The sequence below is a fragment of the Augochlora pura genome, chromosome 7, assembly GCF_028453695.1.
Source record: "Augochlora pura isolate Apur16 chromosome 7, APUR_v2.2.1, whole genome shotgun sequence".
Lineage (NCBI taxonomy): Eukaryota > Metazoa > Arthropoda > Insecta > Hymenoptera > Halictidae > Augochlora > Augochlora pura.
In genome coordinates, this window is record NC_135778.1 from 16,216,817 (window position 1) to 16,287,932 (window position 71,116).

The 71,116-nt window shown below is 39.3% G+C and overlaps 7 protein-coding genes across 8 annotated transcripts in view; 1 reads left to right on the forward strand and 6 right to left on the reverse strand.

The window, feature by feature from the left end:
- Window positions 1-1,447: 1,447 nt before the first annotated feature.
- Window positions 1,448-14,107, reverse strand: Y-h (yellow-h). Its single transcript, XM_078185127.1, has 5 exons — window positions 13,885-14,107; window positions 5,539-5,678; window positions 4,206-4,553; window positions 3,601-3,850; window positions 1,448-2,425 (listed from the first exon to the last, which is right to left on the reverse strand). Exons 1-5 carry the CDS (start codon window positions 14,105-14,107, stop codon window positions 1,485-1,487), a joined length of 1,902 nt encoding a protein of 633 aa, XP_078041253.1. The 3' UTR covers window positions 1,448-1,484.
- A 7,717-nt stretch (window positions 14,108-21,824) lies between these two features.
- LOC144472526 (major royal jelly protein 9-like) lies at window positions 21,825-25,529 on the reverse strand. 2 transcript variants are annotated; one of them, XM_078185709.1, is made up of 7 exons: window positions 25,404-25,529; window positions 24,888-25,117; window positions 24,339-24,511; window positions 23,692-23,892; window positions 22,841-23,115; window positions 22,233-22,365; window positions 21,825-22,130 (listed from the first exon to the last, which is right to left on the reverse strand). In XM_078185709.1, the coding sequence occupies exons 2-7, from the start codon at window positions 25,111-25,113 to the stop codon at window positions 21,909-21,911; spliced, it is 1,230 nt and encodes a 409-aa protein (XP_078041835.1). In that variant the 5' UTR covers window positions 25,114-25,117; window positions 25,404-25,529; the 3' UTR covers window positions 21,825-21,908. The 2 variants fall into 2 exon arrangements, with proteins under 2 accessions (XP_078041835.1, XP_078041834.1); XM_078185708.1 differs by having other exon boundaries at window positions 24,888-25,125.
- Window positions 25,530-27,195: 1,666 nt separating this feature from the next.
- Y-e3 (yellow-e3) lies at window positions 27,196-35,422 on the reverse strand. Its single transcript, XM_078185707.1, has 6 exons — window positions 34,525-35,422; window positions 32,953-33,163; window positions 32,249-32,427; window positions 29,791-30,254; window positions 29,057-29,300; window positions 27,196-28,455 (listed from the first exon to the last, which is right to left on the reverse strand). The coding sequence occupies exons 2-6, from the start codon at window positions 33,161-33,163 to the stop codon at window positions 28,267-28,269; spliced, it is 1,287 nt and encodes a 428-aa protein (XP_078041833.1). The 5' UTR covers window positions 34,525-35,422; the 3' UTR covers window positions 27,196-28,266.
- A 1,802-nt stretch (window positions 35,423-37,224) lies between these two features.
- LOC144472527 (dopaminechrome tautomerase) lies at window positions 37,225-45,177 on the reverse strand. The gene is made up of 6 exons (XM_078185711.1): window positions 45,034-45,177; window positions 40,896-41,391; window positions 40,421-40,523; window positions 40,243-40,331; window positions 39,426-39,718; window positions 37,225-38,943 (listed from the first exon to the last, which is right to left on the reverse strand). Exons 1-6 carry the CDS (start codon window positions 45,036-45,038, stop codon window positions 38,769-38,771), a joined length of 1,161 nt encoding a protein of 386 aa, XP_078041837.1. The 5' UTR covers window positions 45,039-45,177; the 3' UTR covers window positions 37,225-38,768.
- Window positions 45,178-61,616: 16,439 nt separating this feature from the next.
- On the reverse strand, window positions 61,617-65,468 carry Yellow-g2 (L-dopachrome tautomerase yellow-g2). Its single transcript, XM_078186650.1, has 3 exons — window positions 65,175-65,468; window positions 64,494-64,749; window positions 61,617-62,240 (listed from the first exon to the last, which is right to left on the reverse strand). Exons 1-3 carry the CDS (start codon window positions 65,435-65,437, stop codon window positions 61,617-61,619), a joined length of 1,143 nt encoding a protein of 380 aa, XP_078042776.1. The 5' UTR covers window positions 65,438-65,468.
- Window positions 65,469-65,545: 77 nt separating this feature from the next.
- On the forward strand, window positions 65,546-69,073 carry Yellow-g (L-dopachrome tautomerase yellow-g). Its single transcript, XM_078186651.1, has 5 exons — window positions 65,546-65,680; window positions 66,052-66,444; window positions 66,748-67,239; window positions 68,000-68,414; window positions 68,489-69,073. Exons 3-5 carry the CDS (start codon window positions 66,757-66,759, stop codon window positions 68,719-68,721), a joined length of 1,131 nt encoding a protein of 376 aa, XP_078042777.1. The 5' UTR covers window positions 65,546-65,680; window positions 66,052-66,444; window positions 66,748-66,756; the 3' UTR covers window positions 68,722-69,073.
- A 1,583-nt stretch (window positions 69,074-70,656) lies between these two features.
- The window catches only part of LOC144472126 (uncharacterized), a 2,426-nt gene continuing 1,966 nt past the window's right edge, over window positions 70,657-71,116 (reverse strand). The window contains exons 5-6 of the mRNA XM_078184887.1: window positions 70,991-71,116; window positions 70,657-70,917 (exon numbers count right to left, since the gene is read on the reverse strand). The exon at window positions 70,991-71,116 is cut by the window's right edge and continues 18 nt beyond it. Of these exons, the coding sequence (XP_078041013.1) occupies window positions 70,735-70,917; window positions 70,991-71,116 (309 nt within the window). The 3' untranslated portion in view covers window positions 70,657-70,734. The remainder of the gene's footprint in view (window positions 70,918-70,990) is intronic.

Here is a 71,116-nt window from a genome sequence, read left to right on the forward strand (position 1 = left end):
TACTTTGTAACAGAATAGTTCATCAGATGGTACGCCTTTGATGTTGCATTTGGTTGACAATAAGCTTGCGCCTGTTACATAATTTTCTCGACACCGCAGAATTCTCGATCGCTTTATACAGCAGAGTTGTTGTTCAAAATGCCTGACTGTTAATGAAATTCTAGTTCTGTTTCTCTGTTAATTGTTTAATTTTTAATGCTTCTATTTTTGCCGATTATTTCATAAGGTACAGTACAAAATCTGGCACGAATCTGCTTCTGAAAATGTTAAGATTATTAGTAGCGGCAAAATACTCAAACTGTTCCTAAATCATTTACAAATGGTAATTTTGAAATTTCAGTATTTTTACACAGATAGTATTAATTTAATGGATTAGGAGATCCAGAACAACTTCTTATATCTTTATTAATAAAAATTAAAAAGAAATCTTCAATGGATTAACACAGAGGCGCCATCCGTGTTGAAATCTTAAATCTTCGGAATCGTCATCTGTCGATCAGTATGGCAAACAGGTTGAGTGTTTTGCCACCGCGTGTTATGGCGCTATTTTAACATTTTCAATGGCAGATGATTCGTGCCGGATCTTATACAGCACCTTATGAAAATAGCGGCAAGAATCATTCGTTTTTTGTGATTAAAATAATGAATGAATTTGCTTTAAATAATACAGATCTGCATCTGTATTATTTGTATGTATCTGTATTATTATATATATATCTATATTATATAGTATATATCTGTATTATTTATAAAGTCTCCTGAACATTTCCAACCTGTAAGAAAATAAAATCTGTCCGTTCTTTGATCATTTTAACTCTTTGCACTCGAATGACGACTCTGAAGCACCAACAAATTAATAATACTGTTATTTCGAACAACTTTTTCATTACTAAATGAGCCATTTATTGTGAAAGTGGTCTAAGTCCATTTTTCTCTTTCTAAAGCGCAATTAACCCTTAGAGACACAAAAGCATTATACCATCACGTTATCATTTACCAATATTTCTAAAGTTATTAAAATATATAAAATTTTTAAATATCTGTATTTTAAAACAATTATACTTATACTACAAATATATTTTTACTTAATAAATTGCTAAAAATTCAAGTAGATTCAAGAAAAGAAATCTTTCAGATCGGAAGAAATGTCTAGAGTTCCAAGGTAAAAATGCTTCGAGTGCAAAGGGTTAATAGACTGAAAAGAATACATAGACATTCTTAAATTCTCTCAATCCCCTAACCAATTCAAAATTCCGTCCAATTTGTTATAAATCAATGAAATCCGCGAACTACAAACGCCGAATATTTCAATCGCGAATCGTGAGAAACTCTGGCGCGATCGAGCCTCTTATCTCGATAAATCTCTTAACTAAAGGAACATGTCTTTCATGGAAAACGCCTCGTCGATCCGACGCTGTAAATGTCTTTTGGGAAACACTTGCCCAGAGGAAGTGGAAAAAGAAGAAGAAATTCTTTCGACAGCTCTAGCAAGTCTCGTCGTAGCCGTGATCGTTGCCCGGCACGATGTAATTCGGATCGCAAACAGTGTCCTTGACCGCCTCTTTGACGTTCGCCTTGAACACTCTGTAGTTGATCTTGCTGTTGTCGACGCTGCCGTAGAGGTACATGGCCAGCTGGTTCGACAGCAGCCACACGCTCTGGTCGTACTCGTGGTCGACTTTGATGTCGTTCGGGAAGACGAGGGACAGGTTGCTGGTGCCGATCACGCCGAGGTTCTGCGGTATGTACTCTTTCCTGGTGTCCCAGCACCAGACGGAGTCCCTGGTGACCATGTTGAAGAACATCACGCCGTTCCTGTCGACCACGGAACCCGACGAATGGCCGTAGTCCTTGGCCCTGGGTCGGCCGATGGGCATGAAGAAGTCGCTGCTCGACTCGGCGGTCCTTTTGTCCCTGAACACCGACGTGGACACGGCGAACTCCCGGAAGCTAGACATCGGATGGAAGAACAGAGTTCTATCGTCGTGGATGTCGACCGGGCTCAAAGCGATCCCGAAGATCCCGTCGGTCCACTGGAACTTCACGCCGTGGATGTCGTATTTCGAGGCCAGGGGGTCCGGGAAGAACAGGTGGTGCTGGACCCGGAACGACGAGTCCTTCAGGAAGTCGTAGACCACCAGACCGTATCTGAAGACGTCCGCCGCGTAAGCTACGGCCGTGTCGCACTCCTCGTTCCTGATGTCCACGACGATGTTCGCGTAGAGGGAGTCCTGCTTCACCTGATCCTCCGGGAAGGTGTACTTCCTGATCAGCGTGTCCGTCAGCAGGTCGAAGACGAAGATCGCCGGCGGACACGTCTGCTTGCCGCCGGTCGAGATCTCCGTCTTGCCGGAGTCCAACACCCATAGACGATCGCACTCGTCCACTTGGATCCTGAAGACCGAGGTTAGACCCTCGCAGTTGCCTGGAACAATCATTTATTTATTTATTATTATTTCAAGAAGTATTAGTTCTCGAGAATGTTACTCTCATTGCTGAGTTCAAGAACAATAAACTCCTCAACGATGAAACAGCAGGAAAGAGACAATCCACACGCAACAATCCAACAAATAGTTATTGTTAGGGTATTTATTTATTTATTATTATTTCAAGAAGTATTAGTTCTCGAGAATGTTACTCTCATTGCTGAGTTCAAGAACAATAAACTCCTCAACGATGAAACAGCAGGAAAGAGACAATCCACACGCAACAATCCAACAAATTAGTTATTGTTAGGGTATAGCAATGCGTTTTCTTCGAAACGCGTGTATAGTGACAACTCGCGGCAAATTAGGTTTTGCGGTGAATGGTCCGCATGACGGAGCGTGTTTCAGAGGAAAATCGACGGCACAGAAGGAAAAGTGTAGAAATCTGCGTAGATGAATGTGCGGCAAAAAGGAATTGTTCTATTTAGAATAGAAAGTATGAGTAGAGTGACCCCTCGCGTTTTCTCTGCGATTCAGTTTACGTTAAATCCTTTTACGTTGACCCTTGAAACCGTACTTTCACCTCGGAATGACCGTATTATTTTTAACATCTCGTTTTCAAAGTATAGAACGTTACGGGATCAACCTCTGGACTTTCGAACGCGATGAATGCGACAGGATTCTATTGTAGTCGAGTGGAGGATTCTTCGAAGCGGAAAAGAATTGGCCAAAGTACAAAGAATAGAAGTACAGAGAGATCGGCTAGAGAAAGAGAGAGAGAGAAAGAGAGAGAGAGAGAGAAGTCGGAAATTTAAAAATGAGTCGAATAAGATTTTAATCAAATATTAGATCTACCGGAAAATTCTGTCCGGCCTTATATAGAAAGAAAATTATTATTATAATAATTTAATATAGTCGTAACTTATTCCCTGTTGCCAGCGTGATGGCGATTTATGAATATCATTGTCGAGAAGAATATGTCGCAAATGAAATAACATTAGCGGACAGAACTTTCCGGTAGACCTAATAAAAATTCAAGCGAATAACTGAATAAAATTTGTTTGTACAGGAATCCGTACGTAAAGTAATCGGTTCAAATAAATATTCTATGCAAAACATTTTGGTTTTCGAAAGAGTATACTATGGAACTAAGTAGAGGAAATTGTGTAATAACCTGATCGGTTCCAACTCCAGTCGGGATAAGGCTTCAACTTCGGGCTCTTCGTCTTCGAGTGTCTAGGCACGGTGGCCAAGGTAACCGGGATACCTTCCTTCCACTTTGGAAGCGTAATGAACACCTTTTCTCTCCAGACGTCAAGACCGAGAGGCAAATTGTTCTCCGCTACGAAGTCTCCGTCGTAAATGGCTGAATCTCTGGCCTCGACACTGTCGTACGTATAATCGACAGTGGACCAGGCGTAGACCTGTGACAATTCATTTTACGCGATCTATATCCTAATTAAGCACAACTTTAATTATATATTACTGTATTACTACTGTACTAATACTAGTGATTTATTTTAACAATAAATGTTCCCCCGGGCTTACAAAGAATATCCGGGAATAAAGAATACTAATACTATACTACTAAATATTAATCAATTAGTAAAGATTTCAACGGATCTAGCTGTGGCTGCCCTAAATGCTCAAAAATGTCCGCCGTTCAAGGGTTAAAATTCTATCATCTTAAAATCGTCTCGAAATCTCATTTTTAAACATTCGACTGCCTGCATAGAAGTCAATAAACCGATAAACCTCGAAAGCCGAGAAGCTTCTTACTAGTTCCATGGCAGGGCCGACATAATCATCCTCCACGTGATCTCGACCGGGATCGTAATTAAATCCGTGCGTCTCGAGTTGGTTGACCGTGTAAGGATCCGCCTTAAACAAATTCAGGTTCCTTCCGGTCGGCCTCGAATGAACCCTGCTCCTGTCGAAATTCCGGGAGAAATAGTTGCTGGAGTCCGGCGTCGAGCCGTACAGGTGATTATTGTACTCCGGCGTGGTGGGCAACAATCTGTCCACCGAGTTCTCCAGTGTCGACACGCTGTCCCCATGGCCGGGGCAATTTATGTGACCAGGAAGCTCGTCGTGGCCGGAGATGAGTGTCTTGTAGTTCCTCAAGGACTGGTCGACGGCGAGAAACAGTATTACATCGAAATTATTAATGTTACAACTACAGAGGTATAACACGTTCAGTGCCGACAATCGACCACTAAAATCACCACACAGTTAAAGCAATTTAATTAATTATAGCGAAACTAGAAAGTTAATATTTATCATAGAGGGTGGCAATAGAATTTTCAAGATTAGTCAGAAATTAGTGTCACCCATAATTGGGTGACGCGGCGCTTAATGTGTTAAATACATGCACTGTCCGTTGCTGAAAAGATGACTCAATTTCTATCAAAAGGAAAGGGTGTTAAATATCGACGCGAGAAGCAAGGGGTATCCTACACATTTCTCTAAGCCAACTTTTGAGCAATGGACAGTATATTGTTTCGTATCAATGACAGGATTTACATGAACTCCCTACGATTTTTCTTGTAATATATGCTTGATCGAAGCCGTCCATATGAAAATTCCTGACATAAACGTTTTTATAAAATCAGTAATTTTAATCAAAAAGCAGTTGAAATTTCTAGGACTATCCTATGCTATTAAACAATCTAAAATACATAGTTACATATTAATATTTATCTTGACATAACCTTATGGTCCTCGAAGCTATTTTAACAGTAAATCTGAAATGATTTTCTTGGTCCATAATATTTCTATTCTTTGCTTTCTTTTCATTCTCAATTATTAAATCTAAACATTATTAGTATAAAAATTATCTTCGGACGTGATAGAACAATTTTAGTGATATCTCAAAGTCACCACTCGAGTGCAAAGGGTTAAATAATGTACGAAATGTTAGTGACGAGTGATCATGGCGCAAGGGGTTAAAAAGAGAACGAAGCGAGGGCATTGAAGTGGGAAGAGGACGGGCGAGCAACGCGCGATTCGCGTTCCGTGGAAAACAGTAGCGCGTTCCGCGTTATCGCCGCGGTTGTTACGGCAGGAAGCCGATCTTCATCAGCCGGTTGCGCAAGGAAAAAGCGATCCATACCGAGCGGAACCCCGGAGACACACTCCTCTGGCTGGGCGTTTCAAGATCGCGTGAAAGCGCGTTGCTTCCAGTCGGCGAGGAGAGCTCCCGCACGCCGAGGAGGCACATCGACATCAGCCACGGCAGCACGTTCGCCATGCCTGAAAAGAAAGGAGATTCCGTTGCGTGCGTGCTGTAAGATGTACGAGCGATCCCAACCGATCGACGGCCTTCGTTGACCGATTTCTCAACCGAAGTTCAACGTGGCCGTCCCGCTTCCCCCGGCCGACCGCGACCATCCGACGATCCAACGATCGAACGGTCCCCCGGGCGACGTTCAATTTGATAAGCCTGTTGCGCGATCGCTATTGAATCCGATTTTTAAAACGACGACGTTTGAGCGATCGAAATGACTGGTTTCTCGTTTCACAATTTTAATGGGAGACTCGTTCGTGGACAGTGTTTAAATAAATTGAATTATATGGACAGATGTTCTAATAAAAGTTTTATAATAAAAGGAATGAATTTTGTCAGTAATTAATAATTAGTAAGTCTAGTGTTAATCACAGGTGTTTCGATTATAAGTAATGACGTAGTGCAATATTGAGAATATTGAGAATATTTTTCTGCTGTCACTGTAATAGATATTTGAATGATTTTCATGTTGAAAAATTCTGCAGACTCTCTGGAATATGATAATATAATTTCTTACAGCATTGTGAATGTTTAAATATGTTTAAAGGATGTTTAAACAGAGGGGGAATAAGAGCCCGAAAACTTCTCATAAAGTTTGACGTTACTGATACGTGAATTACGTTCATTTAATATTCTTAATATTAGGTTGGTGCATATGAAATGTCGGATGTTTACGTAAATATATAAAACTGTATATCTTTTTTCAAAAGCTGTTGATTTAATCAAAATATGCCCCGTTTGCTTTACTGTACATCCTTTTCAACGAGATATCAATACAGAAATGACTGTCTTAAACATATTCTGATCTTTAAAATTAATAAACTCTGATATGGAATATTTCAGAGTGTCTTCATTTATATCCCTTTGCGGACGGCAGTCCAATACTCCCGTATTGGAGCGCGCAGTATTTTGGGCGGATATATCCGCCAGCCGTCCGCTAAGGGATATACTATTTAGCCCGTAGAAACTCGGGCAGATTTTGTGCAGTTTTAGGACGGTGTTGCCATTACACGTTGTTTGGCTGAAGAATGTGACAGCGACCTGTCATAAATAATGTCGGGATTAAGAGAAATAGAATGAGCTCCAGCATGAAAAACGTAAACACTTGAGTTTTTCTAGACAGATATTTATGAATTAAACTCGCGTTGGGAAAAGTGTATTGAAACAAATGGGGCACATTTTGATTAAATTAATAGCTTTTGACAAAAGATATGCAGTTTTATATACTCGCTTAAAAATCCGACATTTCATATGCACCAACCTAATAATACGACCACAGCGCACATTAACAATCTGTCAATATATCGCAATGAACATAAATTATACAGATTTATATAGAATTAAAAACTGCATTTATATAGCATTTATATTAAAAACTGGAAATTTTCCACTGCATTTTAAACATCACAAACAGCAACAAAAGAATTTTCCAACTGCTTCTAATTGTTCTTTATAACACAGTGCATCTCCAATATTTATAAATGTTTATTCCCGACGACCGCGACCACGAAGAAATTACTAATATCCTCTCTGGAATAGTAGATTGACAGCCGTCAATTTATAAATGATTGAAAGGCTACCGATTCAACAAATTGCGCGACGTGTAATCAGTTGCAGCTGCCCCGTTCGATTTGCAATAAATTTTGCGATGCGTCGTGCCCCATGAAAGTCACTGGAGCGAGAGAATGGCGGGCGCGACACGCGATTGGAATGGTGTACCATACTTGGCGATATCGTGACACGGTTCTACAATTATCGTTACTTTCCTATCGATGCGCCTCCGACTGTGTGCTCTTTCTTGTCGAGATCGTAGTTCGAGCATCGAGCCGCTGACGGTGGACCATGATCGAACGTTTATTTTAAAAGGATATCAGCTACTTTCCTTACGCCATCTTTGTACCTGCGCTTACTCCCTACACGCCATTTTACGAATATCTCGCGCTGCACGTTTTTTCCTCGTCGCGTAAATATTCCGAATTTAAATTCAAAACTATCATTGTTATAATTTAATTTATAGTCTGATATTTTATATTTGGTGGTATAAGTGATATAATAGACTAATGTAATTAATATTAATAACCTTGACATTTTTAAATTACTGCCATTATTATAACCTAATTTTCTTTCTGCTATTTTATATTTAGTAATATAATTAATATAATTAACTCTACATTTTCAATTTATTATCGTTATTATATCCTAATAATCCGACAGATTAAAAAATAAGCAACGATGTCAATGAGATTTGAATTTATATTTCTTAAATTAAAAATCAATTTCAAAACATCGACGCCTAGCTCCACAATTTTGAATAATCGTAAAAAAACAATTTTGCATAACCATGAACGAAGAATTTTGAATAACCATGAACGAAGAATTTTGAATAATCATGAACGAAGAATTTTGAATAATCATGGCGCCATTGTAATTTTCATCGGGTTCAGTGTTCGCAGGCAAACACGGAAGTCAATCATGCAAATGATTTCAGTAATTCTACGTTTGGTAGCAATCTACTGCCGGCGCGGTCGCGTTGAAAATTCAATTAAGCGATAATCTCTGCGGCGTCTTGCATAATTCACCCCGGTCAGGAAACGCGAATAACGTTCAATTAGCGCGCGCATGAAGATATGCGGCGCGGGAAGATAGCAAATTCTAAAGGAAAGCGAACGCGCTCCGAGATCGAAGCCGCTGCGCGACGACTTTCAAGGTGACGAGCCTCGTGATTACTTTCCCGCCGAAGTGCCTGACAAAAGCTATCCGAAACGATCGCGAACTCGTAATTATTATTCAAATTCGATCGACCATCTCCAACACGCGCGGTTCCAAAAGATCTCCCCCATTGTTCTTCTACCAGCTAAACACCTTTTAATTGCGTATTATTACTTCGAATTCGACGCCGCCGCGGCCGCGTCTATCGCGACATGGATCGTGAACAATGAAAATTAAATGTACTCTGTATCTAATTAATCTCTCTATCCCTGTATCTAGTTAATTGAGAAACAACAGAGATCGTTTTACGAAACAGGAAAGATCGGGCGATTAAACTGAAAACTTCGTTTTGCCGAATTATCTCCGCGACGGACCCAATTCTCGTAACTTCTTCGAACAAAACCGTAAACAATTTTCATCCACAATCGCTAAGTGGACAGAGAAAAATGTCGACGGTACTTTGTAATTTAATTTTTGCAACACGGCAAGTCAATAATCACAAAATACGCCGCGATCGCTACGAAATAATTCCAGTAAATATAATACTCGAAATGCGCCTATTTTTATAAATAAAAAAGAAAAGAGAAACCGTTGTAATTGATTAAACACTAAAAAATCGCGCGAAAATAAGACAATTTCGTAAAGCAGTCGAAGTAAATTTCTCGAAGTTCGTTGATGTTAAATGTTTAAACAACAGCGTCGTCCGCGCGAGACCGAAATTCCCGAAGCCTCCGTTCGATTTCGATTACCTGATGGGTTCCGAAGCCCGGGTAAAAGTGTTCCTCAAGGTGACCCACTGACTCTTGGCTCCCGAAGAGGTTGTTCACAACCGGCGGAAAGGCGTGCAGGGAACGCGAACGAGAAGTGGCGAAGAAATTTCGACGGGAACCGAAACGGGAAGACGCGGAGGACTACTCGGATCTCGGCCGCGGAGGCTAGGCCACGAGGAACACGCGTTAACTAACGATGACGGTCAAATAGAGATGTTCTCGCTCGGGATGAGACCGTGGATGTTACCCGACTGCCATATTCACTATCCGGGTCATAAGTGTGTCTAGGTGTACTACGAAAGGAGAGAATGGCGAATCCCTTCTCTCGGTGAAGATTTTCCCTCTCGTTCGTGTTACGAGGCTGCGGTATAGGTCAGTGGCGGCTGGCTTATGGGAGCTCGTCTCGTGCTCGCGAAATCGCGGAAAAGGGAGCCACCTACTATCCGAACACCCGGCTTGTAGGGAGGAACAACAGGAGGCGGAGGAATCGGGGAGAACGTGGACGAGCTCGGAAAGAATCGCGCGAAATTGCATAGAAAATGAAGAGAGAATTTAATTAGATAGGGAGAAGTCAGAAATTTCAAAATCAGACGATTCTGTGGGCCGAAGAACATTTTATTCGAGTTAGAATTTATTTGAATAAGAATTGATGCGAATAAGAATTTATTTGAATAAGAATTCATGTGTACAAAAATTTACGCGAATAAAAATTTATGTGAACAAGAATTCGTATAGAAAAATACAATCGATTTAAATAAAGAACATATGCATATTGTTTTTAGGTAGATTGGTCATTGATACATAATTGTAATAATTGTTCTAAAGGTGCAGTGGAAGGCATCTGACATTTTATAATTCTATAAATAGTTGAAACAGAATTGATCCTGAATGCTCTTGGTTGTTTTCATAAAATTATATGGAATCAAACAGAGTTGAAAATTATTCGCATCGTTGTTTGAATTATTTTACAGCCTGCGTTTTAATAATTTATTAAAGCAAAGAATTATTGGTTTTATTATTCAAATAGTTTTACAATCTTTATTCGAATAATTTATTCAAATAAATAGATAGAATAATATATGTCAAACAATGAATAATTATTGTATAAGGAAAGTATTGAATTAAGAAGTAATCGTTCGGATACTTATTTTAAATAAATCTTGATTTAAAATTGGAGAATTGATAAAATGTTGCTTGATAATTTTGGGATAGAAAAAAAATAGAGAGATAGCTGATAATACCATGGATTTTCAGGAAGAAAGGAAAATAGGGAAATCGTAAAGATTGTGGTAAAAGTGGAAGAGTCATCCTACGTTTCGCAAAGACGATGACATTTCAGAGTCTACCGTCCCCGAGTTAATTATCGACAGTCCAAAGGACATACCGTTTGCTCGGCACGTTCCAAGAATATCTTAACGCGCCACCTACACGCGCTCTGCCTTAAACAATTTTGATTTTATTATACAAAATTAGAGAACAGTGTTGACGAGAAAGTAATCGGACAGAAAAAGAAGAAAAAGATTGGTTAACAGGCATTATTACCACTAGGTGAATAATGTTCGTCAAATAATTATAATAACAATTGTTAAAGATCTATATTGAGTATATTTTCCTTATTTCCATCAAATAAAATTAAGTGATTGATATCAGTGCTCGGTAAACCTAGTGCTAATAATTCTCGATGAGGCGAAGATAGCAACGTTAAGTTCAAAGTTTTATTACGAAAGCAAATATCTCAGTTATATGTCAGAATTGATTTTGCAAGTAGGCATTATAACCATCGGTACAACTGTTTTCCATTCAACAGTTCAACCATTCACTGCAAATAATTATCGGACGATCTTATTCGTTCAAGGTAAAATTAAATAGATCGAATTCAAAATAATAGGAAGATTAAAAGAATTAAAAAATATCAAAGTATTATTTTTAATCTATTGAAATTATTAAAGAAAAAATACTTGCCATTTGATTTATATTTTTCGCAGTCAATGTAGACAATTTTTATCTCTCCTAAATAACCGCAGTCTAATTAACATAAACGAAAAATTGATTCTTCGCCTGCAAATAGACGTGAAATCGAATGAAACTAAATTCGTAGTGCGATAAATCCGTGTCAAAGGTCGGCGGTTCAAACGGGACCCGATCGAAACGGATGATGAGAAGGCTGTTATTAGAAATTACGATGTTAAAGGCGAGCTCGTCGGGCCTAACGCGGCCGAAATAAATGACAGAGTTAGCCGACGGTAATTAGATGTGTTACACACGGTTGCAAATCATTTTCTGTACAAACAGGCGATTAAGTAACCGTGTAATTACCATCGTGGCGGCGGTGCATTCTGGTCCCGTTTTCTCACAATATTTACGCTGAATCTACGGAGGCGATCGCGGCGATATTTAGAGCGGGTTTTCAGGCGATCGTTCGCTCGCTGGTTCGGTTCGCGCCGTTGCGAAACAGGGAATCCGTTCGGCCGAATGCATCGGCGCATCGTTACGCCAGCATTAATCTCGTGAGAATCATTCGGTTTCTTTGATCCGCGGCGATAGACCGAGCCGCGCGGTAAGCGGACGGAGCAGCGCGAATATGAAAACGCGGAGGAGAGCAGATCGAAGCCGTACGGGAAAACCGATGGAAATTCCGCGATAATCGTCGCGTCTTTTACGGTGAAAGCTTTTTCGCGCCGGCCGCGATTGTTCGCCGTGAAAAGCGCGAACAATTTGCAACCATTGTCGTCCGCGGCGTGTGTTTCCCTTTTATGACGGAATTATTACGCCGTCGTTGCACGGTGCCCGTGTAATTACCGCGCGGAATATTTTCAAAGAGTCAGTGGGAAGCAGAGTGCGGAAACATATGCAAATTCGGGGATCGCGTTCGCGAATTTCGAAAAAAAGAACGCGATCGGGATTGCGGAACACGGTTGGCAAATCTGTCGGTGAGTTTAATGGCTTGCCTGTTCGATAATCGATGCTTCTGAGCACGCTGTAAATTATCAGACTATTCGAATGTTCCAGGAAAATTCGATTTTTCGTCGCGATGTATAATGCAGTAGGAATTTTTGTGAAACCAATTGCAAATTTCTTATATTCGTTGATTTCGCAATTTTTCTTTACCGAATGAATTTTGCGACAGGTGTGCGAGATAATAAATCTTATTTCAATATTACTAATATTTAAATATTTTTCTATATTAATCAACTTTCAATGTATATTGATTCGTATTCTCAGAGAAACACGAGTAAGCATATGTATCAATGCGTAGAATAAATCGAGAATTCTCTCTAACCTATCGACAATTTTAACAAGCTGCAAATAGTACAACAACGTCCGTAAATTCTCTAAATGTCTCACTATATTCGACTTCTTTTTCCCCATTGTTGCCGTAAAAGCGCAGGAAATCAGCAGACCACTCATTACCAAGCAAAGTGAAACTCGGCTTCGATTTTCGCTTCGACGAAAATTCGCCCACGCAAATGCGTGTTTGCAGAAAGTTTCGCAGCCGGCTTACGACACAAGAAATATTTAGAAAGTATGTTTGTCACGCGTGTGCAACGCCGATATCGATGGACCGTTCTATCAGACACATTCGGCACGTGTCGATGCCGGGCCGGGAAATTCGAGGGGAACCCGTACCGATTGCGAAACCGAATAAATTGCCGAGTGTTTTTGCGGCACCGAACCAGGACAAGATCGGAAGAAACAACGCGCCGTTTTCCGGAAAACAATTTCGCTTTACGGCATCACGGCCAGAGCCGTAATCGCATTTTTACGAGGACACACTGGCTGCGCGCCGCCATTGTTTTTGCGCCGCGCGACTCGTTTTAATTTTCCTATGGTGAAACGACGGCGCGCGGTCGTTTCCGGGCACCATACGCGCCAACATAAATAACATTCGTGTAACATTTATACCTTCACATTTTTTTCCGGTATTCGATAATTAATATAAGTGAAGATGCAGTTGGAAAAAGATATATGCGTGCTCAGTCGACAAATTAAAGAATGTATTATTGTTGGAGATTTTTAAATTAAAACATTATTAGCTCGTGTTTAAAATAAGACCGTTTAACCCTTCTTTGCATGATGATGGAAATTTCAATCATAACATTTAGTGAAGAAAAAAAGGTACTCAAAAACTGTAAACTTTAAATTTGTTGTTGCTGGCAACTTTATAAATGACTATTGCGTACAACAAAACGCAGTTGTCAAAAAATAGCAAACGTCACTGTCAGTTAACAAGCCTAGAACTTGTCATTCCACTGTTTGTGTAAAATTCCCAAATGTAAAGGCTATTCCACAATTTCGTGTAATAAATGTGGAGTTAATTTGTGCTTGAATAAAAATAATAATTGTTTTTTAAATTATCATTTAGAATAAAGGAGAATAAGTAAACAATATCTTTTGATTTATTTAGTACTGAGCTATACATGTAACAATGCATAATGATGTAAATTTCCATCATACTGTTTTTTAAATAATTCAAATTCTTATTTATACTAGGATTTTTTTTAATATTTTTCCTTTAATCTAGAGCATTAATTACATCAACCTGATTTATTTTAAAAAAATAGGAAAAATCATGCAAAGAAGGGTTAAATGTAGGAGCGTTTGTTTAATTAGGTCTGTCAGTTTTTGTGGAGAAAAGATTTCGAGGATTAGTTTGTTTCTGTCTTTTAACTGTGCTATTTGCGTTTGGACTTACTCGCGCTGGACAGTCTTCGATGTTTCTGTATTTTCCGCTGGAGACAGTCACGATTGTACCTGATAGTGTCGACATCGTTCCAATTGTAGACGAAAGAGTGGGTCGGCGATAAAAAGACGTAGCCGTTCGTTCGTTTCGACAGCTTTTTCGGTGACCAGTCGTGATCTATACGTTGACCATAGTGGTCGGCTACTGGTCCGAAGCTCCTCTTCTTTACCGCCATGGCATCTTTGTGGAAATAAGAATACGTCGATCGAATAAACTCGTTAATTTACCTCCTCCTTTCTTTTTTTATTCATTGTTTGACTCTTATTCAATTTGTTTCATTTTTGTTTCATATCTTGCGAAATCTTTTCCGAACTTTTATAAATTTTTCAATGTTTCTAATTTATAGCGAACATTCGAGTTTAATATATTTAAATACGTATATTGCATGAATGATTGATTAGACTACAGATTTTTATTATGTAGGTTCATAGAATGTATCATGTAAAATGCGTTAATGATAATTTTTACTCAATGCTATCTATGTTCATCACGATTTTAAAAAATAATATAAAATTGCACGAAATTGAATGATTAACAGATTATATGGATATAAATGTTATCACATCTCCATCACCAGTACACAACACTTTGACAAAATATATAATTTAATAAATAATATCAAAGTATGTATCTCTCTTAACAGGATATCTATTTTTTACGAATATACTCGTCACAAAGTGACGCTGACATTTTGCGCCATCACAAGTATAAAATCGTCAAAAAAAAACAGCTCACTGCTTAGAAAAAATATATACTTCAATATCCTTAATTAAATGATATATTTCCGAAAAATATTTTGTCTTAATAAATGCTATATGACCCCATAAAGAATTACTATCAACGCCCCTAACAGTCTAACACATTTAAGATATACGACAAAACTAAGAAACAAAGCGTACAAAATTAACTGCAACAAATGAAATGAATAGAAAACAGACAATACGGCTTTGAACGTAGTACGAAGCAAATCGAACGCGTACGGTGGAATCACGGCGACTAACACGCTTTTCAAAGGAATTGCAACAGGCAGGTTAAGAAAGAGCATTTAATGAGCAACCATTTCACTCGGTGCTCCAAGGAAGATGGCAGGAAAGTTGTTCTGTATCCAGTTCGAATAAACTAGACCATAAAAGTCGACCCATTAGGAGCTGAAGCGGGTAAGAACAAGAAAGCTTTGCGAAAGGCGACGTCGTATGCGAGCGACGAATTAACTCGTCTTCCCCCGATTATTTTATCCTCGCCGCAAGGATTCTGTAAATCGACGCGGAGAACCTTCGTCGAGTCTTGAGAAAATAACCCGCGAAAATTGCACACATTCCATACGATCGTATGATTAACACTTTACCGACCGGTCAGTCGGCTGTAAAATTTTTCATGGCATTAGCATTGAACGATATTTATTTTATTTATTTTAATTTATTTATTTTGTCTATTTTATCTATTTTATCTATTTTATTTTGTCTATTTTATTTTACCCATTTTATTTTTGTCTATTTTATCCATTTTATTTTATCTATTTTATTTTGTCCATTTTTATCTATTTTATTTTTGTCTATTCTATCTACTTTATTTTGTCTATTTCATCTATTTTACTTTATTTTATTTTATATATCTCTAATACCTCAGTGATAGATAGCAAATTATATAGCTTGCATGACAACCGATTTACAAGCTACTGTTTATGGTAAAAGGCCGATTTATAGACTACCTGTCGCTAAAGTGTTAAGAAAGATGAATTAATTGAGCAACGACTTCTTCACTGAGAGCTCCGAGGAAGATGGCAGGAAAGTCGTTCTGCACCGACTTCTAGCAAACTAGTCCATTAGAGTCGAGCCATTAAGAGCATAAACGAGGAGGCAGCAGAAAGCTTTGCGAAAGACGACGTCGAATGTAAATAACAAGTTGACTCGTCCTCTCCGTTCACCATAGAAAATCTCTAACACGACACAAGAACCTTCTGCAAGTTTTCAGAAAATAATTCGAGAAAATTGCAGGAGAAAGAGAGAAGAATGCGGAAAGAAATTCCGCGATGATTTACAGGGGAATGATTAAGAAGATCTAATGAGCGATCATTTGACTCGGTGCTTCGAGGAAGATGACAGGATAATTGATCTGCGGACAGTTCGAACGAATCGGTCCATTCGAGTCGAATGATTAGGAGCATAAAAGTGTGTAAGCAAGAGGAGAGCTTCGCGACGTCGGCTTCGACCGACGAGTTAACTCGTCTTCCGGCGATTGACAGGTTAGAGGACGCAATCGGGTCGTCGTGAAAGTGTCGTGGAAAAATGTGGCCTGTCGACGTAACTAATTACGTTGGAGCCGCTGCCATTCAAGGTGGAATTTCGCAACGATTGCGTGATCCGGAGCAGAGTCATTCGCCCGATTAGGGAAAACCGTGGATCCGAGGGTTCCCTCGTTCACCGATGATATAACCCTCGGATTAGAAATAAGTTCGATCTGAAAAAGCGATCGGGAAGTGGCCGAATCGTTTCTATTACGAATCAGTGATCCTCGATCAACCCCATGGATATGTATAACTTTTCATAGACGGTTTATGTAATTACCAAGACTTTGAAAAAAGAGTAATGATAGGCTCCGGTTCGTGCATTTCGAAAACGGTTGCGTAAAGGTTCGAATTTTCTTCGAACGGAAGTTTTATAATTATCACGCCGGTATAAATATTATCGAAGCTCTTCTCCCATCTTATTGTTACTTGGCAGGATAAGAATTATTTGCGACAGTCGCAGGAAGTAAATAGAAAATTTCTTTTCTTAATTACTGAAACTATTTTCCAAGGAGTAGCTAATTAATATAATTATTTTTCTAAACAGGCATTTTCATAAAAATTTTTAATAATCTAAATGTCTCATTCTTGTCATGTCATGTATTCTTGTAAAACAGTCTGTAGAGTTAATAATATGCAATTAACAATTTTCTATTTAATATATCAACCTTTTTGAGTTTTAGTTTATCTAATGCTTTTACTATTTTGCATTTTTGTCTACTTAAGACAATTAACAATTTTCGATTTAATATATCAACCGTTTTGAGTTTTAGTTTATCTAATGCTTTTACTATTTTGTATTTTTGTCTACTTAATCCTTTAAAGAATTAATTAAGTTCAAAATCTTGCTGAAAATTACTATCGAAAGATTAGTATTATTATTAGACAGCAGAAATGCTAGGAATTAAGAGAATCGTGTAGCAGAATCAAAATCGACGTCATTAGACATTTTGTCTGAATATTGTAATTAAGACGTCGACACGAGATTCGCCGGGTTCGTGCCGGTGACACGCGTACGCGAAATTACAGGGAACAAGCATCAATTGGTTCGGACGAAAGGGATAATTACACGGCCGCGATCCGCGAGCGTGTGCGTTTCAATTGCAAAATTCAAGCTCACGGCCGTCGTCGAACTGGTTTCGAATGATCCGCGCGTTACCTCGGACACGGACAGCGTCTGGTTCCAATGGCTCGGCCCGTAAATGACGCGAGACCGCTCGATATTTAACATAAATGCCACTTTCCACCGGAGATCGAGAGCACTTTCGGTTTCGCGAGCGACTTCCTCCTCGGAACGGCTTCGAGACCGTGGAATCTTGCAAATAAAGAAAGTAATAACGTGGTTAATTTATTCGCCGTTATGATGCCCGCAGCCGCGCTTCTACTTGCCGGAAGGCACGCGTACGCAGGCCATTCTTGTTTTAATCGTTCTTCGAATCTAATAAAACCGACGCTAAATTATACTCAATTACAATAAATTATTTATTGCAGTTAACTCGACTGCTCGCTTCTGTATTAAATAAATTTAAATGAAGCTTGGTTCACTGTCTACGATAGTTATCAGACAGCGGATTTGATATATTTATGACAAAATTCAGACATTTTTGAAACAGTAAAAAGATCAAAAGAATTTCAAAATGGCGATTTCTAATTTATAAGAATTGTTAAAGCAAGGAAGAATATTCCTCTCAATTTTTAATTTCTCTTTTGCTAAAAAATACGCAATCTGATTTCAATTAAACCATTTTTCTTTTCCTATTGATACTTTAATTTATAAATTGTTAGTTTATTTATAAATTTTTGTAAACATCATCGATCGTAAATCAATGAAGCAGGAACAAGGATTTCGGGCTCACAAATTCCAACAAACTGTTCCTTAAACTTCCTCTTCGTTAACGGTTTAATGCACTGGCAGTAAAGCCAACTCTACATCTACGTTATTACACACAAACACACACGCACACACGCACGCACACAAATATATAAGTTAACACGGAACAACACAAAGTTATGTTTTTGTGCGATGAAATTTTAAAAATTGCGTTATTGTGTTAGAAAACAGTGATGGAGGAAGATTTTTTAGAGATTATCTCGTGTTAGAATGTAAAAGTTTCTGCGACGGAAACATGCGATTCGTGCGGTGTCTGTGTCCTTCGATTTTAATTCGACGAATTAATAGTGGTCTCGATGGTTAACATTTCTGTGTAATGGTTAAGATTGTCGAGCGTAACACTCAGCAACGTCGACCCGTCTGAGATTGTTTAGTCCCGCGAACTGACGGCAGAGAACCGATCGCCGGGTCCGAACGATCCGACCGAACCGAGAAAGCAGAAACGAGCGGTTTTTCTGTATGCGCGGTCGACTTTTCTTTCCGTTGTTTGTTTTATATGGAGCAGCCCCCTCCCGCCACCCCCTATCCACCTGTTATCAAAGGATCGAACACAGTTTATATCGTATTAACGATCGATTTTCGCGATCGCTGAACTGTGCAACGCGGGAATCGATCTAAGGAAACCCCGTGTTACACGGATTCGTTATGACTTTTATGCACGCATTAATCCGAGCTTCATTGGCATTTTCGCGTTAATAAATAACTCATATCTGGCCGGCGATCCGAAGGGAAACTCGACTCTTAGGAAATTATTTCGGGGCGTATTCGTGGACTTTTATCGTTAAGCAGAATCTTCATTTAAATGCAGGGCTGTCGTAAATCTTTTTAAAACCTCAAAAAAAAACAGCAGGGTAATTTGTCAAAAATATCGAATCACGTGAAATTGAATATTTACGATTTTGTTAATATATAATCTTATCCGGCGAAAGATGGAAAAGTTCATGGAGCAATTGACTTTTTAACAAATCACAGTGGTGCAATTTAAACATTTTCCTATTTCCGTGAATTGAAAAGAAATCTTTAAAATCTGCGTAAAATAGACAATATGGCTCTATAGTTGCAAGAATAGTTTTTAAGCATATTTTCATATTTTGTAAGGGTGGGGAAGTGTTGCACAATTGAAAAAAAAACGTTTCACCAATTTCTTAAGAACAGGCCACGTTTTCTTCGGATTGTTAGCTGGGCATGACCCCTCGATAGGAAAAGGTGTATCTCCATCGAAACCCAGCTCTGCGTAACAAATTGTATGAAAGTGTGCGTTTGAATAAACATACGCAGGCCGGTAATCATCTATAGGTAGGTATAATTATTGCCGGTGAACATCGGCATTCGTGGTTCGCTAGGAACTTCGCGGTACTCCGTTACCTAATTAACGTCTAATGATTATTCACGCCGCCAGACGCTCCGAATCGGACATGTTCGCGCACGCTTCCAAAGGTATCAACTATGCGCATGTCTTGAATTCTTCCGCGACTTTTACGGCCCGGTTTTTCTCGTTGGTTTATACGTGATTCAGCATAGCGTTCTGTAAATTGGAATAAAATCTGTGTTAATAACAATTCCTTTGTGATGAACTTACTACAGTTTTACTGTGATTTTACTATGATCTTACTATGATTTTGCGATGACTTTGCGATGATTTTGTTATGATTTTGCCATGATTTTGCTATGATTTTTTTATGAACTTACTATGATTTTTCCATGATTTTAGTCCATTCTTTCTACATTTTTTTATGATTTTACTGCCTTTTTTTACTACCTTTTGCTACATTTTTGCTACAATTTTACTAGGATTTTACTATACGAAATTCCACTGAGAAAACAAGTAATAACAATTTACAGTAAGTAGCAAAATTGAAACAATAGTTTTAAAATGGTATAACTTTTTTTAAAATTAATCTAAATCACTTGAATTTTCTAATAAATGTTAGAGGAAATAATTCACTGTACAATTACCGAAATACTTCTTCTTAATACATATAAGGTTACAAAGACAAAAGAAGAATTGAACAATATTGCTGAACTATTATCAACTTGTAAAAATTATTAAAATGACAGTCTATTCTTACAATCGTCTTTGCAACATTTTTATTTTCCTAGTTACCTAAATAATTAGGATTCTTTTTGTTTTACCTATGATAATTTATAAATAACGTATATTGTTCTTGGGCACTTTTTTATCTGGGTCTATACTGAACGCGGACACTGTTAACACTGTCACAGTTTAATATTTGTTGAAATTTTACACATTTTAATACACTATCATTCCTTCCGCAGATATATTAACAATAAATATTTAAAATAAATATATACCGTAAATTTATATCGATTCTAATCACCAAATATCCAAGAGTGAGAAAAAGATTGCTATTTCAATCATATTCGAAATCTTTCTCGCGAGTCCGACGCGATATTACAGCGTAAGGGGTTGAATTATCGCGCACAGGATTATCGATAAAGCGATCTATTGCACCCTCCAACGCGCGCTTGTAAAATGTTTGAATTAATTCGCGAGAAAGCACTTCGAGGATTTGAAAATAAACACTGAGCAGCTGGCTGGCCGAATTTGCCTCTTATATAGCCTGGCATTGGGGGTCCCGAAGGAGCTAATTCGCGCAGTATCTCCAGGCGATCTAATCATAATGGTGCCCCGGGTATCGAGTTCGTTGCTTTGCATAAAAGCCGTACGCAGGGTCCATTGCGAAATTTCTGATCCAATTTCTCGGTCACCGAGGACACTTATGGTCAGCCAGATAACGATTGCGCAATGTCAACAAGCCGGAGGAGCAGTTTCTTTTTTGTCGGGGCGAAGGCGCGGATTGCGTAACCGTAACTGTACGAGCGCGAACCTCGGCCGACTACAAGGAGAGGATGATTGATAGTTGCCAATCGGGTAGAGCGAGGCTGGCTCTAAAAGAGCAATTTCGCCGGCGTCGGTTTCGCTAATGAGCACACGCTGTCGATTTTCAATTTTAGCCTTCTTCGCGCGATAGACGGCGTGGAACGTGAAACGCAATTAACGGGTTCGTTATGCAATTAAAATTATAGTTCGTTAGGAACGGAGAGGCGTGTCACGTAAAACGATGTTTCGAGAACGCGTTCGAACAACTTCAACGGGAACGCAGAGGTTATAGCTAATTTCCTGGAAGCAAAATTTCAAGGGAAGATGAGAAATAGAATTTAAACTAATTATCATTTTTAATCGGGTTAATTCCGAATTAAACGACTCTAAAACAAATGGAATTGTTCAATGCGAAACTCGGTCTACGTTTGATAGATTTTCATCACATTGTTCGATTTCTTATGTTTAATTAAAGGTGCAACTTTCAACAGTGTTGTTATTAAACTGCGATCGTTTATGCAAAATAAAAGTCTTTCATCGTGATTGCAAGAATCAGAGAATGAATAAACATTGATTTTAATTCCTAACACCTTTAGCACTAGAATTACCGGGTCTTAAATATAATTAACATATATCATATTATATTAGCGACGAGAGTAGACCTTCATTAATGAAAATTTGTCACGAAAACATTTTTAAAATGTCAGAAGGAGTAATAGTGTTAAAGAGTTGTAAAAATAATCCGGCACTTTTCTTCTTATCTGCATTTATCGCTTTGCATTCGATCTACTAACGTTTGTCATAATTTATAAAATCCTGAGACCAATTGCAGGTTTATTGAAAATATAGATCTAGGAAAAGTAATAAAAAAAAAATAACGTGCACAAGAAATGTATATTTTCAGTATTTGAATACAATAAAAGAATATTTTCGTGGTCCTCTAGAAATCGAGCATAACCTTAAAACAGAGATGCGCAGCGCGTGTCAGCGATCAAGTCGAACACGCATTTGTCCAAAATTCGGAAATTGACTTCCTCCGTGTTCAAGGTGTTGGTGGCTACTTTTTGGTATCTGTTCGTGAGAGCCCATAAACGTTCCACGCATGGGAATGAAAACGCATCCCGTCTGACTTTCAAGCCGCTAGTGAACTGCAGAGTCTCGGAGTTTTCAGCGATTATGATCTGCGATTAAAAAGTTATAATATTCAAGTTAGATGACGCGCGATCATTGTCGCTATTACAATTGAAATTTATACGTGAAACAACGTTGTTCGCAAAACCAACCATATTTTCCTTCTTGAGAGGCTGCCCCTCGTGCCAGCATGCAATCGAAGTGCTGTTCACGAGTCCGAAGAACAGGGTGCCCCAATTCGAAAACGCTTTGGCGCTCGACTGAGTGGGCAGAATGTCATTGTAGCTGCAATTAGAAAATTGAAAGAATTAATAAAGCATCGGGCTCGACAATACACGACCTTTACTTTGATATAAAATATTTTTAACAAATGAGACATCTATTCCTCCTTTACATATTTTGGAATCGTTATTATTCGTTAAATTCTCATAAATTTTTCCTCAAAACTTATTATATTACGCCAACTCTTCAGTGATCACTAAAGGGTTAATTAATAATTCCAAAAGAAATCAATTTTCATAGCAATGAAATTCTCTTTACAAACATACCCCATCCCTAGCATGATCTTCCGTAGCTTATTAAAGCATTCAATCGTATTTTCAAGTCATTGTTGCAATATTCAATGAAATAACAAAATAACAAACAACCTAAACGTAGTCAATGACAGAATTCAATAGTACAAACTACTCGATATAACTAATATATCGACACCTATTCGCTGCTCAAGCATTAAATATTGAAATGGAATATTATAAATTACACTTTGAAATTCACGTCGCGCTGCGCGCTTTGGACCGCTGAATAGTCGGCGGTGATGAGGTTATAAGAGGACATGGGGCTGGCGTAAAGCTTTTGGCTCCAAGGAGACACGTCCATCCCTACGATGCCATCTTGGAGGTCGAAAGATTGCCCTTCGATCGTGTATTTTACTGCGGATGGTTCGACGTTCATCGCGCTCGATGTCAAACGTTTGAACGCCTGAGTATCCATATTGTAATCGATCAATGCCTTGCCTGCCACGTCGGCTATGTAAATCTGTGGTAAAACGAGGAACAATCTCATCAGTTCAATCGAACAGGTTTGCTAACCCTTCGCTGTACCTTAACTCCCTAACCGCGAGCAACGTTGAATTCGTGTTCTACATATTTCGTAAAATTTAACAGAAAGAAATTAGATTTGAAAAACTAGAAGTTTATTAACGCTTAACTCGGTAAATGTTGCATATTTCTAGGTTGATAAGTGCAAATAAAGTTACGTTGAAACATCGCAAACTTGATGATTTAATAAAGGATGAAACGAATTGTTAAAGTAAACGCGGTTGTGAGAGAAATCGTAGGGGATGAAGGGTGTGAAGGGGTGACTCCTGTCGCCGACGTTTAAGCATTCGGGTAAACGTTAATTGGCGATGAATAGAATTTATTCCTTACTTCGAAAATATTATTGCAATCGGAAATATTTTAATCGTGGTGATTGCGAAAATAATGATACGACAGGGGGTTGATCTGTGATCTTTAGTGGACTCGATTAGCAATATATTCGAGAGAAAAAAACAGTCTATATTTGTTCCTTAACGCTAAAAATTCTGTAGAAAAGTTAAGCTGCTCGACTTACGCGTCTGCCCAAAGGTGGCACAACGATTGGCGTGACCAGCAACGTCTCCCCGGTTGTGCTGTTAACCGCGATGTCATGCGGTATCGTCACGTTTTTCAGCAATCTGTCAGTAAACAGGTCGAAAGAGTAAAGTCTAGGTGGGCACACCAGGTCGTCGTCCACTTTTCCGTTATCCAGCACATATAAGATGTTGTGGAAGATCTGTACAGAACAAAAAATTCTTTGGATTTGAATCGTTGAATAAATAAGGTAAATCTCCCATTTATCGTGTCCCCATATCAAATACATCTATCTTTTATCTACTAAGTTAGTTTATCTACTAACAAGAGATTTATAGAATGCTGTTATATTTATCATACGTTGATTTATAAAAATTTATCATTAACAAAAACTTTCACACAATAAATAAAATTGGCTCAAAGACACGATGTGTCTTAATCTCATGATTGTCTTAAAGTCATCCGTCCTAATTGCGAACACCTCTCGCTTTGTGTTTTACGAATATCTCCAATAAATAATATCGCGTGCATTGTACGTTTTACAACAATTAATTTGACGTCGTGCGAGATTCTCAGACGCGAGAGAGTTAAATTGTTAACCGAATGTTACGATTAGCTTCGTCGAGCCGATTTTGAAATTCGACTCACGTCGACTCTGTAGACGCTGGTGATGCCACTGCAGTCTATTTTCGCCAGCGACCAATTCGGATAAGGCTTCAAAAGATAGCCACCATCGCCCTTCTTGTCGGAAATGGTGTTCAACGTCGAGGGCACGCCCTTACCCCTTGGCACGGTTACGAATATTTTTTCCTTAAGGAACACTAGAGAACGCGTTGCAGAAAAGAATCGCAATCAATATTTATGAAAAATTGTCGCATCTTAAAACTACGACTTATTTCAAAACTTTTTCAAAATTTGAGTAAACGGTCCATAAGCATTCTTGCTTTATCTTTCTTGTCGCTCGAACCAATTGCAACTATCGACAAAATATTGTTCACTTATTATCTAGTAAACTAGACTTGCCACTGTCTGACAATAAATTCGTGTCGTCTGGTCGAATTTGAAGAAAGTTTCTCTTTTAAAAAATATACGTAGACTACTGCTTTTATTAACTGATCTTAGGTCGTCGTAAAATGATCATTTTCGTAGAATATTACAGCAAATTGTCATTTTGATACGAGAATGAAAATATCTTACAACTAGGACGCCAAACGTCGACATCGATAGGGGCGTTGTTCTCCTTTATATAGCCAGTGGTATTCAGAATGTATTGCTTTTGTTCTTCGCTTTTGTAGTCGTAATCGAGGAACTTCCATTCGTAAGCTATGTGTAAATCATGATTTCGAACCTCCAATGATGCAGCCAGTTGGCTCTCGAGGCAAACTGCGCCGAAGCAAACGGCTAACAGCCACGCAATTGACATGTTCCTGAAAAGCTGAATTCAATAATAATAATAATAATAATAATAATAATAATAATTCCTATAATAATCTACAGTACTAAGCAATTTAGAAGAAATAGAAAATGTGTATTTATAATTTGTAAATAAATGTAATTTATTAACGTAAGAATGAAATATTGAATCGGACTTGTCAAAGTACAGCAAAAGTTTGACAGTCAAAAAACAGCGTTTTTGCAAGAGAAAGTAGGAATGAATTTTTGTTCTCTTTCTTCCACGTGAAACACGCGTTGTACAGAAGAAGTGTTACTTACGTGTTCAGGATTCTTTTCGCAACACTAATGAATGAATTTGGCTGAGTACCGAACAGTGAGGCAGAAGAACGGCGACAGGTGGATGTATAAATATCGGCGCAATAACTATAGAATGCCGGCCTTCCACTTTGCGAACTGATAAGGCAGAGCGATAGCAACATATGTATGTAGTACTAGGAAAGAAAGAATAATACATGTATTTACATGTTAAATATTTTTTCCTCTCTCGAGGGCAGCGTATAATGAATGCCATTCAAAAAATTGATAACAATGTTTTGATAGGCGAATGAATTATTATCGGACTGGCATAAACGGTGTATGGTTTGAAAATTTACGACTGTTTTTTATTAAACACGTTCTGCACAGTTTTATCAATTTTTAACGTGCAGATAGCAGCAATGGGGGTTGATGATATTTCTGTTATTAACGATGGGTGTCCCACAATCAACTCAACTATAATTGATTTCTGAATATTAATCCTTTGCGCTCGCAACCATTTTAACTTTAAATGTAACATAATTTTTCAGTTTCGTTTTCCCATCTTTTTTAATTTTTAATTTTGCTGTTTCATGTTTAACAATCTTTTAAATCTAAACTCTAATAATATATTTTTATTATATCGGTGATATAATAATTTAATAAGGGTTAAATGACACGAAGATAAGGAAAAGTTATTCGATCAAGAATATTTACAAATGTCCATATGATTATTGTTACCGAATTGAGGTGATCGAAAGAAAAATGTCATAGTTCATAACATTTGATTAATCCTCGCTTTATCGTGATCTCTTTAATTTCGCAAAAGTGATATTCAGCAAACATGTAATTTGCAAATGTTTTCTGTAATTAATGTAATTATTTAATATTGTCCAAGTCGTTATCAAAGTCCTTCCTTTCATTTACAGAACATAAATATTCTAAGAAATTAAATTGCTATAATTTACCCAATAAAATCAACACCGAATCTTCTGTATTTTACAACTGTAAAATTCTTCAATTTAATTCTGATTTTCTCCATCTACTATGTTATTTAAAAACATAATCAACAGACGGAAAATTTCGGTGAACTATAATTATTCGTAGAACGACATGTCTGTCACATTTTGTTACGTTTTTAGTAATTACCCTATCTAAATTACTCATATCTTGCGTATTTAAATAATTATCGCGAGAAATAAATACAAAAGAGTGCTAATTAATGCTTCATCAAATTTGCTTTTAAATATATCTCAATTGTCGATTCACCGCGCTATAAATTTCTGGTCATCCCTCAGAAAATTGTTCCATTAGCGTTACCAAAAGATAAGTCGAAATCGCGAACTTCCTGCAACCATTAGTTTTCTTGAAAATTACTTTGGAATTCTTTTATAAAGTCAAACAACTTCGACAAATACCGCACATGTCGTATCGTATCGTAACTTTAATACTTTTCATAGGATAACCTCGAGTTCCTAGAACTATTTATGATTGTCTGTGCGCTCTTCGAATATCGAACGCGGTTTACAGAAAGCATTTAAATGTACATCACTGTCCGGACAGTCATCGACGAAAATTGTCGATGTAACTTCGTCGTTCTGTTATCGATGCTAACGCGACAAAAGCGACAGTACGTGTACTTGGAAGAATTGATGATATGAAATACAACGGGAAGAATTAAAATGTTGCAACACGAATTGTAAAAAGAAGTCTTGCACCTGTGGAAGAATAATTAACCGCGACGTTTAAAATTGAAATTGTATGTTTTATTCGAGCGTGTTCGGAGTAGATTACGGGAGGAATGCAGGACAGAAACTGAGAACAATAGTTTTGTTATTTCCCCGTGGTTCGTACATTATTTATACATATAAATGCGTATTTATGAGATACAAATTGCACGCGACCTTTCGATGAATCGGGAACCATCGCAGCAGGCCTGAAATCATCGGCGGATCGACGACGAAAGAGACAAAAGTCAGTCATTCCGTTCTCCAGACTCTCGCGCAGCTTACTATCGGCTCGCTTGCGCAATTGCACACGCGACAATATAAATATAATATAAATACCGCTTATATACAATACGATACAGTATATATACGAGACGATATAAATACCGATTAACTAAATAAATTGATCTTCGCTGTTCCATGAACGTCCGTCACATTTGTAGCACCGCGATCAGCGACACAGAAATCTCACATTACACTGTTTCGCTCTACCTGGTCAGAATTTCGCAGAATTCTGTCATTATACAGAGTGAGAAATATTTAAATGCAGATACAACATGTTTGTAATATAGTGAAGACAATGGTATATACAGGGTGTCCCAAAAATCAATCACGTTCGGTTCCTTGGGTGATTTGAAGTAACTTTTTCCTTTAGAAAAATGTTCTCTGAAGCGTCCTTAATAAATTATTAACGAACAACAGTGACGAATGAGAGACGAGACCAAGAAGCGGACGAAGCCTAGCAGCACGCACTGGTTCGACCGCCACGCGCCAGTCGCGCGCACTTCTCATTGGTCACCGTATTTCATTAATAACTCATTAACAATGCTTCGGAGAACATTTTTGTAAAGGAAAAAGTTGCTTCAAATCACCCAAGGAATCGAACGCAATTTTTGGTACACTTTATATATTAAAATTCGTTGATACAATAATAAACGCTCCGTCGCACGGTTCGATCAATCGTGATCGACGAAAATCGTGTAACCATGATCCATGGATCGAAAATAGGGATAATGGCGGCTGTAGAAATACTTTCGCGGATAGGACGACGTGTAATATTCGCTGGCGAAGAACGGCCTGCTCGTAAGGACCGAGTACCGCCAAAACGGCGAGGATCCCTCGCGATAATAGCTGGAGAACTGTCCGCGGTGCCACCATTTTCATGTCAAGGCCAGAAGTTTGTCCGAAGTGTCGGCGGAGCCGCATTTCGTGCCGCGGACCAGCTCGTTCACGAAGCCAGCTTGGATTCGGAAGTTGGTCTCCGTGTGATTCAAGGAGCCGCTCATGTACCTTTGGAACGACGCGGTCAACACCCACAGCTCCTGCTTGCCCTTGTACGTGGTGATTACCTGCAATCGAGACTCGATCGTCAGTTCAATTCTCTTTCAAAATGTTAGCCTAAAATTCTTTTTATTAACGCCTTGCACTACGATTCGTTTCACGCTGCGTTGATCAGTATTTATTTATCCTTAATATTTTTCATAAAAGGACGGGACAATTTTTGTTCCTTTTATTCTCTTCATGTACTTTTGTTTCTAAGCTTTGATAACAGAAGAATTTATTTTTATTTCGATGCAGAAGAAATTGATAATATTATTTTAATATTAGTAGATCTTGCATGGAATCTATATCGCGAGCCTGACTCGTTATAATAATGCGAGGGGTTAAAAAGAAAAGTATAAAGACAATATTAGAATATATTCTAAATTTGCTGCGGATTTTTATCTAAAATAAAAATAATCTTCTAAAAATGATTGACAACTTTCAATGAGCTAAAAATAGCGCATAGATGTCCTTAAGTTCTTCTAAACAATATATCTTTCAAACTAGGAAATACAGTCCTAATGTCGTCACCGGTTCGTCTTCAAACAATTAAAATTTCGATGAGTTTTTCCTCGGTGCGTCATTAAATTTTAGTTGCTAAGGAAATTATAATTTCGGAGACGTCACCTTCATCCCAGAAGGGAACTGCAAAGTGTCCTCATTGGTAACGAGGATATCGTTGCTATGATGTCCGTATTCGGGATACTTCTTGCTGTCCCAGCATCCGATAGCTAAATCGGACATCAACCCGTAGAAAAGGACTCCGTTGCGGTCCATAGCCTGAGCTGCCGACTGCGACGACCTCTCGTTCGCGAAAGGAACGAAGGACCTAGGCGCAGCTTCGGCGTGGTCGTGAAATAGAGAGTAATTCCTGAACAGAGTCAAGAAAATTGTCAGAAATCAAACTATTAGATCGAGTTATAAATAACTTCGGTTTCTTTGTCAGACATTTTTCTGTCAATAACTCATTAACCCCTTGACATACAATGACGTTTAGGAGACGTCAAGAAAGAACTTGGTAGTGTGAAAAATGTCCAGTTACTCTATACTTTAGCTAAAATGCTTTACAGAACTACTAGTTTATTATTTTATAACGTTAGTTAACGAAGTACACTCAACCTCAATAAATGCTAAATAGCAATGCAAATTTCCAAATAAAACATCCTGATTCTAACTTCAGCCGAATTAAATGGTATCTTCCGGGCGCGTCGGGTTCCTTTTTATTCGTATGCCAAAGGGTTAACAAAGCCTCGGAGAAAAATTTTATAAAGAAAGAAACTGCTTCAAATTACACGAGGAACCCATTTTCGCTGGCTTTTAGCACACCCCCAACTGTTTCAAAGATAACTTTATTAACTAACCTGATCACAGAGGTAGGCACCTTGGATTCAACCCTGCTGGCCAGCGAATGGAAGTACAGAGTCCTATCCCCATCGTTGACAGGGCTCAAAGCGAGTCCTATGATGCCGTCCATCAGATCGAACGTGTCCCCTTTGATGTTAAATGTGCCGTAGGGTGGATAAGGGTAGAAAAGATTGTTGTTGATCTTCCAGGACCTGGCGTGCTCGTGATCGTAGACGATTAACGCGAAACCTGTCACGTCGGCGATATAAGCGAAGGTGCTGTCGCCTTTGTACGGTTCGTTCCTGACGTCGACGGTCACCGTGACGAACAGGGAGTCCTCTTTGTACTGATCCTTCGGGAACTTGTACCTGGTGATGAGCTTGTCCGTGTGCAGATCGAACACGTGCAACTTCGGCGGACAGACCCAATTGTCGCCCAGTTTACCCGTGTCGATCACCCATAACCGGGCCAGTTCATCAATCTGCGGAGAAAGGCGTTCAACGTTAGGCAACCTCGACGTTTTCTTACTCGACCCAATGTAATATGTTGCAAAGAACGGACAATTTTTATTGAAAACCGCCGGAATGCGAGGAAGAACGTGGACAAAAATTTTGGCCATTCCGATATGACAAGAACTTTGTTAATTAAACTTTCTATGCTCCTTGGCGACGCTTACAATTTTTATCTGTCTAAATAAATTTGCGATTCTACGGTTTTCAGTGGGAAAATAATAAATTCACAAATTTGAATAGGGTCCAGAATTTAATACAATTTAATTAAATTGATTTTATAAATATCAAGTCATCTTTCAGATAAATGTTCTATTGACGTTTTTCGATTAAGATTCAAAATTTATTTAAATCGATTTAATTGTATTTGAAGCTTTGCTTGCAATTGTTTTCGTCTCATTCGTTTTCAAGGAAGTAGAATTAATATAAAATATACGAATAATCTTCAAAATTAAGTTAAATCGATTTCATTTAATTGAAAGTGTCGCATGGTTTGTTCCAGTTTTCTAATCGTATTTCATCGTCTATTCCAATTTCGTTAATTCCAAGAGAGATAACGAACGGTGACAGGTTCCGCGTAAATTAGGACAAAGCACGGCCTTCGCTTTCTAATCACTAAGAAACCCTTTCCGCTTAAAGTAGGTCCAGTTAAGTGGCACCACGGTTTTCCTTGTACATATTTCGTCAATTTTCCGCTTAATCTTGCTCCGTCACGATAACCGCTCGCTATCAACGGAACCTGTTTAAGAGTTACGTTCCGTTATTCCGAATATGCGTCTGGAATTCGCATTATGCGTTTCACGCGAGTACGACACGCGCGCAGTATCACCATAAGTATAGCAACTCCCTTTCACGCAGTAAGTATTATGGTATTATTGAAGTATTGACAAAATGTAAAGTATTATTAAAGTATTGACAAAATGTAAAGTATAATCAAAGTATTGACAAAATATAAAGCATGATCAAAGTGTTGACACAGCAAAGGACTTGCGAATGTGACCTGCAGGTGCTTTTGCGTCACCTTGTTCCGCAAGATCGTAACATATCCGGTCCATTTTCGAACGAAACCGGTTCGTCGAGGACCGGTTGGTCGACTGGGCTCCGTATTTAAGTAATATCGCGGGCAAAGAAAGTTACGCCGATGATTCAGTAATGTACCGATATGTTTTCATTCAACAAACGGGGTTTTCCCAGTGTCAGCTCGCCGACAGTTCATTGCCAGCTGGGATTTGCCCATTTCGGATTCAACGCGCACATGTAGGTCGAGAATAGACGCTTTCTGTACACGTTTCTGATATCTTTCGAGTGTCTTTCGCGGTTTATTCTACATCTAATTATCGTTCGAAGAAATAAAAGAAATGAATCGATGCGAGCGGTGCGTTATCGCGAGCAACAACAACGCCAGAATAAAGCGAAAGGTTTTTGTTATTGATACGGTTGAAACATAAAAATTCAAAGTCCGGCGTGCTGGATGCTATACTATTAGACTGGCAAACACGACGGAGTAATGGTTCTTGCAAATAGGAACGCTGGAAGAGATCTAACCATTCTCGAGGTTCACGGAGGGAAATCGCGGAGAGAAAACCGAAGTTACTCGGAATTACTGCGAGTTCTTAGGAATTGTGTCTACTGCATCCTGTTTCTAGACAATCGTACAAATAATTCTTCTGTGATTGTCGGAGGTGTCGATGAGTTTCTTACAATTGTTGGAGATCCGGGGATTTTCTATAAACGACTAAGGTTATCTGGAATATTTCTACGATTTTCTAAAATTTCCAAAATTTAAGAGGTTCTAGAATTTTCTAAGATTTTTCTAACATTTCCAAAATTGTTTAAGAGTTTCTAGAGTTTTCTACGATCTTTTAGAATTTTTTCAGATTTTCTAGAATTTTCTAACATTGTTTAGAATCTTCTAAAAGTTTCTAGAATTTTCTAAGATTTTCGACAAGTTATAACTGAGACTTACGTGCACCCTGTAGACGCTAGTGATGGAGTCGCAGCTACCCAGAGCGTTGTACCTCCAATTAGGATAAGGTGCTATAATAGGATTCCCGTCCGACGACACCTCGTCGGTGACGTAACCCAAGGTCGCTGGTACACCGTCCTGAAACCTCGGTATGGTGATAAACACCTTTGACTTTTGACCTAGAAAAACGAGCCAAACGACATCGCATTAATAATAAATTCTTCTAATAATAATCTCTTTCACAAAAGAGTAACCACCGATCTGGTATGTTGATATTCAATATAGTAATAATATTTATTATCTTATAAATGCTATATACACTTCTATTATATTTACTTATTGTTTCTTCAGATTTAAATCCTTTACAAAAATTCACTAAAAATTCTACCCCATTTTATAATACTCATTTCAGAATTGAAAATCAGCGACTGAAAGTTCTTTAAATAATTGTTCAGAAACCATAATAATCTTATTCGTAATTCAACAAATGATACGCATCGATTGCTTCGAATTCCATAACCATGGATCACTGACCGTTCCCATGGCAGTCCTTGACTGTCATCGAATCGGTTACCAACTTTTCACGCCCGATCAAAATCCTGTTACTAGATTTTCAAGTAAATAAAACGTCGATCGCTTCACAACCGTGGATTACGTAATCGCTCTTCGTTCGAAGATCGATCGTCAATTTCCCAGATTCGTACCTGCGCTGAAGACGTCGACGTCGATGGGAACCGGCGCGCCGGGTATATAATTTCCGCTTTGAATTGCGGCGAATCTGGCGGATTCGCTCGGAAACTCGAACTCCAACGATTTCCACGAATAGATGCCCTTCAGCTGTTCGATGGTCGGCGTGCCGGAAGCTGCAGCGGCCACCAGGACCGTCCACCAAAGACACCTCATCTTCATCATCATCTGACAGCACAAACAACGCGATTATCGCGCCTCGTTCATAATTGCTTCGCGAGGCGATCGATCGCTCGATGACGTTAACGCCAGATTTCTCTGCAATTTCGCTCGAACGCCGGAAACGTTACAAGGTGTTTCCACGTTTTACAGCCGGCGCTTCGACAGAGAGATTCCTATGGAGGAGCGAGTCTCGCCTTGAATTTTAATGCCGAAGCGATGGCCGCTGTAACTCTTCGCAACTCTACGCCTCGATGAAACCTACTAGGGTCTCGTACGGGATATTCATGAGCTTAGAAAGATGGAGAGTTCGTTCGAAGGTTGGAGAATTCGTTCGAAGGAACGCCGGCTGTTGCGTGCAAATATGTCGAGAAACTTGTCGTGCTAAGAATTAATAAACGCGTTTGCGCCTCTTGTTTGCGCGTAATTATATAATCTCGCGAATTAGCAGATTTTTATCGCAAATCGATATAATAAGCGCGCTAGCGTGTTTCAGTGTAAATGTTCGCCGAGAGGGTAGGAGAGGATCGGGTGGTAAACAGTATTACGAGAAACGAGGATGTCACAACGTCAATAGCGTCCGCGACATTGACATTTGAAAACATTCCATTATCACGCGTGTTCTTTGTACAAAGTGCAGCACGTGGACACGATCTTCTGACCAGTTCTCATCGGTCAAATTTGTTCTATCGTCAAGGAAGACTTTATTTTATTTTCTCAAAAGATTAACACTAATTGTACAGGAAGTTAAAAGAGATTCATGCGTTGCCTTATGCTAAATTACAGCATTGAGTTTGATTAGCCTTTTTCCAATTTTTATATCAACCGATCGACGAACATTTATTGTATAATACGTAAGATTAGTATCAAACGATATTTATTTCACCTTTTATTCTATTTATTTTATTTTTATTATACGCAATTTATTTTTATTTTATTTATTTTATTCGCGAAAGGCATCCAATATTTAAACATTCGCCTAAAGAAAATGCTGCATCTTTGTCAAGGGCTGTTTTCACCCCTTAAATTGCGTGTTAACCCTTAGAGTACGAAGTGAGGTAACTTGGGCACCACAAACGAAAAACTTACCTTATAATCATAAATAAATTGATAATAGAATGCCACTAATAAATTTTTATGAAGGATGTAAAATAAAACTCGTCTACCTAAAGGGAAAAGGGAGAAAAAAAATTTATTTACGAAGTTATTGAAGAAAAACTAATCTTGGAGGACCTAAAGTCTCCCACTCCGTACTCTAAGAGTTAAACAAACGAACAAATTGAACAAATTGTGTGTTCGTTAAATTTTGGATATTACAGTGCACAAATTAGTTTAAAAATGGAATTGTACTTATTCGAAAAGTTGCTCACCTCTTACAGGAAATTTCGCTGGCCTACCGGGTCACTTCCGGTCCCAGACCGTGCAAGATTTCCGATCCGGATGAGGCAACCGTACTTCCGGCGCTGCGAGCGAGAACGTTGACAGCAGGCAGCAGTTCGAGATCGTTGAGGACGACGTCCTTCCCGGTTCTTTCGCTCGACCGCGATCTTTTCGGCTTTTTCCTTTCGGACGAAACTTTCACCGTCACGGATATCCCGATGAGAACGGCGCCGGGAACCGCGTATCGATCCCGTTTTTAGCAACTTTTCGTAATCCCTCGCTTTCCTTGCGAGACTGTGCAAAATAAGATACACGACGCCGCGTCAAACGAAACGATGAAACCGCATCGAAAGTCGCCGTTTACGTTTGATTCGCAACGGGTCTCTTATCCGAATGTCAACGAACGATACCGTCTGCATAAAAACCGGGTTCAACGGTCTCCGTTCAATTTTATCTTCGCGGAACCAGGTAAGCAAAATCGTGGGAGGAAGAGACGTCTGACAGATAATCCACAGCTGATAAACTGGTTTTTAATGCAAGTTTCCTCGGCTTCTTAGGTAATTAAGTATTTTGCAACGAAGCGAGCGTTATCACAGAAAACTTGATTGCAATTACACAACGCTCGTCCGTTGAAAATTAACAAAATTAACGAACTCGGCTGTGAATTAACGAAGTGTAGATCTTGATCGACGGCTTCTGCCGCGTCGTAACTCTTCGCGGAATAATCACTAGGTGCGTAAACAAAGGTTAACTTGATCACAATGCGACTGTCAGCGTGGTTTTGTGCAACTGCGGAGAGTATTGTAGCAATCGATGATGCGAGACATCGCCGATCCAACGATTGCCGTGGAAGAGGAGAATCTCCGTGGATCACTGCGCACCCCGCCGCGTCCGAGGATCGACTGAGACGCGCCGATAGCAGCGGAGCAAACGAATCTCCTTCGCCAATCAGGCATATCCTCTTCCCCCTGGCCGAACTTGTTCGTGGGATAGGTTAAAACCAGCACCGCCGAATGTCATGGTCTTTGGCCACGATCGCGGAGCAGGTTTCCGTGTTTGCGAAAGAGTCTCGTGCGATGAAAGCGGGCCCGCGTGGACACGGTCCATTTTATAACGCGGGAAAGGATGCTGAACCGTGGAAGTTGAAACTGTGATACAAGATTCTGGTATGACTCAAAGTCCTGTCATACATTGTTCGAACTACGCATTGACAGTTTCATTATTTGCATTTTATTATATTTTATTTTATCATATTATGTTTTAGTATATTTTATTTTAGTATATTTTATTTCAGTATATTTTATTTCAGTATACTTCATTTCAGTATATTTTATTTTAGTATATTTTATTTCAATATATTTTATTTCAATATATTTTATTTCAGTATATTTTATTTCAGTATATTTTATTTCAGTATATTTTATTTCAGTATATTTTATTTCAATATATTTTATTTCAGTATATTTTATTTCAATATATTTTATTTCAATATATTTTATTTCAGTATATTTTATTTCAGTATATTTTATTTCAGTATAGTTTATTTCAGTATATTTTATGCTATTATATTTTATTTCATATATCTTTTTTTTAATATATTCTATTTTAAAATATTTTATCACTTGGAATAATCGAAATTTCACTCCAAAAGTCCATAAATAGACTTAGGTCACCGCCAAACAAACCGGCACACTAAACACATAAATTCCAAAATAAAGTGTACCAAATAAATATCAACTCCCAAGTTGTTTTATTTATCGTCATCGTCCATAAAGAAATTAGCCGACTAAATCCATTTCAATTGAACCGACCCTATGTTCTCCACCATTGTTATTGGATCTTTTTAACGAACGCCAACGTTCCAGGTCACTCCTTTGTTTTCCTTCTCGCGAAGAGTGCCGGTAACCACCACATTTAAGGAACACCGTTCGAGGAAATCCACAGTAAAAAGGAGACCGTGTAACGGATACCTGGAATGTTAGTAACTGCTGTAAAATCGTCATAAAGAAATCTAAACAAGAATTACTCATCGGCGACCTAAGGTATTTCCATTTTACGCGAACTCTGTTGTATTTCCCGTGGAAACGACACTTTCAAGAACACTCGATATAGCGATGAAACGGTCGAAGAAGAAGAAGAAGTATAATCGCATCTAACAACAATCGATTTTCTCATAGATATACGATTTGAAAGATGCGCGACAATTTTCCGCGGACCTAATCGTTCCGGCAAATTTCATTACTCGTTGAATTTAAACCGTCGATCGGAGCGCTATCAACTTATGTCAGCGGTCGTTTATATTACCGGCGGTGATATAAATTAGTCTACCGATAACGATTCGCTGCTTTCCTTTTGTCCTCGCGAGTGTAAAACGGGTACGGCGCGTAATTTCGTTCGGGTATAATCGTTAGACTGAATCGCAGACGAATTAGCGATCGTAGATAACTAATTTATGCGACGTTTATTACACGGCGAACACCCGGGCGATTTAAATAATTACATAAATACCTAGGCGGTTGCGCAATCCCGCTGGTATGCGCGGTTTTGGTAAAAATTCTGCACGGAGATAACTCACGCGGTGTACGGTTCTATAAATCTGGATTTTTATCGGACGAAACATGTAGCGCGGTTTGCGGAACGGCGGGTGAATGAAAATATGCGAACTGTTTTCGGAAACATTTTATTCGGGCTGCGTTCGTAAACAAATTTCCGTCGGCACGATTCGCTCTAAAAATGAATGCGATATGCACAATTTGACCGTGACAGGTGAACGAAATTATTAGATGCTTGAAAAGTTGACTATTGAGAAGTTATTTCTTAAATATCAATTTTCGAAATATTAACACTTTGCACTCGAAGCCATTTTAAGCGTAGATCCAAAATTGCTATTTTGACTAGCTGTTGTATAGTACTTAGTATAATTTGCTATATGAGATTGAGTCTTGTCACTCGTAAAACTGCTATGCTTTTAACAGAGGGGTATTTAATAATGTAAACGTTAGTTTATTAACTATATAACAATTTTCATTGGCGCTTCAGAGGCGCCACTCGAGTGCAATTGGTTAATAACTACAGACCGCAAAATCCGCGAAACAGGTGAATTAACAAACAGTCTTTTCCCTTCTTTTTGTTCGGAATAATCGACGTTCGTTCGTACTTACGGAGCTCGTTCATTTATTCTCAATGTATCTAAATATCTGTACGTGTTCGACCCCTCTCAACTCCCCATCCCTATATCCCACCGTCTATCGATGATTTACGGCGACGCCGAACATTACGTAAAACCATATCAAACACTTCTCATTGAACTATCGAACCTGCGATACTTGCCGCCGTTAAAACCGCCGTCATTATTCATTTATACGCAACAATCGCTGGATACATTCATCACTCGAATCCGTGATTACCGAAGGCTGCGGATTTTTATGCGAAACCAATTTGTCATTGCTTATCTTGTAAAAATTGTTAACCGAGACGTTTCTTCTAATAAAAACAGAAGAAACATTCTGGTGATTCTTTTGTTACACAACTTACATTTTATCTGTATGTCGACGCCACATTGTGTCTCGTTCATCGATCAGATTTATCGTGAAGGTGATTTGGAGTATAATATAATATGTATTATGATAATATAATTTATAACAAATATTATGGTAATATATTACATAATAATATTATACAATTATATTATAACAGAATTGACATAATTTGTGACGTCGATTTAATTTTAAGACGTAAGCGAAAATGTTTGAAATTGATCGCTCACGATACTTTCGATTATATTTCCTTATGTAGCGCGACGTTAGTTTTACGTGTTTTTTGTGTATACATATAAAATAGCTCCGGCTATTTCGTCCGTGCAAGTACGGTTTTCTATCAAGACTTCTCGCAACGTATTATCGAGCGCGCGTAAATATTGTTGTTGAATAAAATATACCTTCGTTACGTCCGCACACGTTTACTTAACATTCGCATACACATCGTTACATCGACACCTTACACTTATCAATTTCTTTCTTATAGATTACTCGTTTGAAATTTCTAATCTCTATTCGTACGACCCCGCCTTCGCATCGAGCGACTTTTTAAATCGAAGATAAGAACATCCGAGCAAGAGAATACGAGCCAGCCAGAGCTCATCGTTCTCTAACAGTGGAAATTGACAGAGAGCCTCGTACGCTAAACGATATATTATAATAACATCTTTCCAAGAGGTAACTATGTAAAAGTGACGTCAATACGCGAACGGTATCAGTCTCATGATTCGGATGTTGATCGTGTAAGGGCTGGCCTCGCGTCTGAAGAACTTCTGGAAGCTGGTGCTCATCACCCAGAAGTTGCCATTGTCTTGCTCCTCGGATCGAATCTCGGCGACGAACTGCAGCTTCTCGGGATTCATCGCTAACGTCCTAAAAGCAAAGAGCCACAAACGTAATTTCAAACGTGAAGTCAACGGTGCTGTTAACCGCTTACGCCGCGACTCCTTTCACGTTGCGTTAATTAGGACTTATTTGTCTTTAATATTTTCCTTAACCCCTAGATCATTTCTATTTCTTGTATTATCTTTATTTACTTCTAGACTTTGATAATAGAAAAATTGAGTTTAATTTCAATTTTTTTAGTACACTGACTCGATGTTACAGTACAAGGTATTAACCCCCTATGGGTACGAGTGACTTTTATTGGAAATATTTTCAAGCACGAAACTATGTACATATGTGCGATCTCGTGTCACGTAAATTGATGAACTACTTCCTACTCCTGGACGTGTTATGTCGCGATGGCAATAACACGTCTGTGACCTTATACAAACGGTATTGCCATCGCGACATAACACGTCCGTGAGAACGAAGTGGTTACATCGTTCGTTGTTTATGTCGGGTTATGTTACCTTAGATGTTTGGTGTGGGTATTCCAGCTGGAGACGCCGGTTTCCGTGAGCGGCGCGAAGAGAATCGCGTCGTCGCGAGGATCAACGGCCAATGCGAGACCCTGACTAGACTTGGTGCCAACCACGGTGACCGGTAATTGTTCGCCGAATGGCAGTGGTCCCGCCTGAAGCGCGGCGGTTGGCACGGAGAACAAACGCTTCGTCGCCAGAGGTTGAAAATACAGCATGCTTTGTCTCGCGGAGAGCGCCAAACCGACGATACCGTCCATCAACTCGAACATGACGTTGCCGATCTAAAAAGAGCACGTTTTCGGTCATTTATAATGCAACTTTCTCGAACTGCTAAAAAATGCTGAAACTAATGGCATCTACCGAATTTAATCGTTTATAGTCTTATTAAATTCTTTATACTATGAAAGGGTACTCCGATTTTAGTTTATTGTAAGTAACTTGAGTTAGTCAAAAATGTTCTCTTTCCTTTATTAACCACTTGCACTACTATTGCTTTTCACTATTCCACTTATATCACCTTAATGTTTTTAATAATAGGACCAGACAATTTTTATTTATTTTATTGCCTTTATATACTTTTGTTTCTAAACTTTGATAACAGAGAAATTTATTTCTATTTTTATCTAGATAAAATGAATAATATTAATATTTAATAGATGTTGCATGAAATCTGTATCACAAGTCTGACTTGTTATTATAGTGCAAGGGGTTAATTATAACAAGTTGAAAATAATGTAATAGTGTATTGAAATTCTTCTAATGACGTTGATCTTATATTTTAAGAATTATATTAAAAGGACCTTACTCTGTACATAGAGAAATTTGGATCGGGATACATGGAAGCGTGGGTGAGTCGCCAGCTTCTTTCTCTGCCGCTATCGAAGACCACGAGACCTAATAACAGCGACGGTTAAACGGTAGCAAAAAAATGGTAAAAAATTGAAATTTTTTTGAATTTGCTTTGTTTGTAAAGAATTACTAACCAGGTCCTGCGGTGTCAGAAATGTACGCGAACACGTCGTCGCAGGTGGTCGCAGAGGTGTCGTCGATGATCAAATTCGTCAGCAACGAGTTGGGTCGCAGAACCTACGGAATAACAAAGTCAGCACTTTACAATTTAGTGCGTAAAAATATACATTGAATAATTTTGTAGCTCGCACGATCAACTGCAGTCGAAAACTTTTTAACCAACAAATCGTTTTCAGCACCATCAACATCAATTTTAATTTATTTCATATTTAAATAATTATATTTATATATTAATATATTATATCTAATTGATTAATAATAATTATTATTAAAGAAGTATTGTAACCGAGAGCCATCTTTAACCGAATAATATGGATTAATCGAATGATAATTATATCAAACGTTTGAAATGATCCTATACAAAAAGATATTCTAAAAAAGCCATATTCCACCATAAAACAATTATTAAACAACGATCCAGACACTGACCTCCCTGGGGAAGACGTACATGCGCACCAGCTGGTCGGTTTGCAGATCGAATATCATGAGTTTCGGTGTGCAGACCGGCGTGAAGTCATCGATTGACGTCATTATACCGCTGTCGATGACCCAGAGCCTGTTGCACTTGTCGATCACGGACCTGTAGACGGAGATCAGCTGCGAGCAGTTCAGGTACCCTTTACCGGCGCCGTGCCAGTCCCAAGAAGGGTAGGCATGGAGCTGCGGACTTCGTCCGGTGATGTTCCTCGGGATGTAGTTCAAGGTCGATGGTACACCAGCTCGTAGCCTCGGAATGCTGACGAAGACCCTGTCCCAGCCGATCGCGATCCCAGTGGGCACCACGTTCTGTGGACGAACTTGACTGAGGAAACCGACGTCGTACGGCAGCGCGAAGTCCAGGAAAGGCCACTCGTAGATCGTTTGCAACGCTTCGGCGTCCGTTCGAACGCAGCAGGACCCCGCCAACAGGATAAAGACGATTATCCTGTGGGAGCGTAAAGAAGTTGTCGTGAGAATTTATAGTTTTTAACCCCTTGCCGTACCATTTTCTTTACAATTATTATGATTAGAATTTTGTCCATCACACTAATTTCTTCGAAGAATAAAGGAATTTTATATTTATTATTTGCTTACGTCTACTTTTATAACGTCTTTTACATCTACTAACATTTATACCTAACATCTTATTGTTATAAATCTCCATCGCGAGTCCAACTCGTTAAAGTACGTCAAGGGGTTAATTATAAAGAAGCGCGTTGAAAAATGAGCGGCTGTGAATTTTGAAATTGCGAGTAAATGTGTAAGCGTAAACAAACGTAAAAGCGCGAGAAAAACTTAATAGCATTTTTAGGGAATTTTCATGTTGTCGATATTGTTAAAAAGAAAAGAAAAGTAACTCGTGGTTATTTGATTTTAATTTTTAAAAAGGACAGTCTAGAGAATGTTAATACGATTCTATTTTTATTTTATAGGTTAACACGTGGCTCTCATTCTACTTAAATTTGTTTGCTCTTGTTGCTCTTGTTTAAAAGGGTTAACATGTAAGTGAATCCCAGACATTTTCAATGTACTTTTATAATCGACCAAAACGTCGATTTTTGTATTTTCCACGAACGAAAAAATGATTTTTATCTATCGCGACACGGTCGTCGACTGTTTCATTTTACTGAACGTTTGATTTATTATTGTTTAACAGATTGGCTCGGCGCCGAGAACAAATCTAGCGTATACTATCCTACACTGTATTTGAAGCATGTTGCACCAAATTCTTTGCAACCAATCCGGTTTCAACCGTATGCGAAAATATTCGCCGCTTACTCTTGAACCGTGGGATATGTCAAGTTTGCAAACCGCTGTATCCGACGTGTCTTGTAACAATGGCCGCAACGCTTGCGAACAATAATGTTGGCTAAACAATCATTAACGAAAGCGCGATAACTTCAACGTGCGACCCCTTTTGTTCTGCTTGTTTCGATTGCGAGGATACGGTCTTATTCCATTGATACGAATCACAATAGTGGACAATTCAACGGAGTAATTGTTACTCTGATTCTCCAGTTAACTGAAGGAGCCTAATGAAAATCATTAAAGAAGAAAAGAAATTGTTATGTTCGCATCGATATCCAGCTTATTATCGATCGTGTATGATATTCGTTTCTTTGTTTCTTCTACGTTATTCTATTGTATAACGAACCGAATATAAAATATTAAAAACGTTTAAAGAATCTTAAGACACTGTTGACATTTTATTTTCGACCGATTAGAATGATTAAGAAGAAAATTATATATCTGCTTAGGTGCTGCATTTTGCAATTAACGAGAATAATCTCTGTTTCGATTGGAAATCCGCGATTAAAAAATTCTATAATAATTTTACTAATTGCGCGAGGTATCTAATATTTAAAAAATTATATAATAATTTTATTAATCGTGCAAGGTATCTAATATTTAAAAAATTATATAATAAGCTATTCACAGCTACCGATCGGGGAAAAAGGTTGATCTATAGGTTACAGATCGGTGAATTGTTAATAGCGGAACTAGCGAACTTGATCTTGAACGCATCCGATCTTTCCGCCTCTCGCCGCATAATCACCATCAACAGGTTTATGCAAATGAACGCGAGATCGCGGCTGGTGTCTCTCCCCAGGAAAGACGATCTTCAACGCGCATACTCGAGCCGAGCAATCAGTATTACCGCTCAATCGGAACGATTTTTTGAAACGCTAGAAAGTTGCGTGCGACGTCTGCCGTTGCGTAAAAAACTGATGCATAAAATATCCGACGTATTAGCACACCGGCGATCATAAAGTGCGAAAGATACGATCAAAATTTACACCCGCTTCCTGTGTATTACGATCGATGATCGAATTTTGCATTATACGCTTCAAAGAATCGGCAGTTAGTTTTTACAGTTCGCGCGCTCGCGGTCTTTCTTATCGGCGCGCGGTGGTCTGGAATAACTGGCTCTACCCCGATCGTTATTTATACTATGGTGCAACCACGTGTAAAACAACAATGCAGATCCGTTATGTCCAAAGCAAACGTGTGCGGTCATCTGGGCGTGTCGTACAGGGTGGCATTTCGACAGTGCTTCTGCATTTCGCCGTGCAAAAAGCGTGAAAATCGCTTCCACTAGTAAATCGTTTTCATGTTAAAATAGTCGTTAGCAATGTTATAAATGTGCTCGATTCCACGCGTCCAATTATTTATAATTATATAGCGGAATTTTCGTTAGTTCCGCGAAGTGTTACGGATACGAAGTACGATCATTTCTCGATCTATCGGGGCATAAATTGTGATCGAAAGCTATCGATTATTAGATTTCACAAAGTTACGGCCCCCGTACCGCGGTCCGTCCACTTATTCCTTTTAGAATGTCATTTGTCACGGCGGGGATTTTTTTTTTTGTTAGATCATTACAACACTCGAGCATTCGCTCCCTTCTTTTCTTGCAACAATTTACTTAAAAAATTATTCTATCAGGTTGGCAAGAAAATAATTTCGGTTACCAAACTATGTATATCTTTAAATCGACATATCACAAATCGGAGTGAGTTCTTTTAATAAAAAATAAGATCCATTACAATCTACACATTTTTGCCAATAAATTGACAGTTTTGTTAATTCTGTTGTTCTGGAATTGATAAATTCTTCGAATGAATATTAAACGAACTTGCTTAGTATCCATTACGATGTCGATAACTACAAGTGAGCAAAAATTAACGGTACAAACGGAAGCATACCTATCAGTACGACATCTTCACTGCAAGATGACATTGGAAGGTAATCAGAAAAAAGTGAATTGTTATCCCAAAACATGCGTCAAAGTTCGAAAGTTCGAAAACCGACATTAATTTCTTACCAACCTAATATCGTGACATCGGCTGTTGCCCGCCATTCTCGCGCTTAAATTGTTCTCACGTGTTATATATTTACGAACGCGTGAATCGTAAAGTCGGTGTTCGCAAGACATTTTCAATTGTATTTGAATCGAACTCTGCTTACTACTTGCTACTCCCTGCTCTTCGCCTCCGCCCCTTACCACTTACACGTATTTCTTTGTCTTTATCATACGCTATGGGGGCTAAGAAATAATTGATAATTAACCCCTTGCCGTACTTTGACGAGTCCGACTCGCGATGGAAATTACTAGTAACAAATAATTAAATATGGAAGTTATTCTCTGCTTTAAAGTTGGAATAAAATTCGAATCCCTTGTTATTAATATTTAACCCTTTGCTTACGAGAGGCGACTCGCAGTCGCCACGGCGCGCGGCGTTTCGCTTGGCAGGACGAGTGAGAAGCGACAGTCAGTGTTTATGTTAAGATAATTCGTATATAAATTATACAATTGTATATAATTGTATATAAATTATATCTGTATTACGTATAAATTAAAATTCTTTATATACAAGACACTCGACACATTTGAGAAAATTGCCTCGTCTTGCTACCTCGCTTAGTCTTAAAAGTCATCGTCCGCTGAGGGTTCAGCATTCCAGTAAATTCCGGCACGGTATAAATATTAATGTACTGTCCCCTCTAAGAAATTGTGCGAATTGAAAAATTAGTAATCGCGGTGACTGTGACGAAATGGTACGTCAAGGGTTAGAAGCTGACTGACCTCATGTCTGGAAAATCGAAGGCACCAGTGGAAGAACGGTATCTTGGTGAAAAGTAACCTCGGAATATCCGTCGTAGTCGGCAAACGCGTACTCGTAGCAAATTCAACACGGTCTAACTGGCGCGCCCGTTTCGGCGAACGTGTACCAAGTCCCGCTGGTTGAAGAACGACTGATCTAATTTCCTAGCTTCGACTGGGATCCTGGCTGTCTGCTGGACACCTTCGTCTGCGATATTGTGTAACCACGCACACCGGGCGCGGTGGTGTGCGCACACACCCACCACGCGGGACCCAATCCGCGATCTTTTGTGACATTCAAATGAGAGTGCTCGTGAGACCCGGCCGATCGCCGTTTCTCGAAAGGTTAACAATCGAGGCGATTGTTGCACCTGAAACGTGTTCCTCGAGTTTCTGTGATCGCGCGAGAACGGCGAGTGTGTCGCGCGCACGGAAGCTTATCTCGGTGTCTCAATCGATTGCGAAATTAATTTGAAGACGTTGTGCCAATAGCGCTGAGATGTTGATTAAAAAAAGATTCGTGGATGTTGGTTAAAATAAAATGGAATCAAATAAATATTTTAGTTATTATGAATATTTAAATTTGAGCATGGAATTCCCACGAAGGAACTGCTCGTTTTCGAGATGTCCTGCTCATTGTGTTTCACATTTTCCCTTAGTCTTTTTATATTATAAAATATAACATTGTAATATTGTGATTTTATATTACTAACAAGAAATCATATATGTTTTCAGTTATTACTAAAAATAATATATAAAAGAAAGTAATACTGATCGATGCGTTACAAGGGTAAAAGATTCCCAATATTTGACAGAAGATAACTTTCGATCAGCAACAACTTTGAGTTCTATTAAACTAGGATATTTTCTATACAGATTGCTTTAAATAGCCGTGAAAATATCATATTCCCATAGAAACCAATTTAGGAGTTACGATTGTTTAAAGACACCGCGTCACGCGCACTCGACCCCGGATATTCTACGAAACGTTACAATGAAAATCTATAGAAATTCATTGTCTAACAAACAGAAAAATATTTAATTCTTCATTATTTTCGTGAAAGTTTCATTGCGATATCATTGACGGTTCGAAAGTTCCAACAACTTGTCACTGAATTCTGCAAATCATATCACCGTGCGTCCGTCATTCGCCGATCATTAAAACGTGGCAGAGCGCGACTATAATAAAACTTTAATCCGTTCCGGGAGAAGTGTTTACAAGGATGAAGGTAATACTTTGAAGTTCAGGATTTCGATGCGGTAACATGCTGCAGATATGGATCAGACTTTTGCCGGAGAAAGTATTTTGCGATCGTTGCTAAACGGCGAAGTCAGCATCGGGGCTTTGCAGACAAGCTGTTAGCGTATAACGACCACCTGGAACGCAACAATTGAATTACGGCACAGCTGCAAGTGTTGCTGGAATTTCAGGTCTATCGCTTTCCAGTAGCTAAATCGGTTTCCGCGATCTTCGCGAAGTACTATGATCTAAATAAGGAGCGCCGAGAAGTTATGGCCATTTTGCTTCGGCGGTCTTCGAATCGTGCTTCGAGCGACGTTATCTAGAATGAATTACAAATAAAACAAGAAACCGAAAGCGTAAGAAACAACGCGTGTAATAATCTTATACCAACACATTCACGAAACAAATTATTAGGTTGGTGCATATGAAATGTCGGATTTTTAAGCGAGTATATAAAACTGCATATCTTTTGTCAAAAGCTATTAATTTAATCAAAATGTGCCCGATTTGTTTCAATACACTTTTCCCAACGCGAGTTTAATTCATAGATGTCTGTCCTCGAGAAATTCTGATTTTTCGGATCAATAAACTATAGTATGGAATTTTTCAGACTGTCTCCATTTACATACTGTTTAGCCCACAAAAACTACGCATACGTCGTACAAAACAATTGCGATATTAAATGAAGTAAAATAGATCTTTCGCCAAGCGACTTTCGCTATTTTAAACATTTAGGACAGTTTTTACGGGCTAAATAATTCAGTATATAAATGAAGACACTCTGAAATATTCCATATCTGAGTTTATTAATTCTAAAGATCGGAATTTGTTTAAGACAGGCATTTCTGTATTGAAATCTTATTGAAAAGGGTGTAGTAAAGCAAACGGGGCATATTTTGATTAAATCGACAGCTTTTGAAAAAAGATATACAGTTTTATATATTTACTTAAACATCTGACATTTCATATGCACCAACCTAATATTACCAGCTCTTACATAATAGAACTTCTTATAATAAGAAAAAAATTACAGTTTTAACTACTGAATAGTTTTTATTAAGTTTTTACTAATTTCAGTTGTCCAACATTTCACGAGCAGTTGAGCAAATGGCTGTTATTAGTCACGTGTTAAGGGTTTCGTGGATAAAAACGATCGAACGCGAATTAACGGGACAACATTATCATAATTTTCCCCGCAGGTGTTCGCGATTAACCCCTCAACGTACCATTCTCTTCACAGTTACTGCGATTAGGAATGTTTTAATTGGTATCATTTCTTAGAAGGGACAGAACATTAATGTTCATTCCGTGCTTGAATTTACTTGAATGGTTAAATATTAATGACAAGGGATTAGAGTTGTATGTCAATTTTAACCTTTTAGATACTACGCGCCACAATAGTGGCTTTCGCGAATGGCTCGTGCTTTACTCAATTGTTTTCTTATTTATTAAAGCAAACAATTAAAGTGAAAGTGTGTATATACAATATATTAAGAAAAGAATATATGTTATTAGTACTATATATAGATATCCGGAAAAAATATATATTAAGAGAAAATCGTAATTTAGTTACGAAAAACTTTATTTGCGCAAAATCCTGCCGTATCTAAAAGGTTAAACAGTAGAATAATATTCATACTTAACACTTCACCGACCGACCGGTCGGTTATTAAAATTTTGTTCAACGTTAAATTTTCGTTTCTATTTTGTTATAATTTATTTTATTAACCTCGAAAGATATTTAATATTTAAAAAAAGTTATATAATAATATTGAAGCTCACGGTAGTACAATACAACACATTTATCTCAATAATAGATAAAAAAATTAATGGTTACTATGACAACCGGCCCAGAGGTTACCGATCGGGAGAAAAAGCCAACTTATAGTCTACCGGTCGATAAAGTGTTAAGAATTGATTACTGTAATTTTCGTCACGTGTCCGACTCGTCAAAGTACGCTAAGGGATTAAGGAGAGTCATCGAATCGGCAACGGTAAGGCGCTTTCGCAGCAAATGAAGCGATAATGCGGCGATTACGTCGGTGCGCGAAGAAAACGGCAATTGCACGAGCCTGGACAGTGGTAAATGTTATGTGGACGTCCTTGATAGGTATAACTCCAGTCGAAAGTATGCAGTGCCCGGAACTATAGACCGCACCCAGCTACGCCGGTAACCTCCTACGTTTTTGGCGATTGCCCCGGGGACACGGCGAATTTCTCCGTAAATGGGAGCATCGAGAGCGGCAATTAGGTAAGTTCCGTTTTCCATAAGCGGGCGCGGCGCGTGTTCATACTTCTATTTGGTCTTTTAGCGCTGGTCCGGCAACCGATATCGGATCGGACCGACTTATCGTCCAAACTGGAACTCCGTCCAATTAATATCCGCATTATGTATGAAGCTGTACATAATCGAAGTTATTTCCAGACCAGCTTCGGGACAACCAAATCGACTCGTTTCTATTTATTTTTTAAACGTTTCAGCTTCGGTGATAATTCACCGAATATTTTTGAAATATATTTTTATGCAGATCAGCTGCGAGTAACGTGTTGCTTTAAAACGATTGAAAGAGTTTATTTATTTAGACCTCTGTTATTTTTATTATAATAGCATAGTCTATGATTTTAATTTAAAAATAAAAGATCGCTGATTTTTATCGGCTCTGTTTATTGTTAAAGGGTTGGTAAACGAGAAGATATAATAAAAGCGATAGCGAATGGCTCGTTGAGATTTATATAATATGCTATAATGGCTAGTAATTTAGTACACTATACCGAGAAGGCATATAGTATATTATTACTGTACGTGTAGTATTATTAACTCAGAGACTCCCAATTTACCGATTAATTACCCGTGGACAACCATTTTCCCCGTTTCGCTTGTTATCGCGGCAAATACGCTGAACGGCACCTGTCACATCGAACAAAACTCGTCGGATATCGTAATTTTTCGGTGGACGGCGATTAGCCGTGGTCTTGCGAAAGGATGCAAGTTTTGCGTCATCGGCCGCGGATACGTGTTAATTAGAGCTCGATCAGCTAACCTTACGTCGTGGAACAGAAAATTGGCAGCGACGCGCGAGCGCGCACAATACTTATTCTAATTGGCGTGTATTACGAACGCCGCTAAAAGGTAAAAAATGCGAAACGATTTCTATTTATCGGTGCACATATTAATAACCAAACAGCGGGTATTTATGCAAACAGGAAGCCGTCTATATGCGGTTGTACGATCACGATGTTGCATGTTTTTTTATTACCGAATTTCGTAAAACTTTCTCCGACTCTGGAATATTGTTCGTTCAATTCTAATCGGACAAAGTAAAATTTCGGTCTTTGCAGGCAATTAGTTCGGTGAACGAGAAATAACTATAAATTACGGTGGCACAGAACTGGTTAAAATTGATCGAGAGAGTGCTTGTTCTGTGTTAAGATTTTAGGTTAGTAGATAATATTAGCTTTCTTTTGATTTGTCGTTTTGTTCAGGGATTATTGGATTATTAGACTAGATTAAATAAGGTTAGATTAAATATAATTATTAGAAAATAATTATTATAATATACTTATTGGAATATAATCACTAGAATATAAATAATAGCATATAATTATTAGAATATAATTATTAGAATACTAATAATACTACAAACAATACTCGATCTGCATTAAATCCAGAGCATAAATTAAAATAAAATAAAATCGCTAATTTATCGACTAAAATATTCTTAAGAACATAACTAAAGCTTAAAAAACCCCAAGATCTCAACAAACTAAAACACGCTCACAGCTATCGAGGAACACAGTTACACTATTCCCTAGCTAGATCCCTTGAACATTGAATCCAACCGTTCCCTAAAATATGTAACAAAGAACTGTAGACGCAGATCCGCATTCTACGCTTTCGAGCCGACCGTTGAAAGGGGTCTGCGATTGAAAAAGAACGTGTCCTTGCGGAATGCTTCATGTTCGATGATGCAGGTCGAGGCCGAACGCTTGAAACAAAAACACAATAGGGACCACTGTACTCTCTCGATCCGCGCCGCGATCGAAAGTAATTATAGGATACGGAGATCGGTTCCGGTTGCGAAAGATCGTTCTCCCCGCAGATACATATGCCGATGACACAGTTAGGGGTGGAACGTGTCGAGAACGAGCGCGCGAAAGGGGTCGCTGGACCTCCGATTCGTTACCGAGATCAAAGGAAATAATTACGGGGCACCGTACGATCGTTGCGCAAGATCATTCTACCTAATGCAACAACGTTCTACTTCGGTGATATAGGGTTTTTGGGTTGCGCAACTCTGCCGAGATTGAAATATCATGGGAATCGCCATGCGTAGTCCCACGAACGCGACGAAATCACATTGTCTACGTTTCGACGACTCCTTTGATTCGATTCATTGTCTTCGTGATAAGTCGGCCACAATGATCGTCGTTTAACAAAAGTTACTGTCGTTGGGTCTGATTGACCCTTTCACTGCTGGTTAAAACGAGGGTACTGCAGTAGAGGAAACGTTCATTCGGTTATATTATCTCTTTGGTTTTCTGTTGTATTTTTCTTGTACGTATGTCGTTCAGATTATATCACTTGTACTGGCAGTATCATGTTCGTGTTTTAAATTACAGTGGACAGCAAAATCGAGACAACGCTTTTAACATGTAACCATTTTAAAACTGGTCCAGGCGACTTGAATTTTCCCGTAAGCGTTAGAAATACATTGTCAAAGTACTTATTTAAAAATTTGATCGACTTTTCACTGAATAGAACGAAGACCAATTTATTCTTGTCAGTTCTTATTCATGCAACCTGCCAAAATCTCAATTTCGGATTTTTTGAAAAATATAAAATATTATTATTAATAATTAATATTAATAGAATAATAGTATTATTAATCAGTAATATTAATAGAATAATATTCTGATTAATAAATAATATTAATACAACAATATTATTATAATATTAAAATATTAAATATCAAATATTAAAATTATTATAATATATAGTTATATCGTTAACTTTTTACGCATACACATAAAGTTTACCCTAAATAGGTTAAGGGTAGTTGTTGCATGTCGCCGGAGATGGTCGAATCGACACCGTCACGTTTCGAGCAGATGTTGAACAATGCAACAGGAACGCGGATAGGGCTCTGTTTTTCTTGTTAGTCTAGGAACGTTGCTTATCAACCGGCCGCGACAGCAACACGACGCTAATCGCCGGCCGGCGTTGCGCACGACAATATAGTGCACGGTCGAGTGGCCGCGCTCGAACTTTCCACCGGGCGCGCGCGCGCACGCACATATCGGAGCGGTAACGTAGAAAAAAAAATGAATTCGGCATGGTAAAACACATCGCCAGAGAACGCGCGGCCGGCTTTTGCGTAATCCGTGCAACGATCTTACGGTTCTCGTTAAACGCACCGGTTCGCAAGAACCGTTCGCATAGCTCGACGCGCGAACAACGCGAACATTATGCAACCGCGCGCTGCTCACCGTCGCTCCCGTATCGTAACGTTTTACGAACACTGTCAAAGAGGTTTTATCTTCTTATTACGACCGATCTAGGTATCGTTTACGATCCACGATCCATCGCGAAGCAACGAAAATCGGCGTTGAATGAAATTAACGTCGAGGAACGTTAGCGTGATCATTCATGTTCGTTCCTCGCTGCTTGGAGGTCTAGGCTGGGTCCAAGATACTTCATAGAAACCATGGGAGTATCCTTCGCACGTGATTGTTACTTGTCTGTATTTTTATTAATAAACATCGCCGCTTTTGCGTGGAATCGTTGATTAACCCCTGCAAATTTTAATCAAAGTATTTATCAAATATGATTGTGAAAATAACAATGGCGTGGATTATTCTAGAATTTAGAATTTAGGATAGCTATAATGATATTTTGTAATTAATAATATTGCGAAGGAAATTGTAATTAAAACATTCGAGATCGTTTGTTCGACGTTCTTGCCACGTGACCAGTCCAGGCATCCTGATTATGTACTCGAATGATTTTTACAATTATATATTCTTGTGATTCGATACCGTATCTCCTGCAAACATGTTTAAGCAAGCAGAACGGCACATTCGGCAAGGAAGCTTTATTTAGGAAGCACGTTTTTACGTAAGCTTATCTCTCGCTAAGTAAATATCGATCGGTCGAAGTGCCGTAACGGCTTCCGAGGGAAACGTGCACGATTAGGAAATAAATAAAGACATTCAAACAGATTTTAGAAAGGCGCGGTATGTCAAGAGATCAAAGCGGAAGATTGTGGAGAAGCAACGATGAAGCTGACATTGTAAATTCGAAATACATACACATGGTGCCCCGTTCCAATCGATACAGTCGAATATCTTCGAAATCGTCGACGATATGAACCCTTTGCACTCGAGTGGTGACTCTAAAGCAATCGTAAAAATTGCTCTGCCACGTCTCAAAATCATTTGTAAATTTCAGGTTTATGAAAGTTTAAAAAGCTATTAATAGTGCAGCCGTTGTGCAAGTCGCGTGACTTAATTTTATGGATAAAATGCGATGGAGAAAACCATTCATATTTCGTGTGAAACAATTTTTAATATCATCGACGAAGATATACGACTGGCTCTATTAGTACGTTGATTGTCGCGTCACCGAAATATGGCTGACACTAATTTCTTACCAATTTTGAAAATTGATTTCGATTGTAATATATTTGAACAAATTGAATTTGACTAGAATGTTTCGGATGATCAAGAGTACTAATGCCATCTCCTATAATAAACATTAAGTTTCTAGTTTCTCTTTAATTAATTAAATTGTTTTAACTACGTGGAGATTTTAGTGTTCGATTTTCGGCGCTCAATGCGTTAAATCATTGCACTCGAATGATGACTCTGAGGCACCACTAACATAATTACGTACCAAAATCATTTTTATAACAATAAAGTCTAGATTTAAAATATTGTTAAGTAGCGAAACAAGTCGCAAGAATTAATTTCGTACGCATAAAAGTGCACTTTATTGCATAGAATAGAAATACTATGGGTCAGGTAAATTATTTCACATTTACAGTTAAAATGGCTTCGAGTGCAAAGGGTTGAAACGAGGCACCCTGTATAACACTCGAACAAACTATATCGCTGTTTTGAGTAATTTACGTAAACGTGGAAGCGCGGTGCATCCATGTTACAACGTTTAGACAAACATAGAAGAAGAGCGCGGCCGCGAGGGTTACGCAAAAACCGAGCGCCGCGGCCAGCTTCGAATAACGCGCTGATTCGTGATTAATTAGCAGCAACGGTTGTCAAATAAGTTATTCGAAATCGGTGAACACGCGCCGGCGATGGCGTTGCAAAAGCAGGAAAAAATGTTTCGATCGAGCGAACAGTTAACGAGGTGCGATCGATCAGCGACGCCCGTGCAGCGGAATTAATCCGATTCCGAGATTCGATAAGGACACCGTCGAGGCCTGTTTCCCGGTTTTCGGCCGCGTTCAAAGTACAATTAGGTTGGTGCATATGAAATATCGGATTTTTAAGCGAGTATATAAAACTGCATATCTTTTTTCAAAAGCTATTGATTTAATCGAAATGTGCCCCATATGTTTCAATACACTTTCCCAACGCGATTTTAATTCATAGATGTCTGTCCTTAAAAAATTATGATTTTACGGATCAGTAAACTGTGGTATGGAATTTTTCAGACTGTCTTCATTTACACACTGTTAAATATAAAATTTTATAAAATATAGATCTTTCGCCAACCGACTTTCACTATTTTAAACATTCAGGACAGTTTTTACGGGCTATATAGTATATAGTGTTCATACAGGATAAATAGTATATAGTATTCATATGCACCAACCTAATAAAATGCACTTTATCGCATAAGATAGAAATACTATAAGCCAGAAGATTTATTTCAGATTTCCAGTGGAAGTGGCTTCGAGCGCAAAAGGTTAATAATAAAAGGGTTTACGTTTTTCATGCTAGGGTTCGTTCTATTTCTCTTAATCCCAACGTTATTTATGACAGGTCGCTGTCACTTTCTTCAGCCGAGCAACGTGTAATGGCAACACCGTCCTAAAACTGCTCAAAATCTCCCCGAGCTTTTACGGGCTAAATAGTATATCCCTTAGCGGACGGCTGGCGGATATATCCGCCCAAAATATTGTGCGCTCCAATACCCGTCGTCCACAGCGACGCTCGCCCGTCGAGCGCCGCCGTCCGCAAAGGGATATAAATGAAGACAGTCTGAAATATTCCATCTCAGAGTTCATTAATTCTAAAGATCAGAATTTGTTTAAGACAGGCATTTCTGTATTGATATCTTGTTGAAAAGGGTGTAGTAAGGCAAACGGGGCATATTTTGATTAAATCAACAGCTTTTGAAAAAAGATATACAGTTTTATATATTCACTTAAACATCTGACATTTCATATGCATCCACCTAATTGAAAAGAAGGGGGTCGCGTAACGAGGGGAACCAACGCGATTCGCAATAGTCAACGGCTCGCTGCTGGTAAACGATTTACGAGACGTTGTACGTACATCGATGTAGCAAAGTGGCTGCGCTGCACGCTCGGCCAATTTCACGGTCAAAAATTGGAGCTGAACGGCTGCCCGGCGTTCGCGAAATGCATTTTCTACGCCCTATCTGATGCATTTCGCGTCGCGTGAGCTTAATACGCTTGAAAAATATCGTGCGCGCGACACAATCTCGCCGACTATCTGCGTTCGTTAAACATTTTCCAGCGATCCGATCGTGTTCTTGTTTATATTAGAATTAATCGTACAAATTCGACGCTGCGCATACAAATTATAAGACAATAAATTGTAGAATTTTACACGTTATTTGCACGTGTAACATTGATGGTGCATTCTTACATGTTTATTTAGATCGTTAGAAAAGGATTAATTAGAATTAAAAAGAATTAAAAGAATTAGAAGTAAAGAATTAATTTCCACCACAAGAATGGGTCATAATAAGTCTGTTCCACTGTTATCTATTATATAAAAATAAGTCGGGTTTTCCTTCCTGACGCTATAACTCCAGAACGCACGAACCGATTTCCACGGTTTTGCATTCGTTGGAAAGGTCTCGGGCTCCGTGAGATTTATAGCAAACAAAATTCTGGAAAATTTCAACAGAAAAGCAGGAAAACAGGGAAAATCATTTTTCACATACAGCGCCATCTCTGATACATAGCATGTACTACAAACCAATATGGTTTATAAAACAAAAAAAATAACTTTTCTTCATCTTTTAATCCCCAAACGAAATGTTACAAAAAACGAAGCCATCTGGTAGCGAAATGGAGTTCGCCAGGTTTGCTAGTATATTGTATACCATAATTAATAATTACATATAATATTTCAAGTTTTAGTAAAATATCAAATAGCCAGTACGAAGAGTCGAGTAAAAACAACTCGGAGCGTGTTAACCCCTTCCCATACCTTTACGAGTCAGACTCGTGATGACGATTTTTATTAATAAGCTGTTATGAATATTTAACTGTCCCTTTAAGTAAGATTCAAATTTTATTCTCTTGTCACCAATATTTAAACATTCAACTAGATGACAATAAATATAAAATTCATTTTCTTTCTAAGAAATTAGTGCGATCAAGAAAATTCTAATCATGGTAGTTGCAAAGAAAATCGTATGGCAACAGGTTAACTCGTAAATGAAGCCGAGAGTTAAATTTTCGCTAAGGAAAAAGTTGCTTCAAATAAATTTGGGAGCCTTTTTTCCCGATTAAGAATAACGTTTGAGACACTTTATATAATATTTTCCACAGTTATTCACGACAATTGCGTCACAGAGACAGCGCTACACAGTCGTCGAACTATCATCGACGGTGACTTAAAATGTTTCCGTGTGTTAACCCCTTGCACTACGATGTTTTTTTTCAGAACTATGTTGATTAGTACTTTTTCGTTCTTAACCCCTTGTACTATAACTTCTTTCACGTTGCGTTGTTCAGCGCTGATTTGCTCTTAATAGTTTCCTTAATAAAACTATATAATTTTTGTTTCTTGCATTGTCTTTATTTACTTCCGTTTCTAGACTTTGATAATAGAAAAGTTCAATTTGATTTCGATCTAGAAGTAATTAATAATATTCACATTTGGTAGAAATTACGTGGAATCTTTATCACGAGTCTGACTCGTTATTATAGTGGAATGGGTTAATCATTTCCTTGATGTCACGAAATGATTTTTGTTTCTCGATTGTCTTCGTTCACTTGGATCCCTAAATTTTGACGACAGAGGACTCAAATTTTGTTTCGATTCAAAAGAAATGATTGACAGCCTTATTCATTGAATAATAAATTATTTCATTACGAGTCTGACTCGTTATTATAGTGCAAGGGGTTAACACTGTTACGGGAAACATTGTATCGTTGAAAGGTATCGGAAATTCTTCCGGGTCGTGTCCGGTGCTCCGCGACACATCGAGAACGCCGCATAATCGTGACCGACAATGGCGACCGAACCGGCCTAAATCGCCTCGAACACGGTTCAATGAAGCGGGGAGAAAGTGGAGAATGGTACATTTAGTTTTATTTTCTTATCCGCAACAGACTCTAAATTACTACGCCGAGATTAACCGAGCAAACTGCATTTGGCGATGAATAAACATTGAGCTGTCAATCGAACGGGGTCTGCGTCGTATCGCCATGTAGGTGCAACGAGCCTCGGCTCGGACACCCTTATCTCGCTAGTTGCACTACCAACGAGCAGAGACCGGCAGAAGTGGAAAGTTTCAATCGGTCTTTGGTATTTGTTCGTTTAATTAAATTAATTCGGAATTTTGGATCGCGAAAGCTGAGTATCTGTAAATCACCGAAAACTTTGTTGTGAAAGTATGGACTAAAATGAAATTATTATTATTATTATTATTATAACCATTACTATTCTTTTTCTAATTATTATTATTAGTATTGTTATAAAAATATTACGTCTCTGTGCAAAAGATCTGAGACAAAAGTCGTTCTCGTTTACGCTTCCGCTTGAAAATGGCAGAACTATTATATATCGAGCAGCGAAATAACCGAAACAAACGGGACACCGTGTATAGATCCAATAAATCTCGATCGAGAAAAATCGCGAAACTATAGTTCTCCGTCGTGCTACTTTAATTCCCTAACCGATGGTTTCTCGAACTGATACGGCAAAAAGGAACTATCTCTCATTCAGCGGCAACCCTGATTTATGTGGATCCGGCGTTAATGTTGCAGGATCGCGAACCGTGACTGATCGTAGACCGCTTCATTTAACATAGTAATTATTGCGACGATCGGTTACGTTAATATACAACGTCAGCGTAATCGCGTCATTCGATCCTCGTAAGTCACGATTTACGAGCTTATCCGGTGCGCGCCGTGTTACGGTGTCGGTTACTTTTTCGCAGTTCGCGGCGTAACGGGAGACACATTTCGTCGGTAACGGTGAGCGCTCGTCGACGTTGCGATAGCCTAATTAAACGAGATCGCGATCGAAATCCGTGCAACCCGGAGTTCGAAATGTACAGAAAATTTCCAAATAGCCCGTGGAAAATTTCGTCGAGATCCCCGATCGCGATTCGCACCTTCGATCGTGCCGGCAGCGTCGAATCAATTTCGCGCGCGATTCTTCAATCAAATATTTTTCAAAAAGAACGTTGCGTCGCGACGATTAGATTATCATTTTTCTTTGTAACCGTAGACTTTGCCGTTCGTGTTTCTCTAGTCGTTTTGTTTAACATCTTGTGTGTGTGTTCAATGGCTGCTAATTGAATGCTTCATTCGAGAAGAAATGAATTGTACACGGCTAAATTAGTTGCCGACCTGTTCCATCGACCGGTGTTGACTTATTCCATTAACCAACCGCGACGTTGCCACGGAATACATCGAAGCCGATCGCACGAGACCGACTTTGCAAAATGAATCGGCGGTGTTCGAAAATTACCGCGAACAATTTGCGGTAAGCTGTTGTTAGTCGAACGGTTAACGCGAGGAATTTTTGAGGTATTGTAATTACGTACGGTCTTATGAAACTCTCTCGCCTATACACCGATTTGAAAATAGAGCTGTATGGATTTTCAATCGATTCAGACATGCTTCGAATTAAATAGTGAACTCGCTAGTCGAATTGCCTGCCACCATCCTATAATATTTTATGTATATATTGTATTATGATATGATAGATATAATATAATAGCAATATATAATAGTAAATATATATACATGTATATATAAATAATTATAATAATTAATTACATATAAGTTACGCACTACTTAATTCAACTGTCAACTCAGCCGACTTCTATTGCGAAAAACTTGTCTTAATAAAAGACAGTCGAGTAGATCATTGGATCAAGACGTGTGTACGTGTCCGACTCGTAATAACGCGTATTATTATCTCTCGAACGGCGCGGTGCCCGATAATTTCGTCATTGCCATATAAAGAAAGTACGGACCGCGTGCGCGTGAGTACGATATCGCGTATCTAACGCGAAAAGATTTGTAAAAAAATGTTTAAATAATATTCTAGGGACTATCATCTATCAAATTGTTCACCTGCGTGCTTTTTTTCCCTTTGTTCGGACCCAGAATGTTGAACATTCAGCGGATAATTTATATGATCCAGTTCAAACAGTCGCCATTTTTCAACGTATTGAATGAATAAATTAATAAATAAAGTAATAAATAAAGTGATAAATAAAGTAATAAATGTTTCTTTTAGTGTCTTGTCGAGTTGAAAATAATGCAATAGCATTTATCAAGTTCTTCGAATGTTTTTCACTGTTTTGTATTCGATCTACCCGATTTTTGCACGGAAATGCGTTATTTCAACAGTACGGCAATAAATGGGTAGGGTAATTAACGAACGTGACTCCGTGGAGACGCAGTAACTCTACGCGTTTGAACTTTCGGTTCGAATGCGCCGCACGTCGTTCTGGATGGCTGCGATCTAGGAACCAAATTCGATACCGATTCCGATGTATCGGTTTTCAGCGAAAGTCGCGATCCTCGTCACGGAGGAACCCGATCCAAATGACCACTTTGTTCTCCGGAGAGGAAATACTCGATATTTTCACTGCAACCAGAATATAACTCTGGACTGGTTCAAATTACCAATAAAAATGGCGTCAAGTTTCCTAGCGAAGTTGAAATCTCTATATACCTATCATTAAATTATGCTTATTAAAGTAAATTACAATTATTGCCGACTTACAATCCATATTATAAAAACTCCACGCATGCAGAAATAAAGTAAAATGCATTTCAATAATAATAAAATACATTCTTCATTTAAACGGTGACAAAAAAACGCGACGAAAAATTGCAGATCAACTTTTAAGGGGTCGTTGTACAGAGAAGACTATCTTTCGTTTCACCACATTGGTATAAATCGTTAAACAAAATCGCTCGCGCCGCGTACAGTTTTTTAACCCTCTTAGTGCCGAGCGACAAAGCCAAATTTCACGGTATTACCAGGGTTTGGAAAAAGGCTCATCAAAATCAAACGAAAAGCAATATTTACATAATTTAAAAAGCAGTGTATTGAGGACGAAATTGAGAATGGAACAGTGACGCCAATTTTTCTATATTCATTGGAAATTACATAAATAACAAAGGTATAAGTATAAGGCATTTTTCGGCAGTGCAGCGCGGGCCAATATATCGGCCCTCCGGCACTAAAAGGGTTAACTACGTCCAGAATGTAACATTTCAAATGGTGGAAATCAATTTTAATGTTTGTACTCTGTTCCGAAACAAAAACGCTCCGAGATAAAATGGATTTCTCGCTGTTCCACCGCAGAAACGATATTCGTGACTGTGTTCTGTTCTGAACCGGAGCACGATCTCGGTCGTCGCGTACCGAAAGCCAGAAAATTACATATTCCGCCGTGTTTTTATCCTTCGTCCCGCCGTTCGAGCGAATTACGCTCGGTCGCATTGAAACGGGATTGTTTCACGTAGCCGGCGACTAATCGCGATCGAACGCCGCCGAAGCCGAAGCCGAAGCGCGGTGATTGTAAGAGAGAAAGGTTCCGTTTCATTTTTTCTCGTCTCCTTGTCGGCCGAGTTCTCCCCTGTGCACCGGCCACCACTGTCGGCATCGCGGAACGATTTGCATCTTGAGTTACGACTGGCTCGCGACCAATGGCGTAGCAGCGAACAAAGGAATAATATACGTCGTCACGACTTCCCTTTCCATCGATCTTGCCAATGATCGGTTTCCTACGGTCTTCGACACCGGCGACCAATCTAGGGACCTTCGCACTTGCATTCAGGATACTAGTTTTGTTCACTAATTTATAATGACTTCCGATTTGCTTTCTGCAATTAACTTTGCTTCGGCGTTCATCGGAATAGGTATATTCGCTAAGATCCACTGATTATTGTATTATACTGTGTGCTATACTATACTATACTGTACTATGCTGTACTATTGTGTACGATACTATATTATACTGTACTATGCTGTACTATTGTGTACGATACTATATTATACTGTACTATGCTGTACTATTCTGTACGATACTATACTATACTGTACAATACTATAATATTCTTTACGATACTATACTATACTGTATTAGAAACTGTACATATATTATACTACTATACAGGGTGTTACAAAGCAATATCTCCATTATCGTTAATGATACGCGGAAATGCTTGAGGAACTTTGCTTTGTAACACTTCATTTGTCCCACCCTGTATATACTATGAATAGATACAGTACAGATAGACATAGTATATTACATTCCATTTCCATTGTTATTTTTGGGCAATTTCGTGTAGATTTATAACGAAGTCGTATAAGTCGGAAATAAAGTTGAATTCGAAAGGCAACTACCGAGTGAATAAATGAACAATATAAAGGGTCTTCTAATAGTCATTTTAAAGCTGAAGAGATACGCTCTTTAATAATAAATCATTCTCAAAAAGCGATAACGATTTCGTCCATGATTCGACAAATTATTCGAACTCGACCACTTCTCTTGAAATTATTATCGGAAATAAAATTATTCAGTTCCTTTCACATGCAGCTGGCACGTTCGTGCGTCTATTATTAGACTTCTGGCGAATCAAGCGCCGATGCGAGCATACATTACGATAAAAAATAGTGGTGAAACTAGGCAGCCGTAACTATATTCGAAGGTTTATCTTGCGCGAGGCTCCGTCGCATTTTCGAGTAGACGAAGACCCGAAGAGAGCGCTTTCAAAAAATAATTCGACGAATTTCGAGAGATCGAAGATCCGCAGGTAAAACGCAGGGATGAAACTTATGGGAGGCCGAGAGAAAAGGTCGCAGATTCAACAAATAAGGTAACTTTATGAAAGACTGTGTCAGACTACATGAGACTCAGGGCTTGATTGGCGCCGCAGCCGACGGTTCCCTGCATATAATCGGGGAAGTTCGACTCCAAAACGCGCATCCTGCTTCTGTAATAGTCCGCAACGACATGAGTGGCGAGGCTGCACTCCGGGCTCGTGTAGACCAACTGGAACATCCTGGAGTCGAAGGGGTTGCTGGCGTCCCATCTGTACACGTCCGACTCGCCCTCGTAGCGGAAGAAGATCGCGCTGCCATTGTCCGTACCGAGGAGCACCATTTTCCTCGGTTTCGGGCCGAGGTCGTGTATGCGACCGTTGGCGGAGCCATTCTTTAAGTGCTCGGTTCTGACGGAGAAGAGCCGACTGCTGCTTAAGTAGGTAAAGAGCAAGCAGGTACTTCCGTCGGAGCGGCGAAGAAGGGCGAGATATAGAACGTCCCGGCGGGTACAGCCCATGGTAACGGCCTGCGGGAGGACGACGCGATAGCCGCGACCAGATGTCACATCGTAGACGAGGATGGCTCTTGTTGCAGCGTCGGACACGTAGATGAACACCCGGCCGTCCGGGCTGTAGTCCGCCACCACGTACTGCAGCCTCGACGACGGACTTGTTAGACCGGTCAGGTCCACTGTCTTCACCAGCTGCGGCAGAAATCAGGGGAGACGTGAGTAACGTCTGCGTTTGCACAGGGAACACTGAATTAGTACTCGTCCGGGAGCTCGGAAGGTAGGATTTTAGGATCGAAGGATTTTAGGGCCGAAGGATTTTTGCGCAAGGTAAAATTTTGTTCACTTATCACAAGCTCCAGGATATGCATACTTTACTTCTTTACTTCATCCATTCAAAGGGTTCAAATTAACCCCTTGCATTATGATAACGAGTCAAACTCGCGGTGAAGATCTTATACAAGCTGTACTAAATATGGATATTGTTAATTTCTTTTATATCGAAGAAAAAATAAATTCTTCTGTTATTAAAGTATTTAGGAAAATTAACAAGGACGAATAAGTGCTAATCGTCACAGCATGAGAGGAGCAATAGGGGTTAACGCAACTACGCCGGTAAATTCTTTCAATTGATTTACCGTTTCCAATTTGATCTACTCATTTTTGCCGTAAATGTATAAAATGAAATATAGATAAACGTCTGTGAATGAATAAAAATAAAAAGAATTTATGGAAGTACTATGGAGTATGGAGCAGCAGCGTTTACTCACCCCTTAAAACGGTATAATCTTTTTAAATCTAGTCTAAATAATTTAAACCTTTTCGTAAATGTTAGTCCTTCTAACATTTAGAAATATTAACATAGCAAATGCATTTTTTAAATGTGCATCGTAGACTCGCATAGAAATTTATAAAAATGAGAGCGTTATTTCCAGCCGATTGAAATTGTTGATGAAGGCAAGAGACATTTTTACTTGACTAGTGTGCCTGGTGCAATCGATGTAGATAATTTTCGTTTCCAATGAACCAAAAGGTCAGCTGATTACTAGGATTTAGTAATCAACATGCGACGATTCCGAGAACTTCAGCACAGCCTCGATTAATTGGTATTTTACGTGGATTACGTGACCGACCGTTATTGCACGCTGGTTTCACGCTAGCTGCGCGGCGTTAGCAGCTGGTAGTCGCATTAGCTCGCAACCAAATTACTGCGTTAGCTTGCAAAGTAACTTTACCCGGTGAAGTGTGAAGCGTACTTCGAACTACCTCGCGCGTAATTTGCGTGTGCCAAGGTTGCCGTTTAAAGGCTGTCAGCGAACGTGAATGAGAAGTGAAAACGCTAGAAAAATTCCGATTTTTACAACCGATCTTAATCCAACAAACAAGTAAGAAAACAGATTAACTTATTCAACAAATAATCTGCTTCAGAATGGAATAAAAAAGGCACCCGACCACGAACGGAAGAGAATCGTTCTGAAAGTGGTGATAAAACAAGTACGAAAAATGATAAAAAATAAACTTTACGATTAGATTATACGAATTGAGATTCGGCCTGGGCTCTTAATAACGGCAAACAAGAACGCCTGCCGATTATGTAAATGATCCAACAGTTGCCTAGTATGGTAATGATAGCGGCCGGTTAATTCGCGTTCACCGGTGGAAGATTTCCAAAGCCGGAAAAATCTCTCTCGCGCGCCAGGTGAAAGGATAAAAAAAAGCTGTTCTTTGGTAGATAATCGAACGTTCGATTGCCGGCGCGGTAACTCACGTTCGACGTTCGCGCATTACAATCGCGGCCGGTCGTCGGACGTGTCGGACTCCTGTTCATTGGAAATTCGTCTTGTGCAACCCGTAGACGAAATAACGACGGCGATATATCTGCCACTAAGTGACAGACGTCAACAACCGTTATCGCGCGACACGATTCAAGATCATTTCTGACGTCCGGCTGCGGCTGCTTATTTCAACAATCGATCTACCCAATAGGCTGCTAACGAGGGCAACGGAAAATATCCCGCCTAAGAAGGGGGCGGGACGGTATTTTGTAGCTGGGGACTCTGTAGCCGTGACGGATGAAAATTTATTCGACTCTCTCTCTCGAAGAAGAAGAAAAAGAAGGTTTCCTGAGGCCATTTGAAGCAACTTTTTCCTTTACAAAAATTTTCATCGGGGCTTTGTTCACGAATTATTAACGAAAATCGTTGACCAATGAGAAGCGAGATCGACTGCCGCGAAGCGGCCGAGCTTATCAGTGGAACTGGGAACCGAAGAAAATTTTTATAAAGGAAAAAGTTACTTGAAATGATCTAAAGAAGCTCTCGTTTCCCGACTGCGAGTGACTTTTGGAATACCCTGTATAATTAATATATATCAAACAATCGTAAGAACAATTTGCAGGCCAGTGAATTGTACAATGGCGTGCGTCTAAGAGAAAAGCGTTCAACTCACCTTTCCGGTGGCAACGTTGAACGCCAGCACCTTCGGCGGACATTTTCTGATTGGCTCCTCCAAAGTGTTTACAACACCTGTGTCCAGGACCCAGAGGATATTCTGAGGATCCAGATAGATGTCCACAGCGTTCTGCAGGGCGCTGCAGGTTCCCTCTTCTTGCACCGACCAGCAAGGGTAGGGGACCAAGCTGGCTTGGCAATTTGGGTCCTTCAAGGAGACCTTGGCCAGGGTTGCTGGTACTCCAGACTTGAACCTGCGAGTTGTAATATTTCCTTTACATCCTGTTTTTTCTTTTTCAGTTAAAGTATTTCAGTGAGTTTTTACAAGGAACGCGGGGTTAAACGAAAAACAGTTGCAGAGAAATGTCTACACGCGACTCGATTTGCAATAAATTTTCATTAGGAAATACTTCAAAGAGAACTGGAAAGATTACAAAAAACAACTGAATAGGAAAAAATAATTTAGCTTCAAGAAAAATGTGATGAAAAATCTGTTTAAGGAACAAGAGTGTATTAATTATAGATGAGGAAAGAAACAATGATGTCAGTTTATTTTTTTATAAGAGCAGATAAATGTTATCCAACGTGAAATAAGATATATTTTATTATATCAGGTAGTTTTAGTCTACATATGTGGAATAAAAGACATGAATGTAGATATGAGCGTGCTTTTACATACCTGGGGAGAGCAACAATGGCGTTGTCCTTGTAGATCGCAGCCCTAGTCGCGATCACGTTCTTCGGGGTGTATCGGCCGCTGCTCTTGAACATGTTCTTCGTCGTCGAACAAGGCCACTCGAAGGGTCCTCCGGTCCACTTGATGTTCGGAGATTGCAGCAGCGGATCCTCCTCGATGACGATGATCTCCTCCTCGGCCGCCGCGAAAACGACGAGCACGGAGATCGCCGCCATTACCGTGATACATCCACCCTTGAAAAACATCGCTGATAATTTACACGAAGAGCTACCGTCGATCGAGCCCAACTGAACTGAAGAATCATTAAGATTGCACCAGTTTTATACGAGCCACCGTGCCCGCCTTTGTTACGAAACAATTTCCGGATTTATCAAAATATTTATTGTTCTTTCGAAACTGTCCGCTCGTTTCGCATTCACCTAGCCATTGACGTAGCGAGCTTGGACGCCGGGTGGTTGCGACTTCTCTTCCGGATGAAAAATGCTCGGGTAAACAGTAAACAATCATGTTTTGTCACGTCCGAGCACCGAAAATACGTGTACCACGCGGTAAATTGTTGTTCTCATTTCGAATAAATAAAACACGTACTTGAAACTTTTTAGCCCTCATTTCTCCACTTAACTAACAATTTAATTGGCGCCAGGGTAGCAACTAGACCGCGAATTTCTATGCGAAATAATTGCCAGACGTATTTCGTTCTTTAATTATTTTAGCAAGTTGGAAATAATGTAATAGTATTTTTAAGTTCTTGAAACGTTATCACTAGACCGCGGATTTTATGTAATTTTTCTATTTAAGTTCTCTATGTAGAAATCCGTGGTCTAGTTTACATTCGTTTAATCCTAATTTCTCGTTCCAGGTTTTAATCACTGTAGAAACTTCGAATAGCATAATTTCGGGCTGACGATTCAACAGCGAACGCATAAGGGAAGGGATTCGCAGATTTCGGAGGCATTACAATTCTTGTTTAATTATCGTATCGTCGAAAATCGAATAAGTTCGCGATGCGACACTGTAAACTGAGTCGAGCGTTCCGTTGTTTATCAAACAATCGCGAACAAGAAATTTCCTCGTTACCTCCGGCACCTTGGACAGCCTTGCCAGGACCGGAAGCGTTGCAACACCGGAAGCGGTACCGTGCACGATCCAGAACACGACGAACTTCCCCGTCAACCAAAATGTATATAAGCATAATGTCGATTATAATCAGCGCATATTCGACCATCGGCGTCCATCATCGACTGACAATCGCGTAAGCATTCGCTCTGTTCTTGTTTAACATGTTCCATGCCACCGTGCTTAGATGTTTATTTAGATCGCTAGAAAGATAGTTTATAACCAATTTAGATGTAAAGAATTAATTTCTACCACAAGAACGAGTCGTAATAAGTCCGTTTCATTTTTATATATACACCATAATTAATAATTACACTTTTAGTAAAATATCAAATAGCCAGTGTGAAGGGTCGAGTAAAAACATCTCGGTACGGAACGTGTTAACAAAAATAATGAGTCTAGACGATGATTCTACGTGGTCGGTAATTTTGTGAAACAGGGTATCACCATGAAGAGGTTTCCAATCGTCAGCGTCCTAGCAATCCTGCTGCTAGCCATAGCCGATGCGAACCTGTTGCTGAAGGACTTGTCTTTGACGCTGTCGGGACAGACTCTGGAGTGGCCCTGCCAGAGCACGAAGAACATCTACGAGACCAGCGGCCGGTACATCGCCAGGAACGTGATCGCGACCAGGACACAGGTGTACAAGGATCAAGCGATCCTGGCGATGCCGCGGTACAAAGCAGGTGTACCGTTCACTTTGGGCGTCGTCTCGCTGAAAGCTAACGAGTGCACGCCGACGGTAGCTCCTTTCCCTTGCTGGGCGATCCAGGAAGAAGGGAACTGCCAGGCCCTGCAGAGCGCCGTCGACATCGTTCTCGACATGCAAAACATCCTTTGGGTACTCGACGTCGGTATCGTCAACACCCTGGAGCAACCCGTGCGAAGATGTCCTCCGAAAGTGGTCGGAATCGACGTGAAGAGCGGAAAGGTAAGCGACAGGATTGCATTAGAACCTCGATCAAATCTTGAATTATCATCTCGTCCTAGTGTATTAATAATTAATCGCAAATAAAAAGAATTTAACTATCAATTTTCAATTCGAATGATCGAAGTCCTATTGAACGATATAATTCACGATCTCGCACTCTAAAATCTGTACTTTCAAGTTGCGACGCTTTTAGAATTTCAAACGTAAAGACAATAGCTGTAAATGGAAACTGGTCGATGTCCATATTAGGTACCGTTAACCTTTTGTTTCATAAATATGTAAAAATGCGCAGATCAACGTTTTGAGTGCTGCATCGATGGCCAGCACTGATTGTATTGCATAAAAGTGATTGCCATAAGATTTAATCTATCGAATATATTTGCTGCAGGATGGTAATTAACTAAATTATAGTGTAAAGTGAAAGCTGCATTATTGGGCAATTAATAGTTATTGCGTGGCCACGGAAATTGTTGCCATGATTGAAGTATAATGTCACTTGTATGTGAAGCACGCTGGATACGCCGAGCATGCAATTCGAATAGCCAGAGGTCGCAATTTTTCTTGATTTCGTCATAGCTTCTGATCACTCTTCCAGCAAGGACACGCTCCATTTGCTATATTCTTAAAGCTTTCGATTACTAATTATATTAATTATTATTGACCAAGTATATCCGATTCTTCTTAACTGACCCAACGAATCTCTTTCGCCTCACACAAAGCGATATCTCGAGGCACAGTCGATCTAAATTTGCACTTTTAGGTGGTGAAAATAATAGATCTGAGTCCCCTCGTGGACATCTCGTCGCGTCTGCAATACATGGCCGTCGACTACGCGGCGGACGGCCAGGTGTATGTCTACGTGTCCGACGCTGGCACCAGGGCCATCATCGTCTACAATGTGACCGCCGACAGTGGTTACCGCGTGGTTCTTCCCAGAGCAGTGACTTCCGGCGCGGAAAAGAAGGACGCGCTTTACTTGGCGCTGATCAGGAAAAGCTGCGGCAGCCAGGTCCTCTACTTCACCTACTTGGGCTCGAACAGAGTCTTCGCCATCAGAGCTACCAGTCTGAGAGCCGGAAACGCCAACGGATCGGTGGCGGAAGTTGGCCTGAAAAAGAATAAGATCGTTATTCTTGGCACCGACAACGGAGCAGCGATTTTCTTCAGATTGAAGGGTAAGAAACATTGGTCATTGAAATGTTAACCGACGATCTGATCACTAAAGCTAATATCTCCTTATATGTCGCAGGTGACCCGAACGTCTACATGTGGAACACGGAGACTCCATTCATCCAAGACAACTTCCTGTTGGTCCAAAAGGGCAGCGACTGCAGGCTGCCGACGCAGGTCGTTCCTGGCTACAAGAGACTCATGTGGGTGATCGAGAGCAACTTCCAAGACTACATTGAGAACACTGTCAGTTGTTCCGGCGCATCTGTTTCCCTTCATCCCTTGACAAACTCTTGCGACGATCAATATTGAAGATCCAACGTAATCGAGCGATTTTGGGTGCTGCGGAAAAGAAACAGATGTTACAATTCTTATACTTGAGATATTTAAAACAATCGAGATTCGTATGCTTTTGATACGAGGCACAATCGAAACAAAAAGTCACCTTGGAGAATGATTTCGTAAGGAGTTTGCTAATGTAGATCACGTTCGTTCAGAATGCAGCACTCGAATGGTCGATCACCCTAAACGGCCGCCATCTTTGAAACTTCCCCTCGGGGAGAACACAATCTCGACGAATGTCAACCAGTGTCAATTGCGAAATTTGACGACGTTTCAGTCGCCGAGCCAATTAAGAGCACGCTCTTGTACAATCAGAGCCTGAAAAACGTAAATAAATTAAACTGTTAATAATAATTGAACTTCTTTCTCCGTGTCCTTCGCCAGTTGTCCATGCAATCCTGAAAGTAATTCCACTCGCTGTGATACGCGTCAATGGGTAATTCTCTTCTGAAAAAAAATGCTAAACGATCACTAATAGATTAGGGAACATTTTTTCCCCACTTATATAATTATTTTGCCCGCATACGCTAAGCATCGATCACGCGAACGTGTCGAGATAAGTGAAAGTCGACGATAAACATTAGGAAGTTCTTGTACATTAAATCAAAGATAACTAACAGTTAATTAAACGGCGAGTTATGGAGTGGTCTAATCGTTTATCCCCAGTAATAAAAAAGAACGTAGAAACTTCATTAATGAATCGTATAATTATCTAATTGATTGATTGCAAAGGCTCACAAAGTCCATCCTTCACCTCCTCGTGGTGTGGGCCGGTAACATTCTTACACAAGAAGATTGACGAACGAAGGCCCTGGCACGGTATTAGTTGGGGGCAGTTTAGCGTGAATCTCGTTGACCGTCAACAGCGTCATGAGCAAGAGAGTCTCAAATACCGATACACCTACCTACATTATACAGTGCGTGGGCACAGTGACTGTTTCCGTCACGGCACTGAAGTATTTTGCCCTACCATCCCGTTGGTGCGTGAGAAGGTGCTCGACACCCGCCACCAACGGATCAAATTAATATTCGATATAAAAACATGCTGAAGTTTATCAATGGTTCAGACCTTATATAACGAATGTGCAGAAGATGCCTTCCCTGAATTGGGTTATTAAGATAACATAAGAGGGCAAACATAAGAGCAGAAAACTGCAGTGGGTGAACGTGCCTGAGCGGGCCCTTTGGCTGTTCAGCTCCTGTAGACAATAAGTGATTCATTGCAGAGATATTTTACAAATGAAGTCATTAAGTTGCCTGATTTTTCAAGTTGAAAAGAAGAAGTCGAACAAACAGATCTAATCTTCATTAGGAAAAGCTGTTTCGCTGGAATAATGTGATGCGGAAGTTTCACTTTATTTTTACGTAATTAACACGCTTCAACGAATATTATATGCCGCTAACAAATTGAATTAACTTATGATTTAGATTCGCGCGATCTACGATATCCGATTATTGCAGACAGTGCTTATGTAATATATTTCGATGCAACGCCAATAGACTGTACACACCTTTCCTATCGGTTTTAATTATTATCAAACAGTGGCCATTTCAATCGCCAACGGAACAGGTTATTCAGTAAATTACTGAACGGTGATCAAGTATTTTTATCGTCGATAAAAGTCACAGGAGACTGCCGTACAAGTAAAAGTTCAAGTAACGACCCTGAAAACGACACGACGTCTCCATTTGGAGCAGTATAATTTACTTGTGCAATAAATCCCATTAATCCCCCGTTGTCGCTCGAACCAATTTTATAAGAAAGTCCGTGATGGAAATTGAATCCTTTTTCCAATCCGGATCAAATATTAGCATTGAGACTGCGAAAGCCGACAAAATGACATAGTATCTCTGTACACGCGTAAGCAGCGCCGAAGTTGTAAACCGTTACCTGTAGCTCGTAAATAAGTTAATTTATTTCTTGAATTGCGTACAAAATTGGTATAGGCATTCTAAGTATTAGAGGAGAATCGAAAGCTGATTTCACGATGTCGGATATTTGCCGATCTTAATGGTCCTGGATCTCAGATGTAATTTTGGTGAATCATTCCTCTGGTACGGACATTCCGAGTTTATCAGACCCCACAGGTTCTTCTGGCTATCCGTGGCGTAATCGGTTATGCACGGACAATCCTCATTCTGCACAAGAACCGTGTGGCTTTCCGCCTGGAAATAAAGAAAAGGAATACAACTTGCTACGCAGGTAACTTATGATGATAGCGAATGAAAAGGTAATTACTTCGAGGGGAAGTCTCGTGTCCCAACGAACGCTGGCTCTTTCCGTCGGCATGAAGTAGTGAAGACCGTCCTTGACATCGCAGAAGAGCGCAGACGAGGCGGCCATTTTAGTGCCGTGCCATGTCAC

Excerpts from the sequence above, each read along its gene's own strand:
- Y-h (XM_078185127.1), bottom strand. The coding sequence starts at position 14,107 with ATGGCGGTAAAGAAGAGGAGCTTCGGACCAGTAGCCGACCACTATGGT. Across the intron at positions 5,679-13,884 it reads TCGAAGACTGTCCAGCGCGA|GCATGGCGAACGTGCTGCCG; the intron begins GTAAGTCCAAAC and ends CTTTCTTTTCAG. Across the intron at positions 3,851-4,205 it reads TCGGCCCTGCCATGGAACTA|GTCTACGCCTGGTCCACTGT; the intron begins GTAAGAAGCTTC and ends GAATTGTCACAG.
- LOC144472526 (XM_078185709.1), bottom strand. The coding sequence starts at position 25,113 with ATGTCAATTGCGTGGCTGTTAGCCGTTTGCTTCGGCGCAGTTTGCCTC. Across the intron at positions 24,512-24,887 it reads CGACGTTTGGCGTCCTAGTT|TGTTCCTTAAGGAAAAAATA; the intron begins GTAAGATATTTT and ends CGCGTTCTCTAG. Across the intron at positions 22,366-22,840 it reads CGCGACGTGAATTTCAAAGT|CTACAATGACATTCTGCCCA; the intron begins GTAATTTATAAT and ends TTCTAATTGCAG.
- Y-e3 (XM_078185707.1), bottom strand. The coding sequence starts at position 33,163 with ATGATGATGAAGATGAGGTGTCTTTGGTGGACGGTCCTGGTGGCCGCT. Across the intron at positions 30,255-32,248 it reads CTAGCGTCTACAGGGTGCAC|ATTGATGAACTGGCCCGGTT; the intron begins GTAAGTCTCAGT and ends CTTTCTCCGCAG. Across the intron at positions 28,456-29,056 it reads AGTTCCCTTCTGGGATGAAG|GTAATCACCACGTACAAGGG; the intron begins GTGACGTCTCCG and ends TCTCGATTGCAG.
- LOC144472527 (XM_078185711.1), bottom strand. Across the intron at positions 40,524-40,895 it reads TGTACGTCTTCCCCAGGGAG|GTTCTGCGACCCAACTCGTT; the intron begins GTCAGTGTCTGG and ends GTTATTCCGTAG. Across the intron at positions 38,944-39,425 it reads ACCCACACCAAACATCTAAG|GACGTTAGCGATGAATCCCG; the intron begins GTAACATAACCC and ends CTTTGCTTTTAG.
- Yellow-g2 (XM_078186650.1), bottom strand. The coding sequence starts at position 65,437 with ATGTTTTTCAAGGGTGGATGTATCACGGTAATGGCGGCGATCTCCGTG. Across the intron at positions 64,750-65,174 it reads GCCATTGTTGCTCTCCCCAG|GTTCAAGTCTGGAGTACCAG; the intron begins GTATGTAAAAGC and ends TACAACTCGCAG. Across the intron at positions 62,241-64,493 it reads TCAACGTTGCCACCGGAAAG|CTGGTGAAGACAGTGGACCT; the intron begins GTGAGTTGAACG and ends TTTCTGCCGCAG.
- Yellow-g (XM_078186651.1), top strand. The coding sequence starts at position 66,757 with ATGAAGAGGTTTCCAATCGTCAGCGTCCTAGCAATCCTGCTGCTAGCC. Across the intron at positions 67,240-67,999 it reads TCGACGTGAAGAGCGGAAAG|GTGGTGAAAATAATAGATCT; the intron begins GTAAGCGACAGG and ends TTGCACTTTTAG. Across the intron at positions 68,415-68,488 it reads GATTTTCTTCAGATTGAAGG|GTGACCCGAACGTCTACATG; the intron begins GTAAGAAACATT and ends TATATGTCGCAG.